Consider the following 56,863-nt stretch of genomic DNA (forward strand, 5'->3'; position numbering starts at 1 on the left):
TAAATGTGTCCAATGCTATGTGTCAGACATACTAATATTAAATCGTTTTCATTGTTTATCTGAAGTTCAAGTTAAACTCAGTGTCCTGTATTTTTATTTGCTAAACCTGGCTACCCGACCCAGGAGGCATTTCAATCTCATCACCTTGGGTTGATGAGGTGACAAGCTACCATACTTAAGAGGAAATAGAGAGGATGACACCATACGCCTATTTTCTAGAAGAAAGATCCAAATTATTTGGATTCGATAGTTCCTTCTTTCTGGGACAGCCTCTGCCTTCCAGCTCTGGTGAGCGTTGAGCACTTAAAACTGACCATTGGTTCACACCCACCAGCCAGTCACTAAAATTGGACTCACTGTCCTAGACTTGGTATTTTCCATAACTGAGGTAAGCTTGAATCCCACAATTCTACCGAACCTCATTCTTGACTTAATTCCCACCATGTTTGTCCTGTCAATAGGAATGAAATTTTGCCTTGGTTTCTGCCTGTACCTGAGGTACTGAACTCTAGAGCATTCAGTTACGGTTTTGACATCCAGCCTATACCTTATCTTTTCCCTCTTTTCCCTCAGCCCATACCTAGGATGTGTCTTCAAACCAAACATGGCAGCCGGGACCACAATGCTGACTCCAACCCTCATCCTCCGGTAGGACAGGAGTTACCAAACATTTTCTGTTAAAGGGAGAGATATAAAACGTTTTGGCTTTGTAAACCCTACAGTGTATCAATTCTACCACTGTAGCGTGAACAGACATGTCCTAATAAAACTTTATTTACAAAAACAGATGACAAGCCAGATCAAGCCCACAGACCCTAGTTTCTGGGGCAGCTGTTTCTGCCCCAAGGCTTCCACTTAGATATAGATGCTGCCCTATGCCACATCTTTTTCACCTGATATTATATCGATGGCTGCTCCAGGACCCCATTAAGGGTCAGTCCTATTTTACAATCTTGGTGCCCTAGTCTTGAGCCTGGCAGTTCCCAGATTTCTTCTCTTTTCCTCTACCAGGCTCTGAGGTCCTGGCATGTCTAGAGGATGAGCACACTCGAGTGAGTCAACTTCTGCTTTTGTTTCCACACTACAATAAGGATCCACCCTCTTTCTTTCCATAGACACTATCTTAGTTTAAGATTTAGTTGCCTGTGCTTTAGACTGGGTCTGGAGGAATGTTCCTCTGCTTATCACTGCTGCATAGTAAGTCAATGACACTACCCACAGAGCTAGGCGTGGTTTATCTTGTAATAGCTATGGATTTAGAGAAAACCCTTCTCTCTTAGCTGATTAAAAAACCCAGGCGGAACCAGGTAAAATCAGCCAGTGCACAGTTTCAGGGCTACACATGCAGTGCTTCAGCATGAAGAAAAATCAGCATTATAAATCGTATTGATGCTGTTATTAGTGGTAATAATATGACCTCGGAAAAACCTTATTATGGTGTGAGCAAGCAAGGCAGATTTCACAAGCAACTCAGGACATGCATGAATAAATCCGCCTACTCATAGGGTAGGACTTTGGGATCTAGTGAATGAATGTTAAAAAATAAAGTTTTAACTAAGGAAAGGACAACAGCTTTGAAAAAAACTGAACAAACATTTTCAATAGTGTTAATTGACATTGGCTGCTGCTCTGGGTCAGTTTGACCACCTTGTTCTACATTTCCTTTTATTTTATGGGGTAAGTATTTATCTCAAAGGTTGAGTGCAGTGAAAGGGTTTGTAAGCCAAATACTATTTTAAATAGAGAGTTCTAATTTTGGAGCCTTCATTCCCTCATTAAAAAATTGTTTCTACTTATCCTCTTTCATTATAACAAATTTCCAATAACCATTATATCCCCAAATTAAAACTCTCTATGCTTTCTTAGAAAAGAGTATTTTTGAATTATCTTTTGATAATTATCTGAACTCCTTCAAACCAGTCAAATGTTGCAATCAATGTTGATGACTTTGGAAGAGATTTTTTACATTACTGTTATTTTGTGGTTTGATTATAACTGATTGCATTAGATATATGCTCAACAAATACTACTTGAGGTAAAGAGTTCTGTAATAATTGTGATCAACGGTCAAACTTTTATTAGCATAGAATTTGTTTTAACAGGTGTATTTTTTATAATTGTCCTGTAATGAACTGTGCACATTTAAAGCATATAGTATGATAAACTTTGACATATGTATAGACCCATGAAACCATCACTCCCATCAAGATAAAGAACATATTCATCACCTGCCAATTTGCTTATGTTCCTTCGTAACCCCTCCTTCCCATCTCTCCCCATCTGTCCCTCACCCCAATCCCCAGACAAGCACTGGTCTGCTTTTGCATTTTCTAGGATTTTATATAAATAGAACCATACATTATAAATTCTTGCTTGTCTGGCTTATTTTATTCAGCAAAATCATTTTGATATCAATCCATTTGAAATGTGCATCAATATTTTACTCCTTTTTGTTGCTGTGTGATCACCTGATAACGGTTTGCCCATTTACCTGTTGATGGACATTTGGATTGTTTCCACTTTGGGGTTATTAAAAATAAAGCTGCTATGGACATTCATAAACAGGTCTTTGTATGCTTAGGCACTTTCATTTATCTTGGGTAAATACCCAGGAATAGAATGGCTGAATCACATGTTAGGCGTGTGTTTAACTTTTTTAGCAAACAGTTGAACCTGTTTTCCAAAATGTTTGTACCACTTTGCATCCCCACCAGTCCTGTGTGAGAGTTCTAGTTTTTCTACATCCTCGCCAACACTTGGTACGGCCAGACGGCTTTCACTTTAGCCTTTCGAATATGTGTGTAAGTGATATTTCCATATAATTTAATTTGCGTCTCTCTAGTGACTAATAATATTGAAAACTTTTTCATGTGCTTCTTTGGCATCTGATATTTTCTTTGCCAAGTTGTCTGTTCAAATATATTGCCCATTTTTAAATTGGTTTTTTTGGCCAATTTATAGTAAGTTTGGGAATTCTTTATATATTTTGGATCGAAATTATATCACAAATAGATAATTTACAAATATTTCCTCCCACTCCGTAGTTTATATTTTCATCCTTTTAACAAGGCCTTTTGAGAGTTCATTTTGTTTCGGTTTAATTGACTAGGATGTGGTTTATCTTGCTATATGCTCCTTAGACACTTGAAAAGAATATATTTTCTGCTATCGTTGGGTGGAGTGCTTTCTAAAGGGCACTCACATTCTATTGGTTGAAACTTCCGTTGAGTCCGACTTCGGCTCAGGTCATGATCTCGCGGTCCGTGAGTGCGAGCCCCGCGTCGGGCTCTGTGCTGACAGCTCAGAGCCTGGAGCCTATTTCAGATTCTGTGTCTCCCTCTCTCTAACCCTCCCCTGTTCATGCTCTGTCTCTCTCGGTCTCAAAAATAAATAAATGTTAAAAAGAAAAAATTAAAAAAAAAAAAGAAACTTCTGTTGAATCCTACATCTTTGCCAATTTGCTCTCCAGGTATTCTGTTGATTATTGAGCAAGGGATGTTGAAGTATCCCGGAATAACAATGGATTTGGTTTTTCGTCCTTCCAATCGCATCGGTTTTGCTTCACATATTTTGCTGCTCTGTTGGTTGGTGCACACACATTTAGGATTGCTATGTCTTCTTGGTAGATTGACTCTCTTATCAATAGAGTGTCCTTCTCTGGCTCTAGTAATATTCTTTGCTCTGAAGTCTACTTGAATTCATACTAATGTGGTCACTCTTTCATGTGATTAATGTTTTCATGGTCTACCCATTTATTCTTTTGTTCTCAACTTGCCTACATCATTATATTTGGAGATTTTTATAGTCTGCTTATAGTTGGGTCATGTTTTTAAATCCACTTTGCCACTTTTCGTCTTTTAATTGGCATATGTAGACCACTTACACTTACTATAATTATTTATATCTCAGGGCTTAAGTCTGCCGTTATGTGTCTTGTCTGTTCCTTTACTCTGTTTTTCACGTCCCTGTTTTTGCTTTCTTACCTTCCTGGGGGTCAGTTGAACATTTTTTCAAACTCCATTTGTATTTATCTGTAGTCTTTTTGAGTGCATTTCTTTGTATAGTAGTATTTTTGTGGGTTGCTCTAGGTATCACGTTGTATATGCATAGTTTATCTCAGTCTACTGACATCAACATTTACTAGTTTGTGTGACGTATAGCCACTTTATTACTCTTTATTTTTCTTTACCATTCTCCATTTATAATTGTCTTAAATATTTCCTCTACATAGGTTGAGAACCATATCAAACAACGTTAAAATTTGTGCTGCAACTATCGAACATAATTTAGAAATCTCTAATGGAGAAGGCAAGTCTATTGTGTTTACTCATATGTGTGCCTCCCATGTCCATTCATCTTCTTCTCTGGTGTTCCACGATTCCTTCTTTTGCCACTTCTATTCTGTTTACAGAAATTCCTTTAGCTATTCTTTTAGGGTAAGGCTGGTTGACAGGTTCTCTTGCTTTCCTTTATCTGAGAATATACTGATTTCCTCTTTGTTACTGAATGGTATCTTCGCTGACTATAATAAGATTTTGTGTTAACGATTCTTTTCTTTGAGCACTTGGAAAATGTGTTGTTTCATTTTGGCCTCCGCAGTTTCCTCTGAGAAATCTACTGTCACTTGAATTGTTTTCCCCTTACAGGTAAGGTACTGCTCCTCTCTCACTGCTTGCGAGATTCTTTATCTTTAGTTTTCAGAAGTTTGACTGTGGTGTATCTTAGGGTGGCTTTAGTTGAGTAATCTTTGCTTGAGAGTTTTCTCAGCTTCTTAAACATGTAGATTTGTAGTTTTGGCCAAATTTGGGAAGTTTCCAACCTCTGGTACTTCTTTTTAGCCCTGCCCTCTTTCTATTCTTCTGGGCCTCTGATGACATGAATGTTAAATCTTTTGTTACAGTCTCACTGACCCTGAGGCTCTGTTCATTTCTGGTTTTACTTTTCCCAGCATGTGTCTCTCTGTTGCTCAGGTTGGGTAATTTCTATTGTTTCATCCTCCGGTTCACTGATTCTTTTGTCCTCCCCATTCTCCTGTTGAGCCCATCCACTGAGCTTTTATTTCACTCCTCATATGTTTCAGTTCTAAAATTTCCATTCGGTTCTTTATATGTTGCATTTATTTGCTGAGACTCTGCTGAGCTACTCAATAGTCTCATTTGTTTCAGATATGTTCCTAATTGCTCCTTGAAGCATTTTTCTGAGGACTGCCATATAATATTTGCCAGATAATTCTTACATTTCTGCCATCTAGGTGAAGATATTTATTGATTTTCTTTTTTCTTTCAGAGATCTTCCTGGTTCCTGGTATGATGAGTGATTGGAATTGGAACCTAGGCGTTTGAATCTTATTGATTCAACAAGACTCTGAGTCTTATCGAAGGCTTCTGTTTTGGCTGGCTTCTGCTGACATCTCTCTGGCAGGAGAAGGGGGTAAGTCCACTGCCTAATTACTGCCATGTTTCCCACTTGACCTCTGTTATTGCTGGCCAGAGGTGGGTGCCCCTCCACTGGTATCTCCCTGGAGGAAGATGAGTGTCTCGTTACTGTTTCCCATGTAGCCTTCACTGGTACCATTGGAAGAGTGGCCACACTCTGCCACAGTGGTACTGATTCTTCACTAAGCTTCCTCTACCACCACTCCTGTTTGGGGGCCTGGTGGTGGCACCTCATTATTGCTGAGTGGGGATGGAAGTCTAGGTTTCCTTGGTCTTCACTAATACTGGAATGGGGCTTCTAATTACCACCTGGCAGGATGAAAGTCCTAGCTCCCTACGTAGCTTTTTTTAACACCACCCTGAGAGGGAATTGGGGAAGTAGGGGTGTAATGTTAGGGGGCTTGCTCCAGCCTGGTGAAGGTGGAGTCTAAGCTTTCCACCAGGTCTTTGCTGAGTGGGAGTGGGGTCATAGTTTTTTTGGTGGTGTTTGTCTAGAGTAGAGAAGTTATTATCTAAAAGTTTTCTATCTTGCTAGGCTACTCATTTCCTACAACTTTGGCCAGAGGGAGTAGACTTTTGGTGTGTGTGTGTGTGTGTGTGTGTGTGTGTGTGTGTGGTTGCGCCTGTTGGTGTTTCCAGGTTGCCAGTTTCTTCAGCTCCAAGGCTGGGATATATGAGATGAAAACTCATCAGTGTTTTGTTTGCCCATGGGTCCCAATGTTCCTAGACAATACACCTTCTTCTCTCCCGTTTTAGCGTCTCCTTACATTTCTTTAATATATAATGTCCAGGGTTTTTAGTTGTATTTTTCAGTTGTTCCTCCAAGGAAGAATACGGAAAACTTTATCTACTCTACCTTCCCATAAGTGGAGTCACTCATTTGGTTTTGTTTGTTTATTTTGGAGTTATTCTCCGTGTGTGTGTGTGTGTGTGAAAAACAATGTGTTCCAGCAGGCAATATTTTTGTTCCAGGTTTAAAAGAATTATATGGTACTCCTTTTAAAAAACAGATAGTCACTTTCCAGTTTACGTAATATTTCATATCGGGTTTTCCTAAAGGGTAACACTGCCTGTGTCCAGAAAAAAAGTTCTTTTGATGACAGTATAATCTAGGAGGCCACTTAGCTGCATAATAACTTCATTCTTTATATGATAGCTGTTATTCAAACCTGGGCTCATCCCCAGAAGTATTGGATTCAGCAGCAGTTCTAGATATGATTATAGCTGCTCAGGAAACACAAAGAGATGATTATACCAAGACCAAGTTACTTCACAGTGGAGAACCAGGCCCATTGGCCTTTCCAAGGGGACTGGCCACTGGCTATTGTATTACCTACACTGCTCAGTTGGTTTTTTCCTCATTTCTTTCAACCACAGAGCTTAACAGCCCAAACACGTCCTCACTATTTCCACCCAGTTTTCACCAATAGGATTATTGATTGGTTAAATTTTAGAGTCGGATTCAATTTTGAATTGCATGATTGTCCTCACTCCCACTCTTGTGCTGGATATAGACTAGACCATGTGACATAGCACCTAAAGGAAGAGAGACAGAGACAGAGACAGAGAGGAGAGGAGAGGAGAGGAGTGGTTTCTCCCTAACAAAGGATGCTGGCAGCTCAGAACAAAAGGCTATAACACTAGTTCACAAGGGAGAGTGTTAGTCCAAGTATGAGATGTGGAGCAGGCAGGCTGAGGACCAAATTAATTGATAGGGAGTTTTCCAGGATGGGACTAGGAGGCAGCAAAGGTGGTAAGGACACCATCAAGATGAGATGAGAGGAGAAGTGGAAAGACTGAAAACCAATTCAGGAACTAACCTTACAAACATGACCCAGTCACTGAGGCATCCCCCTTATGCTCAGCTTGATGTGTGTCCTTGGGGAAGCACCACCCATATGAGTCCACATTTGTCAGTGGTGATATAGAAGAAAGAGAAAGAACTGGAGTGGGTCAACAAGTCCTGTGCTGATGAGATTTGTATCAAGTTGGGTCAAATATAGAGCCCTCCCTAGAACTAAAACAGAGAGCTAAAATAAGGACAAGCAGAGGGCTATGGTATAGCTTTCATTCGCTAAGTCCAGGAAAGCAATATAAGAAGAGAAAGTGGCAAACTACATTGCTTCCTTTGGACCTCCATAATATCACCTCTCTTAAGGAGATGACATTATCCACTTTTTTCCCAAACAAGTTCCCAATAGTGAATTTTAGACCATTGTCTCGGGAACAATGTCACAAAGACCTCTGCAGACATTACACAAGATCATGGAAAAGGAGGCGGGCGAGTTGGGTAGACAGCTGTTGGGTAGACAACCAGTAGAGTCTGTCGTTAGGGCAATTGGGCTGTTTCTTTGATTTCTCTCCCTCACAGAGGCAAAGCCACATCACACGAAAGGCATTTTAGGAGATGTGATCTGCCTTCGTGAGATCATGGATAATGCAGATGTTATAGTTCTGGGGCAAGCGATTCCATTTTAAAATCCTGTTGTGACTCTCCAAAGAATATTTCCTAAGTTACATGTAAAAGCAAGTCATTAATGCAAGTCACATTTATTTCTATGTTTAGCCTGTAATTCATCAAACCTCACCCTCTGGGCTAGGAGCCCACAGATACCTCATAACACTTACTAAAATGTGTAATAATTTGGATGTGTTTATTTTCTTTGCCTCTCCCATCATTTTTACTGTAAGACTCATCTGCCTTGTTCTCCATTTTTTCTGAGGCACACAGCACCAAACCGGGGCTAGTAGTCATTCAATAAAAAGATGCTGAATGAATAAATGAGGAGTGAAACTTTTGGATGCCTGAACCGTGAGGTAGCTCTTTGGAGTAGAAAGGGTACCTAGTAATATCAATGTCTTTAGCAAAATTTGTTTAGCACAAAAGATTGTTTTTAATGCTTGCCTCTGTGGATTCTGCTAAGAATTCCCCCTGATACACAGTAGGAACCATTTCGTGGAGAAGGGCCAACAAAGGCACCCTTTCCAGTGACTTCCATAAATGTTTGCATGTGGAGTTTGGACACATCAAAAATATTTCCTTTCTTCCCAGTTACGAGAAGCAGAGAGTAAACTGTAATTCACTTTTGTATTCCAGGACCCTGACTGAATATAAGAGAAAATGGGTTTTGTCTTTCCAACTCTCCAGGGATCACAAACTCCTCAGTTTTTATTACTGTGTGCTGAGTTCCCAGAGCTGACTCGGAGGGAACCCCATCCTGAAACAGCTGGGCACCAGCTACATGAACACGGCCTCTGCTTTCAAGTGGTGGGCTCCTTGGACCACCTTCCCTCTTGGGTAGAAAAGCGAAAGAGGAGAGTCTCCGGTGAATGTGAGAGAAAAGGAGAGTGGGAGGCCTTGGGGCAGGCACCCGCCAACTGGGACTTCAAAAGCTGTGGAACAGCTATGTCTGTCCACTGCTCCTTTACCACAAAGAGGAAGACAAAAGGAAAAAAAGAATCAAGCTAAGAGAGGGAAGGAGTGGGCAGGTCAACCAAGTATATGTTAGAATCATTTTAAAGAATGACAGCTAAGGTGGGAAAATAATGGCGTCTCTGGAAAGTGAGGTGGGGCGCCGGAAAGTTTACGTCAATAAACACCATCTCTGCTGCTATTGTTTTTCCACCTTTTCTCCTCTCCGTGGGTGCTTTTCTTGGCTGGAACTCCCTCCGACAAGTCCTAGGGAGCCTGAGTGGTGACACTAAAGCTGAGGAAGCGGGGAAGCTGAGGAAGCACTCGGAGAGCTTCTTCCTCAACACTCTTCTTCATGTATCTCCCTTGTAATCTAGTTTTAGAAATAAAGAGCAACCCTGAAAAGAGGTTCTGACTGCAGCCTTGCAAGGCTACCATCAGCCATTTCTTCTCTTTGCTCAAACCATCAAATCCTGTAAGGTTCTTATGAACTTTCTAGCAGAGGCCCTGCTCATTTGATGACTCATTATAAGGGGAATGGAAAACATTATGAAAGGATTTGCAGCTAATGGGTAAAATGTGTACGATGGCTCCTATCCAAGCCCCTGCTGCCTTGGAGGGCCCCTTTCTCCAGCCCTCAGTCTCCAGCTCAGTGTGAAAGGATGTCCTGCTTGGCCAGGGACTAAGCATTCTTCTGGGTGAGAAGAATACCCTGGGCGGGACCCGGAGACAGGCGAAGAGAACCCCAGAGGAGAAGGCCAGGGGCGCTTGGCAAACCTGTACTAGGATGGAGAAGCTTGCCTCTAGGTTGCTAGTTCAAACCCCAACTGAACTGGGGTCAGGGAGACGAGAAATTTTAACTAGAAATTTTAATTGTAACTGGTTGGTCTCCTTTGGGTTCTAATTTCCAGGACACTGTATTGCTGCATTTATCCTCACACCTGTGGTGTGAATCAGCCATCTGGCACAAGGCAAAATGAGGCCAATTCTTCCAGCATGAGGATATATCGCCTTCCTGCAGCGGAAGCAGAATTTAGGGCAGGGCTGATCTCAGAGGGCCATTCCTTGGACAACTTCTCTTTTCTGCCTATATCCTCTCCCTAGGTGATCTCATTCAGCCTCGTGGCTTCATACACCAACACCCAAAGTTACATGTTCAGTCCCAACTTCTTCTTCGAGTTCCAGCCTCATTATCTCCCACTGCGTCCTTGCAATCTCCCCTTGGATGGCTAATAGACATCTCAAACTAACGTGCGCAAACAGTATTTCAGAACCTTCTACTCACACCCATCCCACCCACATGTTGGTTGACGAGAAATCTGTTCTTCCAGCTGCTCAGGACAAAACCCTTGGCCCCTCTCTGTCTCACAACCCAAATGGTAAACCCTGTTTGTCTCTACCATAAAATATATCCAGTTCTCACTGTCTGCACAGCTGGTCCAAGGAACCGTCGCTTCTCACCTGTGTCACAGAATCACTTGTTTTGCCCTTACTGCTCTTCTGTCTATTCTTTCCCAACACCCTGAGTGACTCTTAAAATTTAAGTCAAATCAGGTCATTATTTCTACCGAAAACACTCCACGGGCTCCCATCTCACTCAGAGGGGAAGCCCAAAGCCCTTAGACTGGCCTAGGAAGCCTCGTGATCTTAGACTCCCATCTTTGATCTGGTCTTTGCTCACTTCCCTCCTGTCCCCCTGGCCCCCTGGCCATTTGCTTGTTTTCGTGTGCATTTTCTATCTCTACCACAATAGGATGTTTTCTGTTGTTCACTGTTGTATCTGCAGTGCCTAGAATAATATCTGAGTTACAGCAGGTGAATGAATATTATCAGGTGAATGAATGATAGCTGGAAAATGTGCGTGGGAGAAGCATAGCGATCGGTCGTCGAGAGACCTAAGTTCTAGTCCTTTTACTTCCATGAACCAGCGAAGGGGGAAATATTATCAGGTGAATGAATGCATAAATTTCGGATCCACATTCACCTTCTGATCCCAGGATGAGCGTTGTTCTTGGACCCAGCATTTCAGCATTCATACCCATAAAGTGAGGGAGGGTGAGGTCTGGCGGTTTTATTTGAAGGTCGTGTTTTTTAAAGACCTTACAAGGAAGACATTACACTGAAAAAAGAATCTGTAAAAGTCCATTAAATTTTTTCCATTGTGACTGACTCATTTGGTGAGAACGACAAGTTCATGCAGTGGGGAATGTGGCTGGGGGAGTAATGTTGGCAACAAGGAGGGGAGAAACATTTTGTCATTTGTTAAAATGAGTGTTACCCCTCGAATTTCATTTCTTTAGATAAACCATCTGTTTTAAGTAGAGCATGCATACAGGAAGGTGCACGAACTTTAAGTGAGTTATCGATGGATTATTGCAAAGAAAACACATCCTGGCATCCACCTTCTAGGTCAAGAAATGGAACTTAGTAGCACCCGGAGTTCACCTCACACCCTTCCCACTACTACCTCCTTCTTCTTTAAGGGGATCACTATTCTAACTGGTAACATTGGAGATGAATTTTTCCAGGTTTTGAACTCGATATAAATGAAGTCAGACAAAATGTAGGCTTCTGTAAATAGCTTCTTTCATTCCACACTGTATGTGTGAGATTCCTCAATGTTGAGTATAGTGATGGTCAATTTATTTTCATTGTGTGGAGTATTCCATTCAATGACTATACCACAGTGTTTTATTTGTTCCATTCTTGATGAATATCTGGGTTGTTTCTATCTTGAGAGTATTATGAATAATGTTACAAAGAATATTTTTGTGCAGGTCTTTGATGAATATAAACCCTCATTTCTGCTGGATAAATATCCAGGAATAGATTTGATGGATTTTGTCACATTTACATTTAGTAGATACGTCAAACTTTTCCCTAAATGGCTGTATCATTGTAGATTCCCACTGGCAAGGTACTTTTCTGGCTGTTCCACATCCTCACCAACACTTGGTATTATTTGTCATTTTAATTATATTCATTTTCATTCAGGTGGGTGTTTAGTGATATGATTTTCACTTGTTTTTCCCTCATATGACTAATTGAGCACCATTTCATGTGTTTATTGGCCATTCTATTTTTGTGAGGTACCTATTCATGTCTTTTGCCTGTTTATTTTCAAATGAGGTAGCTTTCTTTTCTTCTGTAAGAATTCTTTGTATACTGTGAATGTGAGCCTTTTATCAGTTATCAGAATATCTTTCTCACTCTGTAACTTGGCTTTTTTTTTTTTACCTTCTTAATGGTATCTTTGGATGAACTAACATTTTTAACTTTCATAAAATGCACTACATAGATGCGCTTCTTTATGGTTAGTATGTTTGTGTCCTATTTATGGGTATTTGAGAGTTATTCTCCTATGCTGTCACTAGAAGTTTTCACCTACAATCTACAGACCACAGAGGATTGATTTTTTTTTCCTGGTATGAGGTAGGAGTTGAATTTTATTCTTATTTCTCCACCTGGATATCCATTTGACCCAGGACCATTTATTGATAAGACTGTCCTTTCTCCACTACTCTGAGGTGCTGCCTTTCTTATAAATCAAGTGCCTATGTGTGCATGGCTCTGTTTCTAGACTCTTTTCTGCCCATTTGTCTATTGTTGTGCCAACGCCACACTGTCTTCAGTACTGTGCCTTTAAAAACTTCTTCATATCCAGTTGAGTACGTCTTCCAGCTTTGTTCTTCTTTGAGGTTGTCTTGGCTATTCTTGGCTCTTTGTACCCCTACCTTACTTTTTACATGAAATACAAAGCGTGTTTTAAAGTAAAATGTCTTTCCATTTCGGTGGAGCCTCACGTCACCTAAGCCACCAGCTCTGAGCCACTGTCATAAAGGCTATACCACAACTGATTCTGCCAGCTGCTTCTAGCGCGGTCCTCACTGCCTCGCCAGACACTGTCTGGTCCATTCTCCCTTCTCCTCCTTCCTTTTTTTTTTTTTTTTTTTTTTCATACAAACAGCACTTTCTTGTGTGTAAGTAGAACACTGCACCACAATGTTCTGCAAGTTTCTGCTACTGTTCTATTACGTCTAGTAGTAAATGAAGCATGTTGTGTTCTTACTATTAGTCAGGCACATTGCTAAGTGCTTCGCATGCACCATCTTGTTTAATCCTTCTCCTCCCCGTCATCTTGAGGACCCTACTTCCCTTCTCTTCCAGCTTCAACATCTCCACAGGACATAGTTCCTCTGAGCTGGAAGGAATCCGAGAGATAACTGATTCGGCAAATGAGGGAAATTAATGCCCAGGGATGGAACTGATTTACCTAGAGCCCCCTTCGCTGGTTCATGGAGGTAAAAGGACTAGAACTTAGGTCTCTTGACGACCGATCGCTATGCTTCTCCCATGCACATTTTCTAGCCATCATGCCCAGCAAACAGATGCCCTGCTGTAACGCACTTTATTTCTTCCCCATTTCCATTTAAATTTCTTCAAAGGCTTGTCTATGTTGTTAGCTACTTCCACTTCCTCATCTCCCTTTTTCTCCTCAACCTACTCCAATCCTACTTCCTTACTGAAACTGCTCTCCTCCAGGCTCTCATTTCTCTGTTGCCTAACCCAGTGTCTCTCATATTTCTAGACCTCTCAGCTAGTTTTGACCCACCTGTTTATTCCCATTTTTCTTGCAACATGCTCTCCTTCCTTCGCCTCGATTGACTACACATCCTCAGATTTTCTTCTACCTCGCTGATTATTTTTTCTCAATTCTCCTCAGCTGGATCTGCCACCCCCCCCCCCTGCCCGAACATAAGGTTTCAGAGTGTCTCAGGGTTGTTCTTTGACCCATATTTCCATCCACACCCTCTCTCAATGTGACTGCATTAGTCCTCTGGCCCTAAGTAGTATGCAACTTCTGATGTTTCCCAAGTTAGTAGTTTCACCAAGTTAGTAGCTCCAATCCTGACTTCCTTCCTGCCCTCTAGACTTTTCACTTCTTAATTAACATCTCCGTTTGGAGGTTGTCTTAATTGAGTCCTCTGTAAAACAGAGCCCAAGGCAAGGATTAAGGATCCTGAAGTTTTAATCAGGATGTGCAAGTCCTTGGTATTGAGTGTAGGAGAAAAAAAGGCAAGGAGGCAGAGGTGTGATACGATGTGCCAAGCAGCATTATCATTCTGGCTTCCACCTTAGAAGGCGGCCAAGAGACCCAGAAGGTCACTCAGAAGTTGTGTTCACTCAACATACGGGACTTCTCTGGGAGGGCTGCTTGAGGCTATTATATCCTTGAGTTGTCCACAGGAGAAGGAAACATGAAGACTTTGTCGGGTTCCTTTTTAGCCCCATTTCCCTTTGTTCATGGTCCACCCTCAGGTTGCTAACTCCATACTTCTGGTATGTGTAATCTAAACCCTTGCTGCCATGTGGGAAGCCACCTTGCAGGGTGATATGCCAATAAGTCTGGACATGGGGAAAGGCACAGAGCTGATGGAGCACAGACTGGGACTGAGGAAAAGAGGGAGGCTGAACAATGTTTGTGACCCAATGCACATGTCTATCAGACACATCAAAATGAGCATGACCAGACAGAACTCTTGATTTCTTTCTTCCAACCAAACCGATTCCTTCCTTCCCCCACAGTCTTTCTCATCCCAGAAAGCGGCACCATTGTCTCCACCGCTAAACCTTAGTTGAGGGAGCCATCACAGAAATGGCCTGTGAAGTGGTCTCCTCACTTCTATTCTTGCTGCCTTTCGACATATTCTTTACACTGCAAGAGTGACCTTTCCAAAGGTTATACAGCAATGCTCTTCTCCCCAGCTCTGGGTCGCTGTTCCATCATTCAGGTCTCAGATCAAAACACTTACCAGGTAGGCTTTTCCTGACTTTCCTCTCAAAAGAGGCTCCATCTGCTAACACTGCCTGCATTACTGCATCCCTAATATTTACCACTCCCTGAAGTGGTCTCGTTATGTGTGTGTTATATATTGTTCATCTCCTCGCTATAATGTAAGCTCCATTCAGGTATAGACAGTCTATTATTTGTCTCACTGGGCCCACGGCACCTAGTACAGTCCTGGGTACATAGGAGTGGCACTATGAATGCTCACTGAATGAGTGAGTTGACATAAGGAACAGTCGGTGAACTGAGGCCATAACTGTGTGGCAAGGAAAACATTCATTTGCCTGACTTCTGATCTGGTTAGGTCTTTCTATAACTAGAAATTCTTTTGAGCGTGGAATATGGGAAACGTAAGAAGCATTATGTAGGTCTTACTAGAGTTCAAGGTGAGTCTGGGGATAGTTAACAGTCTTTCTCCTCTCTCCTTGGTTTAAATTAAACTTTTATTTGGAAATAATTGTAGACTCACATCCAGCCTTAAGAAAGGATGCAGAGAGTTCCCTTCCATTCGTATTCAGTTTCTTCCAGTGGTACCCCTTGCAAAAACTATGGCATAATATCACAACATTATGTGATTTTTAGCAATAAATTATCTTGTAATTAAGGTAAACGCCTTGTTTTTTTTTTTTTATTAAGCCATAATGCTATTGCACACTTAATAGACTGCAGTGTAATGTAAACATAACTTTTATATGCCCTGGGAAACCAAAATAGTCATTTGACTCACTTTATTGCAGTGGTCTGGAACTGAGCCTGTAATACCTCGGAGGCATGCCTCCAGTTCATTCCTTCTGTATTGCTAAGTAATACTCCATGGGATGGAGATGCCACAGTTTGTTTGACCATTCACCCATGAATGGACATCTGTGTTGTTTCCAACTTGAGGATATTACCAATAAAACTGCTATGAACATTTGAGTACAGGTGTTCGTGTGAAAGTCAATGTGTCATTTCATGGGGATAAGAGGGCACGAGTGCGATCGCTGGGTGGTACGGCAGTGGCGTATTTATTTTTTTTATACGAAATTTGCCGTCAGCTTGGTTTCCATTCAACACCCAGTGCTCATCCCAACAGGTGCCCTCCTCAATACCCATCACCCAGCCTCCCCTATATATTTATTTTTTGAGAAACAGCCAAACTGCTTTCCAGAGTGGCCGTACCATTTTAGTCCAGCAGCAGGGTCTGAGTGATCTAGTCCCTTCACATTCGCACTGCCCTTGGAAAAAACAGACGGGTATTCCTTAGATGCTACTACGGGTCCGGGGGTTTGGGAATTCAATAACTGATTTTTTTCCCGCCCTATTTTTCTAAAAAGGCTGATGTTCTCTGTTCCTAGTTTAGCTCAGTAGGAGATTAACGATAAAAACCAACTGTCACCTAGGTAGAACAACCCACCAAGCATTTTCCTTTAAGAGGGGACAAGAAAGGAAACTCACACATTCCCTGGCCTCCCCGGTCCACTTCAAATAACATCGGAAATGATGAGCATCGCTTGAAGCTTTGGAATAGTCTTATGGCCAGATTTCCATCAAAACCTTGATAAGCCATAGGAAAGCACTGCACTCAAGCCACATCAAGCGGGTAGAGTACACCTTGACATGTCTCCAGGTAAAGAGTTGCACAGATGGAAGCAAAAACAGCAGAAAAGCATGTTATCTTGCCAGAGCGCACCCTGGATTCAAGGCTGCGTCTAAGGTGGGAAAAACTGAGCTCTGGTAGCTGGGACTGGGGCCACGCTGGGATTTTTGCTTTGGGGGCTTGACAAGACAAAACTGAGAAGCAGAAAGGTCTGCTGTCACCTTCTGCCATGATTGTCCACAGTGTCATATTCCTGTTTCCTCCAGAGACCCGGCAACCTCAGCCCCCCCACCCCCCGCCTTGCCTCCCCAGCCTTGCCTTTCTCTCGCCTCCCTCAAAGTCATCTGTTGCAAACACATGAACTGTTTGTATTTTATTCAACACGTACTTATATAGTGGTTACGATTTTCTAGGCATCATTTTATATACATTAGCTCCATTAAAACATTTAGTGACTCCATATGGTAGGAATCATTAATGGCCCAATTTCACCTGTGAGGGAACTTAGACACAAAGAAGTCAGGTAACTTGCCCAAGGTCACACAGCTCAGAAGTGACAAAAAATGAGATTCAAACCCAGGCAGCCTGGCTCCAGCATCCATGTGCTTAATCACTATATTATGGTGACTTTCTATTATTGACAAATACGCTTTAAACGATTCTCTTTTGCAAGGCCATTGGTATTTCAGGAAGGGTTGGGGTGCCAGACCGGCTCAGTTGGTATAGCATGTGACTCTTGACCTCAGAGTTGTGAGTTCAAGCCCCATGTTGGGCACGGAGCCTACTTAAAATAAAAATTAAAAAAAATAATAATAATAAAATTAGGTGGGTGTTTCAGCTCAAGCCTTCCCAAAGGAATGAAACATTTAAATGTGGAACTTCAGACAGCAGGTAAGAGAGACATCTGGGGGCACCACTGCCTTTCAGGTGCTTTTGATCTATGTCATACCCTGTCACCCAGGCTAAGGCATGGACAGGAACCCCACAAGGACGAATTTATTGCACATAACAGCGTTATCTTGTGAGGTTATTTCAAAGGACTGCAACTAACATTTAAGAAATGGGATTATCGGGGTGCCTGGGTGGCACAGTCAGTTAAACCTCCAACTCTTGATCTTGGCTTAGGTCATGATCTCATGATTTGTGAGTTCAAGCCCCGCATCCAGCTCTGTGCTGATGGCGTGGAGCGTGCTTGGGATTCTCTCTCTCTCTCTCTCTCTCTCTCTCTCTCTCTGCCTGTCTCCCCCCTCATTCTCTCCTTCTCCCTCCTCCCCTAAATAAATAAATAAACTTAAAAATTTTTAAAAATAAATAAATTAATAATAATAGAAAGAAAGAAATGGAATTGCTATGTGCCAGAAACTGAGCTAGGAGCCATACACACCATCTATCAACGGCTCTGTGGGACACCGGACATTAATTCCTTTTTAGAGATGAGAAAACCGAAGCATCGAATGGTGGTGAGCGGCCAAGGAATTTGACTGAGGTCACGCAACCTGAAAAGGGCCATCCTAGTTAGGTGTGTCCGAACCCAGCCCTAGGTCTGTCTGGTCTCTTCTTGCTAAACAAAAAATGACTGAAAAGTTCAACCTTCTAGGTTTGTGTTCTTTATTTTTGGTCAGAGTATCAATTTTGGCAAATGACAAGGTAAGAATAGAACCTTCCATTTCCCTACCCATGAATCAGTTACTCCCTCAGATTTTCACATTGTAGAATATGGCACCATTAGCCTCGTACTCAGATAAGAAACCCAGAGCTGGGTCTTTGTTACCCCCTTATCCTGCATCCTTTATGGCAATTTAGCAGCAAGTGCTGTCAATTTCAGTTCCAAAAATGCATCCTGAGTCTACTTCTGTCCACTCCACGATCTCCACCAGCCCGTGGGCCCAGGCTACCACCATCCACTGCCTCAACAGCATCAATTGTGCTTTGTGAGCACACCCCACTTCGTGTGCAATCTACCTCCAAATGGAAAATGTGTATGGGCTTCTTAAGATAAGGATTGGATCTCGTCCCTGTCTTCCAGCTGGATTCGATGCCATATTCCCGCTCTCTGACTAACCCCCAGCCGCAGCAGAAGAGCCACGCGCCTCCACACTTGGGGCCCTTCGCTCGTGCCGGGGTGGTCTCCTTCCGCCGTTCCCGTGGCTGCGACCTCCTCAAAGAGTGCCGCTGGATCTACATTTTCGACATCCTCCCTCTGCTAAGATTAAGTGTATCAGTCTATCCACCCAAAGGCTCAGACCGGCACCTGGCATATGGTAAGCGCTCAGTTAATGTTAGTTCCTGTTAACTGCCTGATCATTGTTGTTCTAGTAGCTACTCTAAAATTGCATGCCTAGGTGATTTGTTAAATGAAGTAGGAAAGAGTAATAATATCAATATCTGGGCCCCCAGGAGCTTTTAAGAGAGCTATTTTCAGAGGAGTAAGAACGTGGGCTTGTAAATTTTTCCCCCTGCCTTAAAACAAGAGTTGTCAGCTGCTATTGTCACACACGCAGTTACTTTGTGTCTAATGATAGTATGTAAAACAATAGCAACATAAAATATATTTGGAGAAAATACAAGAGTACTTAATAGATTGTTAAAGGCAGTGTCTAAACCTGATTTTCCTTTTTTTGAATGTTTATTTATTTTTAGAGAGACAGAGAGCATGAGTGGAAACGGAGCAGAGAGAGAGGGAGAGAGAATCCCAAGCAGGCTCCCGACTGTCAGCACAGAGCCCAACGTGGGGCTTGATCTACGAGCAGTGAGATCGTGACCCGAGCCGAAATCGAGAGTCAGACGCTTAACTGACTGAGCCACCCAGGCGCCCCATCTGATTTTCTTAAATAAACCTCACCCAGCCTCTTACAGTCCTGCATCACCTGTTTTCTATTACTTAGCAAAAGGTACCTAAGCCAAAGTTTGTCCTCTTTTTTAACTTGCCAGTGTGCTTGCTAACAATGTGAGAAATCACTTCCCGAGACATGAGAAGAGGGACAAGAGTGAAGAAAAATTGGGTTAGAATAACCCACGAAACGGATCATTAGAGTTTGTTCAAGTAAGCATCACTTTTTAACGGAGAGAGAGGGGACAGTGCGGAAGCCCCACACCCGACAGGTGGCGAGACTGGACTCTTCTTTGACAGATGGTGCTCCGGTTTATGCACAAAGTTGTCCGTCACGGCAGTCCTTGCAAGATATCACGTCCAAGGCCGGGGCCTGCTTTCATAGGTTACGGAACAGCCATTGGATGAACTATCATAAAGCCATTAGAATGATACTGGCAAGGGAATTCCAAAACATCACACGTTCCAGGGAAGTGCATAAACGAGGACTCTGAATGGGATGCGTTCACACGGTCCTTGTGCTAAAAGCCCTTGTTAAGGTTTTACTTTATTTCGGGCATCGTTCCCAAGTGCGGACAGACAGGACTGGCTTGGAAGGGGTCAGAGAGGGCACCGCGCCACCGACCCCTGAGTCGTTCCTCCTCATCTAAAAGCCAGGACTGGAGCCACACCGAAATATGAACACTGCACATCATCACAGGCTTTTCTTCGTTGCCCCTCCGCAGTTTGCAGATGTTCTGACGCTTTAAAAAGAAAACGCTTTTGTTCTCTTTCAGAGTTTCCCTGGAAACTTCTAAAAGGCAGCTGCTGCGGTATTGCATCGTCCCCTCTTCCCTCCGCAAATGTGCAAATAAAGCAACATCTCTATGCCTTTAATTTATAACAGGCTAAACTTTCCCCTGTAAGCTGATACTCTGACCAGAAGTCTGTGGGTGGGATGGGTGATGTGTTTTTTGGTTTTGGTTTTTTGGGTTTTTTTTGTCACAGCTTCTTTGGGCCGATAAACTAGCACTTAAGTGTTTCCCTTTTCCAAACCTCCAAATGACAAGTGTCTTTGTGGTGAGGTGGCCGTCCAACTGTCACTGCCAGCATGAACGGTCCCGGGCACACTTATTTTTAGTTTGCTGTTTAAGCAACAGTTAGGCCGGGTAACCAGGGGCCTTGAGGCCTAGGCTTCTATGACCCAGAGCATGGAGCTATTAAAGAGACAGCAAGGCGAGGTAGGCGGACCTCGTTGGGAAGGCCCAAGCACCTGTTCTCCGGGTGGGCCCGCAAGACGAGGCAGGCATCTCGTCTTGGGTGACAAGATTGTAATCCACTTTTTACGCGGGCGCATTTTACCAAGGATGCTCTAAAACAGGAACGTGTTGACTCCACTTGGATGCACGTAAAACCGGGCAGCCTCAGGGAACTAATTATAGTGACGAGGCTGATGGTAAAAAGCAGAGACCGTGGAAGACATCTGTTCTACGGCCTGCTCAGCATTCTGTTCACCCTTCTGACAAAGCCTGAAGCAAGGTGCCTGACCTCCTGCGGGTCAAGTCGCGGTTTGTCCCCAAGCAAGGCCGATTAAGTCTCTCCAGGGAGGAGAAATCCTGGGTGAAGCGGCATAAGGGAACCCTAGCTAAGGGGGAGCCCATTCGTTTCTCCGACCTAGGTTTCCCAGCTTCCTGTCCTGTACAAAGCCAGATTCCATAGCTACCCTATGTGTGTGTGTGTGTGTGTGTTTTAATTTTTTTTAAAAAGTTTATTTATTTTGAGAGAGAGAGAGAGAGAGGGAGAAAGCATGGGGGAGGAGGAGACACAAAGGGAAGGAGAGAGAATCCCAAGCAGGCTCCATGCTGTCGGTGCAGAGCCCAACATGGGGCTCAAACTCACGAACATGAGGTCATGACCTGAGCTGAAATCGAGAGTCAGGCGCTTACCCGACTGAGCCGCTCAGGCACCCTTAATTTAGTTTTGGATTAAGTTAGCCCATGTTGGTGTTTCTTTGCTTGGAACTAAAGAACTCCCCCTCAGATAAGAACCCCAAATATTTCATTGAATATGCTCATCTCTGTCTGGCTCTGGATAGAAAGTCAATTTCTCCCCGCCCACCCTCTGCCTCAACATCCTAGCCCAAATATTTTCAGCTTAGGGAAAAATGAGTCCTCCCCCTTAAATAGGAACTGTGACATGCTGGATCGTATGAAAGCATTGGTGATTTTTTTTTCCCCTTCCTTTTTCCATGAATGCAAACTTCTTACCATGTCTCACCCAGGGGCAGCCAAACATCTCCTCTCAAAAGGACCCTTCAGAGAGGAGAGGGAGTGAGGGCCTGCCCCCCACCCGAGTCTCATGCATTGCTGCTGTTGGACCTGGCTTTGCTCATCCTATGGTCCTCGAGCTGTAAAGCAGGCTCTGGCATCGACCCCAGAGATCAGTCACCTCTAGCAGAAGCACCTCAGACCCTATGAGAGAGGTCGTCGGACATCAAAAAGCAGTGCTCTCAACCACACGGGGCTGTGTCACAGGCAGTGCAGGAAGAATAGCCCCACCCACCCCAGCAAAATCTTTCTGCTCCATCACAGCTCCGTGCAGAGGCAACATCAACACGAACGGTGCAGGACGGGCAAGGACCCTCCCTCGACTGCCGCCACAGCCACTGCCGCTGGACAAGCGTGGACAAGATCTCCCAGCTCCAGAGGACATATTTACATCTCAAGGCATCTCTTCCTGCATTGGATGCATCTCAAAATCCCATAAGGTATGAAAAGCCCGCAACCTTAGTCTCATTTTCTGGGTGTGAAAACCGAAGCAAGTGGCAGTACATCACGTTCGCTCTTGGAGGACTATTCCTGACAATGACAATGGTGGTCAGAGACGTCAAATTACCAGACCTCTTTCCCAGAATCTCTTTACAGCACAGCAGAAACAGTAATCGTTCATATTTATTGAGCGCTCCCTAGGGGCTTCACATTTATTGAAGTAGATGCGATTGTCCTTGTTGTCAAGGTAAAGCAACTGGGGCTCGGGAAGATTAAGTAAGCTGCCTACAACCACATGGTTAGTAAATGGTTGAGTCAGCACACGAACTCAAGCGGTCTGACTCCAAAGACACGCCCCGGACTAGAAAGCCACACGTCTGTTCGTCCATTTTTTAAGAAAAAAAAAAAAAAATCCATTAGAGTCAATTGGCCAGACTCTTAGACTTTGCTCTGTTCTAATCTGACCCCCACGTGTCACACTTGTGAGTCTGAGAGTAAACATCCCACGCTCACCGTGCGCGGAAGTGGCTCTTCACAAATATTTTTGGCTCAGAGTGAAAAGGTGCAAGAACTCAAAGGAGAGGGTGCCCCAGTTCATTCCCTAGGCCCAGATGGCTAACAGACCTGTGGTAACCACTCAGCTCGGAAACGCTCACAAAACACCCAGCCGTGGCTCACCTCGGCCTCAGTGTGCCAGGCCAACAAAAGTCGTAGCCTGGGAAACGTCCAGGATCTAACCAGTTCATGCTGAAACCAAAGTCGACTTCCTTCTGCAGCGTGTATCTCTGCCATGTTGGTAGGCACAGCCCTGCAGACACCCACATGTGGCAGGAAACCCAACAGCCTAGGCTAGCAACGTCACTGTCAAAGTAGTGTTCAGAGGCTGGCGAGGCAAGGCAGGTCAGACAGGATCTTATGAATAACATAGGATCAAAGGTTTGATAGGACTTGGTATCATTCACATGACACCCACGGACATAGGAAAGGTGTTATGCTCACATAGGCAACCTGGGGCAAGCTGATGAGGGCAAGGAAGTTGGTAATTAGCAGCCTCGCCATCTCTCAGTGCCCCTTCTTCTCTTGGAAAGGCTGCTTCAGACATGCACTGCCCTCAACTCTACCATTTGTCCCCAGAACTGGGGCCTCTCCAGGGTCTTCCACACAACTCTGTCCTGCAGGGACAGAGAATGTCCCTCGATGTGTGAGTGTGAGTGTGTGTGTGTGTGTGTGTGTGTGTGTGTAACTGGTAGTGACCACCGATCTAAAAATGCACTATTTAAAAAACGACTTCAGTGAATTTTGATTCCTACATTTGAAAAACAGCACATCTGTTATTCAAAATATTTAAATAGATGATATATTCAGGTCACAGACACGTGTGTATATTTACAGACTCCTTGCAATGACTCTGAGGCTCCCCACAGGCTACTCCTGCCCGGGGGCTGGGGACTGTAAACCTAAGCGATCTATTGCAACCTGTATTTGGTTCTCATTTCCTCCTCCTCCTCCTCCCCCCTCCCCCGCCTCTGATTCTCAGGGAAGAAGATGCCGAGACAGAACGAGGAGTACATAAGGTTTTGGGGGGAGTAACACCTGGGAGGAAATGTGAGGAAGCAAGGATGGTCATGAGGAAGGTACCCGATCAGGATACGGAGCAAGAGCACCTGTTGGATCCGAGTCCTCATCAGGAGGAAATGGCCAGGTCTTTGTTCCATGGCCTTGCTCACTTACTGGCTAGTGCCACTCAGAACCGTGTGTGACTTCGGCTCCACAGTTGCTCACAGAGGAGGCTGTGAGCTAGCTACCCTCTCCATCGCTGGGCAGGGAGTCCCATCTTACAGGGGTAGCTGGGTAGCGTATCTGTATCTGCCACACCCCACCTTCCCCCGGACTCTGTGAGGCGATTTTACCCTTCGTGGTTCTTCATGAGGACAACAGAACTCTATAAATGACAGTGTGTGAATTGCCCTTGGGAAATAGGCCATCGCTCAACCAGCAAAATTAGAAAGAAAGTTATAACCATACGTCAGTAGAGTTGAAGCAGCTAAAAGGTGAGGTGGCCCTAGCATATGGGACTGCGTTTCATTTAAGCAGAATCTCCTTCTGCAGAGGGAGCACCTTGCGAATCTGAAATAAGATCAGAGAAGTGCTTGCTACAGCAGTCTGGCCATCCTCTGCCGATGAACGTGAACCCTCGTGAATAGGTGAGTCCTGCCTGTTTACTGTGGGGAAGTCCCTTTGCTGAGAAAGATGAAGCAGTCCCAGGATGGTAGGAAGCAGCCGAGGGAAGGAGCCTTAGGAAGAAGGAGTCTATTCTCAGGTCAGTCCCTGCACTTAGCCTGGGCTAGGAGGGTGTATTGAGCATGTGGCATCAAGAAAAAGACTGAAAGCGATCCAGCTAGTGGAAACTATCTGTGACATCAAACCTGAGAATGGGGGCCATGTCCTGTTAGTTCAGTTTCAAACATGGGAACAGTTAACCTCCAAAGATTCATCTTCCAGAAGCTACCATGATGGTTTCCAAGGGAGAGCCTACGTAGACCAAGGAGAGCGGAGGGGAGATGGGACACAAGGAAAGCCGGGCCATCCCCTCGCCTTGCCTCCAGCTTCCTTCAGAAGAGTGGTTCCATCCTTATCTGTTGTATTTCTTAGGATTGTGTGTGAGGTTACATTTAAGAAAAGGTTCTTTCACGAAGATAAATGCGTCCGATAACTACAGTTTCCTCAGTCTCACCTGAAATCTACTGAAATAGAATCTCCCAGGAGTGTGTTCTTCCACAATGCTGCTCAATGCGCCCCCTGATAGGATGGGTAGCTGGACGATAGATGACATAGATAGATGGTAGGTAGGTAGATAGATAGATAGTATATTTACCAACATACTAATATGTAATGCATATTGTAACATACACACAAAAGTAGAAAATTTTAAATAAATGTAATAGAGGCTCTAGTATTTTCTCTTTGCACCCGAGGGATCATCTTGATTTCCCCTGATGTAGGCACACCTTGCACTGGGGCTTTCTCACAGTCTTATCTACGATAGCAAGAACGTGTGGGAAATGAGGGGATGACGCAACCCTGCTTACAGGTGTAAATCCATCCCACTGTGTTTAATGGCCCCCGAGCCACTGAGATAGCGAGCGGCACGCTCCGTCCTAGCCCATTCCTTCCTCTGTACCAGGGCTAGGGCTTAGGGGAAGAGTGCATAGTGACTGTCGTTGATTACTACAAGGTGGGGAAAGAATAAATGTCTTCTTCCAGACCAGATGGATCCTTTCTCCCTCTCCCCTTTGAGCACAGATGAAATCCAACTGAAGCAAAGTTGATATTTCAAAACTGAGCTCCAATGTTTAGAACAATGAGTGGAGCTGCTGATGCTTTAGTTGCTGGAATGTTCTCTAGCTCAACTCTGAAAGTCAATCGTCAGCATGTGGGCCTGATGTCTGGGCAACAATCAGAGAAGGACCAGTGTGAGGGGCATTGTCCCCGGGCAAGGTGGGTGGAGAGGAGACTGCAAGGCCTGAGCGGGCAAAGGCAAGGCTCGTCAACACCCCGGGGACTTAGGACGTATGAGGAAGGCACCACATGTGTTTGTGTCACTTCTGTGACTCAGCTGCTATTTCAGCCACTGATAAATAAAGGACTGTTTCCAGGTATGCTATGTTTGGTTAAACCCTAAACTTGGACATTAAGTATAGCCCTAAGGTTCCCAAGACTACATTGCTCTAAACCACAATTATTTCACACATGCTGGAGTGAAAAGAAAATTAAAATTAGAAGCATAAAGAAAATGAAATAAATGTCTGTGGGTTTCCCACACAACCTGCAAATCTCCCTTCTGTAACAGTACAACACAGCTGTTCTGCTTCTGTTCTGACAGCTCTTTCCACCTCGGGGACCCATTTTCGGTACTATTTCCCCAATGTGTTTCCCCCCCCCTCCCCGTTTTGTTCATGCACAGTCTCTCTCCCCACCCCCCACGCCTTTCCTTCCAAATTCCCAGGTGCCAGTCTGCTTTTCCAACTCCACCTCCAGATACATGTACGGGCTTTGCCCCAAAGCCTCCCTAGTGAGCAGTATCACTTTCTGGGGATAGTAAGCACTGAGTCATTGCCTCCTTCTTACCACAGTTTCCAAAACACAGCCTCATTTCCCCCTTGTCTCTACCCAGATCTCCGAAAGTCTGGGCCACCATGTACGTAAACAGACTCCTAATGGGGGATCCCCGGCCCATCTTCCTAACACCCTCTCACTCTCTATCCCTCCTCGATGTCTGTCCTCCCAAAAGTCGGAAGAAAGCAGAGCTTAAGGGACTAGGACCCTTCAGGATCCATCCTTCTCTATAACTCAGACACCTGGTCAACAGAGGAAAACACGCTTCTGCTATGAAAACAAGACTCGGAGACTTGTAGAGAATGGCCCCGTGAAGACAAGATGGTACCATGGTCCATTCCCTCTCAGCGGCACCACCTGGGCAGGAACGGTACAACCTAAAGATGAGCCCAGATTTTCTCTGAAGTGGGTAGCTAAGCGAATTGTATTCTTTTGTTGTTGTTGTTGTTGTTGTTCTCCCAGCCCCAGTGAGAAGCAGCAAGGGATTTAAATGCGAGTAGTTGCAGATGAAAGTTCTCAAATTTTTATGTTAAATACAAGCGTACTTATCCCTTGATCATATCCATGCAAGGCAGCACCTTTAAGACACTGATCTGAGGGGGATGCATGTTCAAAATGAGAACACTGCTAGGCAGCAAAATCAATCAGATTGCCCTCTTAGATACACCCAAGGTGAAGCAGCTTGAACTGGGTGTTCCTACCTCTTTCGATCCTCCCCCTGCTGGAAAAATCGGTCTCCTGGTGACTCAGAATTAGTTCAAGATACTTCCCCACACCCTTACTCTCTGTCAAGATCAAGCCTGTTCCCCGCTGATTTCCAACACTGACCCCACACGCCCTCAGGTGATCCCTCTACCAAGGCGCGCACAGCTTTCCATTCGGGAGGCAAAGGACAGCGTGTATAGCAGCCTGGGCCTTTAAAGCTCCTCAAAGCCCTGCCCCAGCCTTCCCGGAGGAATTTATTCAGGAATTCTTTAGTCCACCATACCTTCATTTTCCAGAAGAGGAAATGCCTTCTTGTCTTCCAGAACTGCTGCTGGTCTGGCTTAGATTTTAGAGACAGCGTGATCTAGAACACTTGCAAATGCGTGCTCACTGCAAGACTACTGAAATAGAACAAACCAAGCCAACAACAACAACAGAGGAGGATGGGTAAAGCATCCCCATGAATAAAATGGGGTGTTGCCCCTGAAATGATGCAGTGGGGGTGGGGCCCCTGCAAGGAGTCCGCTCACCTGGTCCCCAGGCCTCAAAAAAGAATTTGCATTCCACAGGGCTGCCCGATGGCACACTGCAGATCATCTAATGTTCCTTCTGCAACATGTTCAATCATATTTGGGAATTAGCATCCAACTCGGGAGCTACCTGTCTCAGGGTGGATCCATGAACATGACATAAACCCAGTGCTCGGCAGCCACAGTGACTCAAGTAACCAGAGGTCAATCGATCCCTCTTCTGTCTTCATCTACCTCCCGAACAGAGCTCTCAGCCAGGACTGTCTGCGGCTGCCTCTGATCCCTTTTCCGGTGCCCTTCTTCCAGAACATGTGAAGGAAGCAGAGGTTAAGGAACCAGGACTTCCAGGATCCAGCTCTCTTCTGTATGTCAGTGATCAGATAGAGTATTTTCGCTGCCAAGGAAAACTCTGAACGTCTTAGGTAAATGGGATTATAAAATTGAGAGTAGTCGGTGCAGTCATTTCCAACTTAAGTTCTCTCCCTGGGCCGGAAGCTCAAAGCGGAGTTAATTTTTCTCTGAAGAAAGATTTCGCTCATTCATTCATTCATTCATGCATGCATGCATTCAATTAATTTTATCTTTGTGGTCATCAGATCTGAGGATCAACAGCCATCAATAACCACAACTCCTCTCATCTCCTTGGAGACCACAGACCATACAGGTACCTCTCTGTTTTGTGTTCTAAAGGCCACGACTTAACTGTGCCAGGGAGAATTGAGGGTTAAGTCACCTCTTCTGTGTTGTGTGATCCTGAGTCCTTGAGCATAAGAAACAGAAATCAAGTCTGGATTAACTGAAACAGAAACGATAGTTGTTGGCAGGGTTTAGCGACGTTCACAGAATAGACAGGAAGGCGGGAGAGGGAGGCTTGGGAAAAAGCAGAAACTAAAGCAGGTCTGAGGATCCAGGGAACAGTAAGCACCATCGAGATCATGTCTTAGGAAGAACTCGTTCAAGACATGTTGTGGCTACTACCGGTGGTCTAGCTGACCTCCTTCTGCTGTTACCACCATTTCTGCTGATTAAAGTCTTTCTTTGTGTCCTTCCATCCTACGCCATGATCAAGAGACTCCGTGTCCTGCAAAGGAGCATCTGATTGGATAAGCGGAGGTTACAGCCCACGCTGCCAGAACTCAGAAGTTCCCTCTTCAGGCTTCTAGAGGAGGAGGTAGGGCACCAGGTTCTACCAATGCAAAACACGTCGGGGTGGGGAAGTTCCCCCAAAGGGGAGCAGGAAGGTGGAGAGTCAAGAAAAATAATAAGCATCCACCACGTATTTCAAGCTCCTCCAAAAAAGCCAAATCTATAGTTATTCCTTGCAGAGCTATCTCTCCGGTCAGATCTTTTAAGGGTCTTATCTTACACATAAAAACTCTTTGAGACGCCTGCATGGTTCAGTTGGTTAAGCGTCTGACTTTGTCTCAGGTGGTGATTTCATGGTTCTGAGTTCAAGCCCCTCATTGGGTCCCGTGCTGACAGCTCAGAGCCTGGAGCGTGCTTTAGATTCTGTGTCTCCCTCTCTCTCTCTGCCCCTGCCCCACACTCTCAAAAATAAACACTAAAAAAAGAAAAAAAGAAAAACTCTTAGCTGAAAGGACCCACTTTGGGCTGTAGAGCATAGCCCTTATTTTTCACATTATCTGGCCTCTTCTGCCAAATTCTGGCACAGTAAACACATTGTTTATGTTCGTATCTATTATTCCTTTGGACACTTCCAATACAAATTTGATGTGGCTCACAAAATTTAATAGGTTATAAAACAGGTCGATGAAAAATGAAAATGACCCAGTTGGGACCCTGTGTGGTGGCCACCGCTCTCAGTGTTTCCAGGGAAGCGGGAGGCTAACCAAGGAAGATGGGGTCATTCTGGACTCTCGCATTCTCTTAAGGCCTGATGGGTTGGTTGGGTCCACAGGTATGGAGCATGGCTCAGATGTGTTCATGACAAGCGAGAACTAGGCTAGTGAAGGGGGCTAGAGTCATGGCAGGGACTGGCCAGTGACTGAAGCAGGACCATGGACACTGGGCGGCAAGAGGAACCACAGCGGGCCTCCCGGTGGTTAATAAGTCATGGCCAAAACCAACAGGGTAGGGATGCAAGGGCTAAGGTGAGGTCAGAGGATAAGACTGGGGTTTCACCCAGAGATTGGCCTCTTCTGGCCAGGGGCTCGCCAAGTGCTGCCTCTTAGAAGGGAAGCCGGAAGTGGTTTTTCCAAGAGGTAGCCAAACCCAGAGCATTCTGAGTGGCAGTTCCGAATTCTTCATCTACTTATGACTCTTTAATCAGAAAAAAAAAAATTCAAATGTTATGCTTTGAAATGAACCTTTCAGACAGCAGGATGTGGTAGAAGGAGGCCTGACTTTTACTTGAATCCAGCTTTTCCATTAACCAGATGTGTGACATTAGGTAAGTCAAGTTTCTCAGGGTCTCAAAGCCCCTCTATTAAATGAGAAGATTGGGCTAAGTATTGCCTAAAGAGTCTTCTAACTCTGGATATGTCTGTCTAGTCCACTTCAGGTGCCTGCGTTACACACACACACACACACACACACACACACACACACACACACACCCAAGCACGCACGCACCAGGGAGGATTCTGCAAGTGTGTTCCAAGAAGGAAGTCTCAAAATACTGTCCCTGCTGCGCAGCTCCTCTACCCTGAAGCTGGCTCTGGAAGAGGCGAACTTCCTCACCAACCACAGCTGTTGAAATAGCTCCCAGGGAGTTGTACTTAATTCCTGTTTCCTCACATCCTGGATGTGAGGTCCAACAGAACTGATAATGGGGTACTTCCCCCCAGTGACTAATCACACTGAAAGGGGGAAAACCATGCTACCCAAGGACCTAGCCAGTAGTGGGTAACTGGGGCCAGAAATAATAAGCCTGACCTGGGACGCACCAGTTCATAGCTCGGGAATGCACAGTGGTAGCCCAGCTAGGATTTCCTTTTTTCCAAGACAAACCATGTCGGCTTTGATTAATCTCCTGGTGGCGGCTAAATCCCCCTCCTTTACTCACATCCTTATTCCCAAGAGCGCACTGTGCCCCATCATCGGGGTTTTGGGGGAAGTCTTGGAAATTATTCTAAGTGACGTGCATTTACCCGCCTCTCCACTGAGCGACTGGCTGTGTCTTTATGTGCCAGTCCCCGGGCCAGGCATCAGGATCACCGCAGTAAATGGGACCGACATGGCCTCGGCCTTTATGGGACTTGTAGTCCAGGGGAGATTGAAAGCAAACAAATAACGAGGGACATAAAACGAGAAGTGGAGGGCGGTGCAGCAGTGGACAATAATGGCAGGGGGCCACCAGGAAGATGTTTGCCTAGAGCAACTAGACATCTCTCCGTGAAGGTAGCGTTAGAGCAGAGACCCGAAGGACGACAAGGCTCCAGTTTCATGTAACACAGGATAGAGGAGGAGCAGCATGCAGAGGGTGTGTGTGTGTGTGTGTGTGTGTGTGTGTGTGTATGAGACGCATCGAGAAGTGGAGAAAACAGTAGCCAAACTGGCAGAGGGGGGAAGAGCGCGTTGGTAGAAAGCTCCACCGGTGGAAGGAGCGGCCAGAGGTCCATGCGGGTGCGGCACAGGGGAGGTGTTAGGAGATGAGACCGGTGAGCTGGGCAGAGGCTAGATCGCACAAAGCCTTTTCAAAAATCTGATATTTTTTTCTTCAACTTTTTGCAAATTCAATAGGCAAGGACTAAGGCATTTTAGACGGAATAATGATGATCTTGTTTCCATTTTCTGTTTGCTTTGCGGACCAACAAAACAAGAATATAGATAAAATTTGAAGCAAGAAGTCCAGGTAGGAGATCGCTGTCATTCAGTGAGGAGATGGTGAGGACTCGGACCAAGTTGACCTCGGTCCTCCAGGGGACACTGGGCAGTCATGTCTGGAGACATTTTTTGATAGTCACGACTGGGGCCTGCTTCTGGCATCTGGTGGGTAGAGGGCCAGGGATGCTGCTAAACATCCTAAAAATGCCCATGATAGCCCCCCAAATGAAGAATGATCCAGGCCCAAATGTCAAAAATACCAACATAGACAAACCTTGGATTAGGTGATGGCCGGAGAAGTGAAAAGAAGGAATTGGATTCAAGATGCATTTTTTAAGTCGAAATGACAAAGAATTCTAGAGATTAAAAGTGGAGTGTGGGAGGGGGCGCCTGGGTGGCTCAGTCGGTTGAGCAACCGGCTTCGGCTCAGGTCACGATCTCACGGTTTATGAGTTCTAGCACCGTGTTGGGCTTTATGCTGACAGCTCAGAGCCTGGAGCCTGCTTCAGATTCTGTCTCCCTCTCTCTGCCCCTCCCCCGCTCATGCTCTGTCTCTGTCTCAGAAATAAACATTAAAAAAATAATAATAAAATAATAAAAGTGGAGTATGGGAAAAAGAAATAATCCAAAGATGGCTTTCAGACCTCTGTCCTGAGCAACATTTCAGGAAAACATGCTGGATGAATAGGTATTAAAATTTATGTCCAGGGGCTAAAATCAATTGCATGGTTTAAAATTCCAGAAATACTATTTACCAATTGTGGGGTGCAAAATGCACAAGCATTCTGCCTGCGTCCCCCTATCTATAAAGTGAGGATTACACTGTACCTTCTTCAAAGGTATGGGATGAAGATCCATGATTCCATCATGTGAAGGGTTTCAAACAGGCCTGGCACGCGGTCAACAGTTGAGTTTTATTTACTTTTGTTGTTGTTACTATTGTTAATAATATTATTATCACGGTCTGGGTCTTATGAGAGCTCTTCAGATGGGACATAGGAATTCGTGAGCCATCAACATAGAGATGGCTACACCAACATAGACAGTATGTAAAGACTTGAGATGAGCATATACATAGGAAGGGTCCAGGACTGATCTTGGATACTCTATTGTTGGGACACTGGGGAGATGAGATGAAACCAGTGAGGAGACTAAGCAGGGTCAGATGGTGAGGTAAGAGGAAAGTCAACAGAAGAAAGCATTTCAAGGAGTGGAGGTTCAACTGGGTTAGGAAGAGGATAGAAAAAACATCTCTTGAATTTCAAGGTCATAGGTAACTATGGGGGAAGGTGAGCGAGAAGACATGACCACGATTGACCCATGAGCTGGACCCGAGCCATCCTCGCCCCCTACCCTGTCTTCGGAACGTGGGTTCTGCTTACCTCTCCTGCTCCCAGAGCTGCTCCAGGGACATGGCCGTAAGAGAGTGATGTGGTGTTAAGAATGACGTGTGTGTGCAGTATTCATGATTGAAACCCAGTTAAGGCCTCTTTATAAACTTTTCAGATTTGGCAGCGGGGATCCATTCATCTTGCTGCTGCCCAAGTAAGTCCCCTTCGCTTATTAAATTGCCACTTCCTCGCCTGGAGTGGCGGCCTCTTTCTTTGGTCTCTCCCTGCCCTCTGCGTAAGGGGGCGTGCTTCAGATTACGCCTGGGAAGCTCCCAGGAGGGTTACTAACTGGCAGTAACTTTGACAGAAATGACTTCTTCACTTAAGAAGTGGGAACGGAAGCCAGTCTGGACTGAGCTGAAGCTTAAGTGGGAGAAGATATGCAATAGAGTATGTGGGGTATGTGGGAAATTTAGGGGAATTTTGGCTAAGGAGAGCAGAATTGGTGGGGGGGGGGGCGTTAAGTTAATGAAGGACTCTCAAGCTGTTTTTTTTAAGATAAATACTATTACGTTATAGTTATGTATCGATGGGAATAACATGGCAGAAGGGGACACATTGGGGAGAGAGGAGGGAAGGTGATAAGTCAAGTATCAAAGTCCTTGCAAGGATGAGAGAAGGCAGGTCTTTGGTTAGATGGGAGACACTCTGTGTTTGGAAACAGGAGGTCGGCAGGAGACGGGCACCGTGAAGACAGGTTTGTAGTTTCTTGCTTAGGGAAATGAAGGTAGTGCCTGTCTGGTCACTTTTACTTTCTTAGTGAAGTATGGGGGAAGGCAGGGCCCCAGAGGAAAGTAGAGGAAGACAGCGTATTTTGAGTACAAAAGAGTCACCTCGGAAACCACGAAGGCTACTCATCTAGAGAACAGTGGTAGAATTGTTACACATGTTTTGAGATTTAGGATCACGAATTTTTAGTGACACCAGCGGACTTCATTCCTTGATTTTCTTCTGCAATGTCCAGTTGTTCAGATAGAAGCACAGAGAAGGGAGGAGGTAGAACATTGCATTACGTTGAGGAGTTGGAGTCTTGCCAGATGCATGGGACACAGGGTGAGGCAAGGGAGTTGGGGGCATTTGCAAGAGAGTGATTATAATGGTGGTCCATGGAATCTGAGCTGAGATGAGAGGGGATGAGAGAGAGAGGGAGAGGGAGAAAGAGAGAGACGGTTGCTTAACAAGAAAGCATACTTAGCAAAGGGGCAGGAGAGAATGGGGAGGACACCTCTTCCCCACCAGGAGTGAGGTACACGGGGTGTGAGCGAACAAACTGTCTCCAGTTGACAGACCTAGAAGCAAGCGGTAGACTTGTGAGCTGGCAGCTCTTAGTAGGGCAACGACGTGGAGTTCAGAGAAGAGGCCCAACCAGCTCCAACCCCTATTTGCTTTGTACACAGCAAAGTCTATTACACAATACAAAGTCCTTTGTTACTGTGTTTGATGGTCACAACACATTTATGGGTTTTCATCCTTGTTACAAATTAGGAAAGAGACACATTGAAGGGGCAAGTGACTTGTCCAAGGTCATCAGTCAAGAGGGGTAGAGTTGAGAAGGTCTGCAGAGCTTGCACTCTTGACCATTTGTCACTGCCATCATACTCTGCAAATACATAGCATGTACCCTTCCTTTGTTGTCCAGAGTGGACACCACTGGCCTGTCACAGAACTATCTCCCCACACATGGCCCCTAATCTGCTGCTCTGGGAGCTCTGACTAGCTGACGAGTGTTGACACGAGAGGAAATCTCTCTGCCCTTCCAGGCCTAGACCCTCCTCCCTTGGTCATTCCCATTCTCCCTCAACCCGTCTCTTCCCTGCTCTCGACGTGGATTCTACTTCGACTCTGACCTTCCATACTCAGCCTATGGTCTTGGTCTCTCACAAGTCTGACTCCAGCTCACAGTCTGACTTGTCCCCAGGCCCCTCTCTGCCCTTCCTCACCCTCACCCCATCCTGAGCTGTCTCCAGGAGTGATTTGGTCGGTGTCGACAAGGCATCTGTGGAGAGGGGCAATAGGCAGGACGGAACGGGAAAGGTCTTAGTGAAGACCCATGCTCGGAGCCCTGAGCTTCAAGCCCTCTGTGCACATTTCTGTAAGAACGGTATAGATACAGAGATTTAGAATGTCAGTCATGTTCTGGACCTCCTGCAGTTGGAAACATACCACCGAGTTATCCTGCCCATATGTTTTTAAACGACCCCCAAACACTCCCTCGAGTTTAGTCAACTGATTGGTAAACCCAAGAAAATCTTTTCATTTTGGAGGAAAAGCTTGGATATTTATTGGGCACCAAAAGTGCCAACTGGGGAGCTGAAAAGTAGTGAGTTCTAACCAGCGGTGCAATGTTGGAAAACCATTTCGCCTCTCCGAGCTGTGGCCGGTCCGTAAAGCGGGCCAATCGAGCGGAGGGCCTCTCGGGTCCCTTCCAGTCTCAGCACTTTGTGTCAACGCAGCCTGAGTTTCAGAGGCTTCTTGTTATCTCCCCCGTTGCTCCCAACAGTCACCAGGAGGTGCTTCTCATATACTGACGGGACTTCTGTCAGTTTCCACAGGTCAGATGACATCTGATGTCTCCTGCTGTGGCTCTGCCCTTTATTGTGTCCACGGAAATTACCTATGCCGTCCCCCGAGTTGCCGCCTCTGTGGGGTTTAAAGTATATCTACCTATCACCACCATCATGGCCCCGGGGTATTCATGTCCTCTTGGTGCCAAAGCCCTTTGAGGACTTGTACACTCTAGTGTCGAAACCTGAAGCAGGACTGCCAAACTCCACGGCGGACCCCTGAACTGTGGGTGCACTTGCTAAGAGGTATTGTCGTGACGGTGAAAACTTTAGGGGCCCCACTCAAATTCTTGACTGCAGGTCAATCTCTCCTCTATTTACACAAAGAACAACACGAATTGGCAGAACACCCAAGACTCGCAAAATACAGGATTGACCTAATCTGTCCCTGGAAACCATTGAGACAAACCCATTATCTGAGGAGCCAGGACAAGGTATAATTAGAAGCCCAGTGAGTCACAGCTCATGGGAGTTAGCTCGGAGGCTCATAAATGACACACTAGTTTGACGTCTGCTTGGGCTCATCCTGGGCATCAGAATTTAGCCTCGTCCAGGGACTGAGAGGATTTATTAAAGCAAGATTCATGGAGTGCAAGAATGTTCACGCTGGGCCCGGTCTCCCCAGGAAGAAGGAGCATCAGATACAGGAAATACAGAAAAAGCGATAACAATTTTTTTTTTTTTTTTTTTTTTGCTAGCAAAAAATTCCCTTCGCCGCATACGTTTTCTCTTTAATTTTTCTTAAGGACGTCCAGTTGCTAATTTAAGCCCGTTACGTACTTTCCCAGCAGTGAATTGAATTTATGAGTTTCCTGTACATCCTTCCAGGCCCAGAGGATTCAGAAAGAGAACGGGTTTTAAACTCCCAGTCCCATGACCTGCTTACTGACCGTGTGACTGCGAACAAGCTCGTCAAACCTTCTAAACCTCGGTCCCCTAATTTACAACATGGGGGTTGTAGGGCAATTGAAAAGACGATAATGGCTGCAAAGCACCTGGCTCAGGATCCCACCCGTGGGGGTTGCAGTCAGCGTGAGCTTCCTTCCTCGTGGAAACCATCCGAGGCTACCAGCCCCGGGCCTTCCGTCAGACACAGAACACGCCCATGCAAAGTGCTAATGCCAGTTCAGCTCAGCAGACACCTTGTCTCAGGAAAGCCATTAGAAACCCCCAAAGTACTATATTTTTCTCTTGGCAAGTAGCTCACTTCCCACAACTTCCCACCACTTTCTATTAAGTGAGCCCAACAAATGAGTCACTCTGCTTACAGATGAAAATTTGGGAACCACACCCCAAACAGAGGCAGCTTGACTTTTCCCAAGAAGCCGGCAGGACCACCAGAAAGAGGGCCTCGGGGACCCACGGTCAGAAAACCCCAAACTCCCAAGCTACCTCCGAAGTCATAGGCAAATCCAACACCTTAGTTTTGTTTCTGGTTTTTTTTTTTTTTGTCTGTTTGTTTGTTTCTTAAGCGAATTTTGGTGACAGCTGAGAGTCACTGAACAACGTTTAAGCTCTTGCTGAATCCGCTGTTTGAGGCTGGGCGGCATGGATACAGAGGGGTCCAGGAAGACGGGCCAATCATTTTCTTTCCTAGGTAAATAGGCAACACTAAATTAAATTGAAAATAACGTCCTAGGAGGGCCTGGGTGGCTCAGTTGGTGAAGCATCTGACTCTTGATTGCAGCTCAGGTCCTGATCTGACGGTTCATGAGTTTGAGCCCCACATCAGGCTCTGTGCTGACAGTGCGGAGCCTGCTCGGGATTCTCGCTCTTCCCCTCTCTCTGCCCCTCCCCCACTCGCGTTTTTTTTTTTTTTTCGCTCTCTCTCCCTGTCTCTCTCTCTCAAAAATCAACAAATAAACATTAAAATAAAATAACGCCTTACTTGTTGTATCATTTAGAAGGTGATTATTTACTTTTCAAAAACATCTACCGTAGCACTTAAAGGATGACCGATTTTCATAAAAATTTTCAAGAGTCGATCCATTATATAAAAATACAATTATTTATATAAAAATGCAAAAACAGACCAAGGAAGCCTGCCGTGTGCCAAGGTCATAGGTGAAGAAAAAAGTTGCACTTAAGATATAAACACTCCGAGTCCGCAGCAAACACAGGTGGGGTATTTGAATTTTTACCACTTGTGTTGTCTGAAAGTCTTATCTGAGGAATTAACATAAAACTGCTGTAGAACCACTGAAAGCCCTGGAAGCAGAAACTACAACAAAACATTTCTTTACAGGCTCTTCCCCAATCCAGAGGACATGGGCCTTCCGCTGAAGATAAGCTCACAACATCAAAGGAGGGAAAATGATAAACTATGTGAGTAAGTAAATGCCATTAGAGAGAATCATCAGGTACCATAAACAAAAGGGTTAGCACCCGAGGTGCTGAACTTGATAGAGCAATCTAGAAGAGACAACAAAATCATCATGTTTCAAGTAACTGAGGAGTTTTAAGAATGGAGGAAGGAGGGGCGCCTTGGTGGCTCAGTTGGTTAAATGTCTGACTCTTGATATCCGCTCAGGTCAGGATCTTGCAGTCATGGGACCACACTTGATGCTGAGCGCGGAGCCTGTTTAACATTCTCCCTCTCCCTCTCTTTGTGCCCCTCCCCTGCTTACTCTCTCTCCCTCTCTTTTCTCTCTCTCTCCCTCTCCAAAATAAATACATTTTTTAAAAAGGAGGAAATAAGATCTATAGTGAGAGCAGAGGAAAGTACAGCAAAAGAAAAGACAGATTTGCAAAAGAATTGAAAGAAAATGCAGCCAATAAAATAAAGAATTAACAGGATAGTAGAGCTGCTGAGAAAATTGGTGAACTGGAAGACAGAACTGAGGAAACTCTCTAGACTGTATCACAGAAAGCAGATGGCAAATACAAATGGCCGGATAGAAAATATGAAAGCTAGATTGAGAAAATCCAGCAGATGTAAAATCAGGCTGCCATGATGCACAATTCTAAAGTCTATCCCATTCATTGGGAACCCAATATAAATGGTGGGTTTTGGATTTTTACACTGTATCAGCCTTTATTTGATAAGAACTCCAAAAGGAGAGAATAGAGAAGATGAGGATAAAGTGGTCATTAAAAAAAAAAAAAAAGATAATAGATTAGAAACATCCAAAATGGCAGAAAGACGCACGTTTTCAGATCTCAGAAAATGTACCCAAGAGTCCTGGTCAGGATCAGTAGGAATAAATGCTCGCCTAAACAATTTGTGAGGAAACTGTCAAAGACGATGAAAAACAACCAGAAATAAAAGAGATTACCTGAAAAGTAATGAGCAATTGGGATTACGGCTGTGTGGCTCTGAGAAAACCCGTCAAACTTTCTAAACCTTAGTTCCCTTATGTGTAAAGTGTGGTTTCTACGACGATGAGAAGACAGCAGCAGTGTATGCAAAGCACCTGGCTTGGGATCCCTGGCTTTTTATCAGCGACATGGCATGCCAGGAAAAAGGAAATCAAATCTTTAAAATGCCGAAGTGGCAGTCCCATCATTTAAAAATTCTAAACCCGGGAACATTTTCGTCCCACCATAAAGTATGGCTCATTCACACAGTGGAAGCACACAATGGAGAGAGCATTTTAATACATTCTTAGGTGAAACAAACAAAACAAGACAACGAAGCAAACAAAAAAAACCCCTTAGTGTTAAAAAGGAGGACAAACATGCAAATATCTTCAGGTTACAGTAACAGCATATAAAACCGTGGAAGGCTACCCCCCAAATGGATACACTTGGCTACCTGTGGGGGAAGGGAGGAACTGAATAGATGGGGTTGCGAGAGCAGAAGTTCTCGCCACTTATATCCTTGATTACCCCTTTAAAATTTGCATTTAATGGGCAAATTCCTGAAGCACAAAATCTACCCGGGCTGAGTCATGAAGAAATAGAAAACGCGAACAGAACCATAACTAGAAAACAGGATGAAGTAGTGACCAAAGAAACCTTTCAACAAAGAAAAGCCCAGGGCCAGATGGCTTCACTGTTCGATTCTACCGAACGCCGGAAGAAGCGTCAACACTAATCTTCTTCAAGCTCTTCCAAATAAAATGGAAAAGCAGGAAACATTTCCCAATTAATTCTATGAGGCCAGCATACAAAACTGATACAAAAACTAGACAAAACACAAGAAAACTGGAGACCAGTATTGTATATCGGTGTGAACATTTTCAGCAGACTACTAGGAAACAGAATCTAACGGCATATTATAGTATTTTATGCTATGGCCGATTAGGATTTATTTCTGAAGTGCAAGGATGGTTCGATATATGAAAAACAATCAGCATACTCCACTACGTTAACAGAAGGCAGGGTGAAAAACCCACGTGATCTTCACAAATAATACAGAAAAAGCCTCTGACAAAATTTAACACCGTTTCATGGTAATGAAAAAGCTCTCAACAAAGTAGGAATAGAAGGGAATGACCTCAACATAATAAGGGGCATATATGAAGATCCCACAGCTAGTATCATATGCCGTGGCGAAAGACTGAAAGGTTCTTCTCCAAGGTCAGCAATGAGACAGGGATGCTCACTTTTGCCACTACGAGTCAACACGATATGAGAAGGCCTAGACAGAGCCATTAGACAAGAAAAAGAAATAAAAGGCATCCAAATTGGAAAGGAAGAAGTAAAACCATCTTTATTTGCAGATGATATGACCTTTCATGTAGAAACCCTAAACATTACACACGCATACCCACACAACTGTTGGAACCTACAAACAAATTCAGCAAAGTTGCAGGATACAAATCAACACACAAAAATCAGTTGCATTTCTATACACTGACAACGAACAATTTCAAAGGAAATTAGGAAAATAATTCCACTCACAATAGTATCAAAAAGAGTAAAATACTTAGTAATAAACTTAACCTGGGAGGCAAAAGACTTCTACACCAAAAACGATAAAATGTTGCTGAAAGAAATTAGACAAGGCACTAATAAGTGGAAAGACATCCATTGTTTATGGATTAGAAGACAGAATGTTGTTGGGGTGCCTAAGTGGCTCAGTCAGCTGAGCATCCAACTTCGGATCAGGTCATGATCTCACAGCTTGTGAGTTTGAGTCCCACGTTGGGCTCTGTACTGACAGCTCATAGCCTGGAGCCTGCTTCGGATTCTGTGTCTCCCACTCTCTCCACCCCTAACCTACTCGCATTCTGTCTCTGTCTCTCTCAAAAATAAATGAACATTAAAAAAAAAAAAAAAGACAGATTGTTGTTAATACCATTCATGGTGATCTATAGATTCAATGTTCCATTGAGTCCCTCTGGATATCCCAACGATGTGTTTTCCAGAAATAGAAAAATCCATAAAATTCATATAAAATCCGAAGGAACCCCAAAGAGTCAAAACCATCTTGAAAAAGAAGGGCCACGCTACAAGTCTCACACTTTCTAATTTCAAAACTGATTACAAAGCTATAATAAACAAAACAGTGTAGGGTGGGCATAAAGACAGACAATAGTGGACTAGAACGGGGAGTCCAGAAACACTCACATATAAGGTCAAAAGATTTTTGACAAGAGTGCTCAGACTATTCAACGGGGAAAGGACAGTCTTTTCAACAAAAGACTTTTTGGTGTATATCCTTTAAATATGTTGTAGATATGCGTGTGTATGTAAAATATACCAACGAGAATTGTTATCTGTGGGTATAGATGGGGCTGAACAGACAAGGGTGGTCCTTTCTACCCTCTGGACCATTATATACATGAAAGCTGCTTAATCCCCCAAACATTTTATTATGGACATTTTCTTGTCTTTCCTTTTTTAAAGTAGGCTTCGTGCCCAGTGCGGAGCCCAATGCAGGGCTTGAACTCATGACCCTGAGATAAAAACCTGGAATGAGATCAAGAGTCAGATGCTTAACCGACTGAGCCACCCAGGTGCCCCTTATTATGAACGTTTTCAAACAAACAAGAAGTTGAAATAATTTCATAGTGAGCAGTCTATATCCACCACCTACATTCAACCATTAACATTTTCATTATGCTTCTTTTATCACATATATATCTATTCTTCTTTCCATTCATCTATCTGCTTTTTTTGTAAACTTGTAGGGGTCAATACATATCACCCCCAATACTTCATCATGCACATTAACTTCTGTTTTGACATCATTTGTGTACAATGGAATGTGCAAATCTTGCACATCCACTGAGGTTTGACAAATGCATGCAGCTGTGTAATCCAACCCTCCCAAGCTCTAGTACATGACCATCACCTGAGAAAGTTCCCTCCTGCCCTTTCCCAGTCACTTCTGCCCTCGCTCTCCAGAGGCAACACACGTACGGATTTTTTTCCACCATAGGTTAGTTTCACCTGTTGCAGAGTTTCATGCAAGTGGAATCAGGTTTCTACTCCACATAATTAGCATGGCTTATTCAAGAGCTCAGCTAGAGGGGCTTAGGGACAATTTGATTCCTTCTGGTCTCCAGTGGTGTTGGAACACCCATTTGATGCGGCTGCCTTCCCTGTGAGCCACTTGATGTAGCAACGGGACTTGCCACAGTCTATGAGATGGATGAACATGCCAGGCCACCATTCACAGGAGTCAGAGGAGAATGGAAATCATAGGTTAGGTGTTTATGAATTATGTGCAAGAAATAGCGACTGCCCAATTCTACTAGCGAATTTCTAGGGAGTAGACAGAATAGCCTTTTGTCATTAATCATACAGTTTAACTCCACGACTATTTGTTTGACAATTTTGCAATAAACCCTTTAGGCAACAAAGACCCATATATTTTTAACTCAACTAAAAGGGTATGTTTAGTGGAAAATTAAATACTAAACTTCTGTGTCTTATGACACTTGATGATGGCGCACGAAACGTGCTTGGCATTTGCTATCCATGAAGAGTGTCACGGCAAAATGGCCAACCAGTTGGAAACCAGAGGATTCAAATCCGTTGCTGAAGAAGCATCAGCATCTATGTGACCCCAGGTGGAATTCAAAGAAGAATGTGGCCACAGCAAGTGGCTACTCCTTATATACCGCACGTGCAACAACATTTGCTGAGATGTGCCGGCTGCTCTGGCGTACGAGACGAGACAGTGAAACTTCATTTATGATTTTCACAGACCGAGTCAAAAATCAAAGCACAACCTCCAGGGTCACAGTGAACTTGGAGGGAAGTGTCAATAAGATGTGCTCTGCATGGAACAAAAGCTGCTGGAATCTGGAAGACTCCACCCCGAGCGAAGGATTGACTTTGAGGTTCACGCCAAAGGCTGAACGGCCACCGGGAACAGCTGGCCTCATAATTTTGAGGATTTAAAGCACTGTGATTCCAGTCCACAAGCACTAAGGTAATTTGTGAAAGCAGTACACCCAGGACTGGGGTCAAGCTCAAAACTTAACAAGATCCCTTTTCTACTAGAATGTATTGTTGGCTAATTGCTCTCAGCTGTTAAGCTCAAAGAGCTACGTGGGGAGAAGGCTTGGGAGCGGCACAGAGAGCAAGGTGATTTAATTATTTCTCACATTTGTCTCATGTCTCTTTCCTTTGGCAGTTAATTCGCAAACATTCCTTTCGCCACCTTCTCTCTTCTTTGAGGTTGTACCAGCAACTATCTGCCCCAACTTATGCAAAACTATCTGAATAATTCATAATGCAGATGAGCATATCGGCTTGTTTCCATTTCCCTTCGCCCAAGAATGATTAGCAATGAAATATTTCAAACATACAGAGAACTAGGTAAATAAAATCACCCGGCTTTAGCAGTACTCCACCATATATGCCCAGTGTAATATTGCTCTTTAGTCATCACTGCTGTATTTACAAGAATATTTTTCCTTTTGCTGTGACGGGTGGTATGAGCACATCCTTGTGTGTAAGTTCGACATATTTCTCTGAAGTGCTTACCTGGCTGTCAGCCCCGTGGTCTTTGTTGTTCCAGTATGGCCCACTCCGCAGGGCAGGGATGAGACCAGACGGTGTAGTGGTTGTAGCATGGCTTTGGGGCCATGCAGATCTGCTTTCCAATCCCAGAAATCCCAGCTCAGTGGTGGGCAATTGCCTGTACCTAGTTTCCCATTTATATTATGGGAACAATACTACCTACCTCGTAGAGACGTTGGGAGGTGATGTTAGTAAAGCATTGGAAGGGTACCTAGCACAGGGTAAGTGGCCGTTATCAGCTTGTATATCTTTTGTATGTGCCGAGCAACCCCATAAAGCTTGGGTCCATCTCTAACCGATGCTGTATTTACCGGGAACCAGCCAACCACTATCCAGATAATTAACAACTCTTAATTATGGACTAATCCTTGTCAGCTTTGCACATGAGGCCGGGTTTAGCCAGGAAAATGGTGGTCTTTTTATTTACTTTTTAGCAGCTGAAGGTGAGTTTGCCCCGTGTGTGTGATCTCCAAAACACAATGAAATGTAATAGAGTTTTGTAGCACTTACCTTTATGTAAAGCCAAATTAGCCTGTGAGATATGGGCGCGTTTGGTTATAACCATGAAGCAAGCCCCCTGGTGACCATGGGCATTATTTGATTGTTATTTCGGTGAGCATCTCCTTCTCATCATGTCCTTAGATGTGTGTATTATTTATCATTAAAGCAAATTGCCTTTAAAAGACCACATGGTTTAACATAGTGGTTCTCAACCATGGCTGGGCCGCAAAATCATCTGTGTTTAAAAAAAAAAAATCTATCCATCTGTCCATCCATCCATCCATCCATCCATTCCAAGGCCCCCATCCAAGACATGCTGGGAATCTCTGGGACTGAAATCTTCATCTCCTGGAAGACGTGGAAGGGATCAATGTTCCAGCCAGGGGAGGCTCTTAGAGACCCAGGGTTGAGAATCACACTGGGTTAACCTCTTGAAGCAGTACCTATCTGAAGGGCAGTTGAAGATTTTGGAATTAACCAGCAAGTCTTTTTTTTTTTTTTCTTTTTCTTAAATAATTTTGCAAAGCAGGATGCTGCTATCCCAAGCCTTCTGTTGCCAATTATGTCTTCCACAGGAATGAAGCATACACATGGTCCATCCAAGCGCAGTGTAAATCAAACCACATGTCCACAGCTGGACCAAAAGCATTAGGACTGTCTAAGTGGATTCCACTGGAATGAGCCTATGTGACACCACGTCAAAGTAATTGTGCACAACCCCCCCCCCACCAAAAAAAGCTACATGAAGGATGGCCAAAACACACACCAAAAAATGGATTTAACTCCATTTTCTAAAAAACTTAAAAGCATAATGCATATACTGTATCTTTTGCAAATAAAAGGACACCAAATGTCCGAAAGCAACACAAGGGTACATTATTTTCCAGACATGAAGCCCAGACGTCTACTCACCAGTACTTCCAATATTCACATTCCCTCCGCCTTTTCTTTATTCCAAATAGCAGTGTGCTCTCCCAGCTAATTGGGCGGAGAAGGATGTCTGAAGATGGAGGCCGTTAAGAAATCACGCTTCCCTTTATTTATGAGCTTCCGTGGCAAGAGCAAAATAAAAGACGATTGTGTTTCAAAGCAACAACACGAAAAGAAGCAACATCGCCCTCAAGTAAGCAAACCTCCGAGGGAAAGCAAAGGTTACGCTGCCCTACGTGCCTTTCCCCAAACCAAGGGACATCATTTGAAATGGTGCTGGCTACATGTAGACACTAACTCCGGAGACCAAGAAGCTACTCCCGGAAGGTACTAGCTTTTGTGTTTTCTTTGGGTTTTCTGCTGTTAACCTTCTCTTGCAATTGACTCCCAGAAATCAGACGGTGAAATCTCTGGGGCTTTCCTGGCCACCTGATTCAAGGTAATCAGGAACCTGAGTAGGGTCAGGATGTTGGCTGCCTTCTTTCAAAACACAGGGTCCTAGAAATTGGGCTACTGAGATGTTTAGCCAGCTCTACCCCTTAAGATAAAGTCAGCAGGTAAAATCCCCGAGATAGTTGGCTTGTGTAGTGCTTCAGGCAGGCGAGTCCAAAGCCAGATCCCTCTTCCTCAGAGCAACCAAGGTCATCGCTATGTTACTTGTTAGTAACATAGGGGTCATACTCCCGCCCCATCCTTATGGGTGACCTCTGCCTCACATTCAAGTGCCTGGTTCATGTCAGTCTGCTCAAATCATTCGTTTCAAGCATCAAATCATTAGTTTCTTCACCACCCAACACAATGACAAAAATGTTCATTTTTGAGAGAGAGAGCAAGAGAGAGAGAGTGAGCAAGAGGGGGAGGGGCAGAGAGAGAGGGAGACACAGAATCCAAAGCAGGCTCCAGGCTCTGAGCTGTCAGCACAGAGCCCAACGTGGGGCTCAAATTCATGAACCGCGAGATCATGACCTGAGCCAAAGTCAGATGCTTAACCAGCTGAGCCACCCAGGTGCCCCATCATTCTTCTCCTTGATCAGCCTCCACAGCCCTATCTTAGAAGAGTGGAAAATTAGACATAGATAGAATGGTGAAAGCAGCGGTTTCTAACCCTCCTTTTCTTCTTCTTTTTACAGGAGGAAATTCCCTCAGTGGATATTTTGCCTTAGAGCAAAAATGGTATCTCAGCGTTGGGCTTGCCCCTACATTCATTCATGTTGGTACTTTTTATTTAAGTTTTTATAGTAGCTAGGTTCCCCTTTGCCTAAAAACCCAAGGGAAAAAACCCAATTCTTTAATTTACTCACATCCTGCTAGGCTTTCTCAGGCTATTCATTTTCTTACCCCGCTTCATCTTCAGCTGCAAGGAAGCTGGAGTTTGGAGGAAAGGGGGAGGCAGGTCAACCGGAGGTTGTCCTAACCTCAGAGGGAGAGCCCCCCTGTCGTCAACACCAGGGCTACCCTAGGCTATTGCAACATGTCTGCAGGCTCAATTCTAGAAGAAAATACCATTTACTTCCCAACGTGCTGGGGCTCAGTGGGGCATAAAGAATAAATGAAGTAAATTAACTGACAAAATTTGGTAATTGCCAGTTCCTGAGAACTTAAAAGAGAAACTGTAAAAGGGATCCTGAACCTTCACGAGTGTTTATAGACTATCTTGATCCATAAAAATAAAGGAGTGGGGCTCCTGGGTGGCTCAGTCGGTTGAGCGTCCGACTTCCGCTCGGGTCATGATCTCATGGTTCATGAGTTTGAGCCCCGCGTCGGGCTCTGTGCTGACCGCTCGGAGCCTGGAGCCTGCTTCCGATTCTGTGTCTCCCTCTCTCTCTGCCCCTCCCCCGCTCATGCTCTGTCTCTCTGTCTCAAAAATAAATTAAAACATTTAAAAAAATAATAAAAAATAAAAATAAAGGAATGATGTGCTCTGCAGATTTGGAGAGGACCTCTTCTCTTGTTTTGAGGGTGCCCCTGGGTCCCTGGCTCTCAGAGACCACCCAGCCAGCAAAATTGACAGTTGCTTAAAAAAAAAAAAAGAAAAGAAAAGGCATAATGCTTGCTCTGCTTACCGCTCGGATCTGTGGACTGTTTTTACTCTAAGGGTGATTTTAAATTCTTCTCTTCCTGACATGGCTGTTCCATGCTGTGCCCCATCTCAAATCTTTATATCCAGGTTTGATCACACGGAAATGAACTCTGAGCATCGTCAAGGAACCACGAATAGGGGAAGAGGCGGTAAAGAGGGGTCAGAAGGCCTACTTTGGTCGACAAGGATAGTCATGATCTTGGGGTGGGCTGCGGGGGATTTAGTGTAGATATGTGAGACAGGACCAAAGATTGAAGGCGCCCGTTTTACCGCTTGGCTGGTGAAGCCAATTTCACTGCTCGACTGCCACATATGAATATGGACTGCAGGTCTTTTCTTAGCCCTTCCTGGCAAATACTCTTGCAGCTCCTCCTCTCCTGGTCCCTCCCTGGCCATCAATTACCTCCAAAGCAAAGTCCCATGGCCCTCAAAGTATGGGACCTCTGGCCACTTGGTATTTGTAATGTTGCCCCCTGAAACCCTTATGTCTCCTGAGCTCACACACTTGGATTTTGGCATCATATTCTTCAACTGTAAAGCCCTTCACTTCACGGCCATTCAGAAGACCTAACTAAACAGGCAAGACTAATGCATCGAGGCAATGGCCAATTGACTCCACGGAAATTTGTTCCTCTCATTGCCCAGTACCCATGGACAGCTAGGTTTCACTCTGTCCCTAATAGCCATTTGACTTTGGGGAAAGACCTGTCTTTTCTCTAGATTTTAGTTTTCTCCTCTTTACAAATGAGAAGCTGGCTGGGCAGTCAGTCATATTTCTTTCACCTGCACGTTCTTTTTTTTTTTTTTTTTTAACTTGAGAGAGCGCTCAAGCAGGGTGGGGGAACAGAGGGACAGAGAGAGAATCTTAAGCAGGCTCCGCGCTCAGCAGGGCTCCATCCCACAACCCTGGGATCGTGACCCGAGCCGAAAGCAAGTCAGACGCTCAACCGACTGAACCACCCAGGCGCCCCTCTGCTGTACGTTCTGCGCTTTGTAACTGAAATGTTGAAGATCAGAACCGCACGCTCCAGAAGGACTTAAAAATAACAGTACCTAACGTGCACTCTCCATGTATTAAGGCATTTAATCCTCTTTAGAATCCTATGAGTGAGTATTGTAATTGTGACTCCTATTTGCTGGGTGAGGAGAATGGCACACAGAGGTCGAGCAGCTTAAACTGTCATGCAGCGGGTGGTGCAAAGGGATTTGAACTCAGACATTCTGGCCGTAAGCTAGGTACTAGAGACCAGGAGAGATACAGGATAATAGGCAGATCTGAGGACCGAGCTCCCTTGACGTTATTGTGCTTAGGTGAGAATCACAGTTTATCTGCCAGTCAATAGCGGTTAGCAGGAACCAAGACGAGAACCAGCCGGTGCCCTCTCTACCACCTGCTTGGTTTCTCCCGCGTTACTTCGGACACCTATTACCATGGATAAGCACAAGCACTGTGTGGCAGTGGTGTGAATCAGGATAATTCTGGAAGGCAAAGCCTAGAATCACGAAGATAAAACGACCAGCTTGGGATCTCTTTGCCACCTACCGACCTGTCAGCGTACGGATGTTGTTTGGGGTAAGAAATGTTCATGTGATACTGAATGAGGGAACACAAGAAACCTGCCAAAGAGAGCCACTCCCAAGACCGATTTCAAGAAATAAGCTGTGTCTCCAGGGGTCTTGAAAACATAGCCACCCTGAGGTCCTGACCGCCCTATTCTGATGTCCTGGCTGTTCCCCTCAAGAGCAAGTGCTTTTAGTGCCTTTCATGGAAGCCAATCCTAGCCCAGGGAGATCTTTGCACAGGAAAGACAACATGCTCACTCATTTCTAAAACAGGCCCATTAAGAACCCCAAACTCAACAAGACTCTACGAGGAAAGTTCTTGCCACTTCACTACAGAGAGGCAGTGATGAAAATGTAGAAAGCTATCTTGAGTCTAAGCTCATGGCCATTAGGGCCCAAGGTCTTGAATGGGGCCTCTTTTCAATGCTAAAACATTATGGGGTGTTAGATGTTGTTTCGTTCTGTGCCCTTCAGGTCTTTTCCATCTTCAGTCCTCTTGGAGCAGGGTGGGGCTGAGCCGGGAACTAGTATAACAACTCAGGTTGCAGTTATCCTTGGGCGAACCAGCACAGCCGCAAGTCAACACCACCTTTTGGGGGAATCTAACACACCAGTGCTGTTTGATGACAGGTGTTATGGCCAACTTGGAAGGAATGCCACGCATCGACACTTTCTTTGACCTTATCAACTGAATAGCTATGCGGCATACATCCTATCATACTGAGTGCAATACCTTTCTTCCCCCGGAGCTAACAGCACACCATAATAAGAAGTTACAGATTCTTTGCCACCATGTCACTGACTTATCTACTGTACTTTGTAACCCAAAACTATGAATCATCCGTCCTAACTTTTCAGCTAACAAAACGTGTTCCTTTTGATACAATCTCTTCTTTATCTAGATTTATTTGTTCTGAAGCCTGATGCATTCTTAGGGCATTATTTCTTACCGAAGGCACCTCTCCCTCAGTGTTTGTTTAATGATAACTTTTCTTTTAAGCTCTTCCTGAGTAGTATGCTTGTCCTTTCTCAAGGCTTTATACTCCTAGTCAACTGAGTCAACTGTCAGATTTCCCGCCTTCATCAAATACGGGCAAGGGGGGCGGGCATCTTTCCTTTCCTCTCTGAACAGTGCTAACATTCTGAATTCCTTAGGAATAGAACTCAGAGACAATCTCCTAACTTTCCCCCACTTCTCTTCTTATTCATTAGTTTTAATTTCTAATGAATAGAATTCAGTGATTCTGAGTGATGCAACAGATCATTTATTCATTCCAGCACTAGTTGAAGAGTAACCATTCTTTGTTGGGGACCCAGAGATGAAGAAACATGGTCTGCTCTCAGGACGCTCACAATACGGTGAACAAGATAAGGTCATGATTAGAAAAGCAATACGTGCTCCGAGAAAAGGTCTGTAAGGCCTTTGTAGGTGTGCAGATCCCAGAAAATCCATCCAAAAGCCAAGAAATGATGCTTGACCTAAACTTTAAAGGACAAATAGCAGGCCTTTTGGAAGAGTCCAAAAAACAAGTGGATTGATGTGGTTGCAGCAGACAGAGGGACATAACCAAGGGAGTGGCTGGAGTCATGGTCGTTTCATGAAGGCCTTTGTCCCGTGGGCTAAGAAATTTGAACTTTCTCTTTAAAAAGAGAGGAAGCACCAAAGGGGAGAGACAGCAGAATTGGAATATAGACGGGTATCACGTATGAAAGAATGAGATCTCTGCTAAGTTCACAGAAGTTAGTGAGATTCTATGTCCCCATTTGCTTCATCTGACACTGCCTTTTGGCCCCAGGCATGGCTTACAGAGCATGTGGAGACTAGTCCGGGCTTAGCGCCAGCTCATGGTGCCAGCCTGCCTCTCCAGGAGACTTACGGCAATGACCTTCTTCAAACTCTGAGAGGGTTATGCTTGTTCAGTATTCTGCTCTGTACAGTGATCATCCCAGAAGCCTTCTGGAACACGCTCTCATTGCATAAGGTCACGAAATAAGGAATCTAGATGGTGGAGAGCCGTGTAAATGGCACTCGGAGATGGGAAGAGACAGCGTGTGCAGAGACAGTTAGCAAGCCCCACGTGTGACATCTCAAATAAAGGGAGGTAGAGGAAGAGGGGGAAAAAAAGAAAATTCGCTGATTCTCTTCCATGAGAGTGTTGCTGCACGGAATCTTACACATTTCCACCTAGAAGCCAGGGTACCAAGAGATAGAGTAAATGGTCTCAGCCCACATGGCAAAGCAGTAGAAAATAAAGAAAACAAAGCACTTGGGTTTGCTTGCTTCTTTTTTCCAATCTCTGGTCTCCATGCCCAAAGCAGCCTTCCTGTCACATCAGGTTAAACATTCTCCCTTGGAAATCATGCCTTCGCAGAGCTGAAGGAGGCTTGTAAGTGGAAATGTCATTACTTAAAAAAAAAAAAGGCTCATGTAATGTCCTAATCATCTCCTATTATTGTTCCGATCTGTAGCATGGCCCACGGTGCACTAATGCACTTAAGGCTCATCAGAGACCCGGGAAACTGCTCAGGAGAACAATTTGATGCCTAACGATCCCTGAAAAATTATTTTCATGTTTTTCCCTGGACACTGACTTTCTAAATTTTCCTTGAGAAATTATGGGCACAGCTAATTAATACATACCAGAATCTGATGAGTGAGCGGAACTTAGTTTATCTGGTTCCGTGAATACCAGCCTCCCCGCTCCACATCAACCCACGATTTTTTTTCCCTTCCCATAAATGTCTTACGATGGATTTTTCAGGACTTTCACCAAAGCCGAGGTTCCTCAATGTTCATTAGTACGTTCATTGGCCAGAATGTGTTACAGGGACAAAAAGCAATCTCAAAACTGCTGGCGTAGTGACTCTCAGCGTAGCAAAGAAGAAAAAGTTGTGTCGTTACTGTCCTCAAACGTACCCTATGTGCTCGTATGTGACCCCCTAGTTCCTCTCATTTGGGTCACATTTCCTATTTCACAAGTGGAAAAAGACCGATTCTGGATGCTGTACGATGAATGTAAGTTTCCTGTGTTTAATGCAATCGGTGTGTTTCTACAAGATATTTAAAAAAAAAAATTTACAAAATTTTTACACAAATAAGGATTTTTGTAAGCACCATTTAAAAACGATCTGAAGGGTATTTTCCAGGGACCTTTCTGTGGATCTTTCCAAAAAACAAAAGGCCCTTTGGAAAAGTATCCATCTATGCTTCGTGATTCCGGTTCTGATTTCCGGTTTTCGTGACCTAAGCTCAAACACTGACGGAGGCCCCCATTCTCTTTCCTTCGCCGAGCCGGCTCCGCACCAACCCAAGAGCCAATCGCGCTTTGCTCTTCAGCATTCCCAAACGGTGACATTTGGCGCCGTGGACCACCGAAACCGAAAACTTCCCCGTGAGTCAGTAGCCACCCCCAGCAAAGGATCTCACGGTTCCAACTAACGAGCCCACAGCCTTTCATATCCAGTTCTGCTTTTTCAGTGGTCTCTTAAGAGTCGAATTTCTGGTTAGGAACTGAAAGATCGGGTTGGTCCTGACTTCCGCAGAACAGCAGTGGTGCTAGCTGCCAGAGCCCAGGGGTTTCAGGATCTCAAGCGCATCAACGCTTGCCCACCTGAGGCCCCCCACACTCACCTCTGCCCCGTGGGGTTCCAAAGGGACACCGTGTATGAGGGGAGAAAGGAGGCCAGGCGAGAAAGACAGCTTGTTAGTGGGACCCCGCTTCGAACTCGGGAGTAGTGGGTCCTGGGGGACTGGCGTGGACGATGAGCACTCTCGCCAAAGGAACGGTTCCTGAGTCTCCTTGCCCATCGTAATCGCCTGGGGAGCTCTGGGTTTTGCAGCCCGGCCTCTCGCCTCAGACTGATCTCCAGGGGTAGGGCCCTGGATTCTGTATTTTAAAAGGCACATTGGCACGTGTCTCCCCCGTCCCCCAAGCCACGGGCATTAAGGAAGCACTGGTCGGAGTTGGAGGGTGAAGAGCCAGTGGTGCGCTGAGGCTGCCTCGCACCAGCTTGGGCAAGTGGTACCGGGCCTGTACCGCTGTACTGTTAAGGGAAGCAGATGGTTTCAGGAAATTTTGCAAGCCTTTGTTAAAAGTTGTTACATAAGCTTACTATTAAATAATTATCAAAACCCCAAATAATGCCCAGCACTCCTGACCTCCTTCTCATGTACTGTGATCCATGTGTGTGATGTTTTTCACATCTATTGTATCTGTACTAATGGCACGAAATTTATTTAACGGTGCGCGGGCCACGTGCCTCTTCCCAACTCTCTATTCAGTGGCATCACATTGGTAGCCTGAGGTCAGAGCATTGATATAATAGGCAAAAGCTAAAAATCAGGGCTTGGCTTATTGTTGATTATCTCCAGGCTTAAGGAAGTGCCGGAAAAGTGTAAATAATGCAGATGAAACTTAAAAATACGTCGCATCGATAGCTGGCACGTTGTGAATGGCACAAAATTTGAGGAAATGTGCTTCCAGTATGTGAAAATGATCTGATTTCAGTAAATAAGTGACTCTCTTCATTGACAAATAAGCGAAATTCCAACATACGTCTTTGTTTTAACTTCCATCTTACTCTCTCGTGTGAAGTAAAATATCAACCAACGTTCGTGCTGGGAATCCTACTTACTCATCAACTGCAACCATAGTTTGGCTACCGATAGAAGAGTTCCATAAAATCAATGAATGCATTCTGTGAGAATCAATGAGCTCTATAAAGTTGACAATTAAGAGCGCTGTATGTTCTAGTACTATTTGTGAATTGTATATTGTATTGCATTGTATTATTAATGTATTTATACACTATTGTATTTTATAGCATATCCTTTCCAACTTGTTATTTATGTATTTTATTATTTATCAGTAACATTTATAACAGACTTACATTTGATTAAAGGCACCTATACATCCCCCCCCACCGCCCCCCCCCCCCACCCCGAGAGCCAGCTGTTAAACATTTACCAGCCGGCCACTGCCTAAGCCAAGAACAAAAACAGGTTGAACAGCTTCCTTGGCTTCTATCCTATAGGTCCACACCCTTATCTCAGCCATTAAGTCTACCATTCTCCTGTCAAGAAAAATACAAAGAATTGTACAAGAACGTGAATCAAAGGGAAAAGAGATTTTCCTAAAGACCCGAAGCAGATAATTTAATCTGCCTAATCCAGCCCTTTCTAAGAAGGTTGCCTTCCAAGCAGGGACAGCTTTGGGCTGATCTGACCACACCTGCCATGTGGAAAGAAAGAAAGAACCCTAACAGATGGCAGTCTGGCCACCACTGCCCAATAAATATCCTCCCGCCTGAATCCACATCAGATGGTTCCTGGGAGCAGAGAAGAGGGGAATATGAAAGTGTTGAAGTAGGGAACAAAAGGAGTTTGAATCTTCCTGTCAATTCTGATACATGTTGGGGGTACCTAACAAAAAGACCAGTAAGGATTTCCACTTTTCACCCAGCAGAGTACCCACGCACACCATGGCTTCTTACGTGTTTATTTTTAAATTGTCGTTGCTTGTGATTTAAAGAATGTCTGTCTAAAGGTGACATAAAATGCAGTTACGAAACCAAGATGTACAGAAATGTTAGAAATTCTGTTACTTCCTAGTTTTGTTTGGTAACTTTAGGCCAACAGCCAACACCGATCACTAAGGAGTTTACTTTCGTGCTGGAAAAATAGATTGCAATGAAACTTTAAAGTCTTCTTAAAAAGAAAAGGAAAAAGAAAAAAAGCCTGTCCTGTCTCTAATCAAGTCAAATTACTGACTGTCCATGTTAACCCTGAGTCCTTGTCTAGGTGCCTATTTAATACCATGAATCTTTTTCCATTTGTGTCTTATTCCTCTCACCTCATCTTCTCTTTAATGATGTTTCTCTTAAAAAGCGAAGGAGGCAAAAGTCCACCAAATATCTGTTATTATCTGAGTATCGTGAGCTAGAAACCTTTTCTAAAGAGTCATCCTCCATTTACAGAGACTGTAGTCTTTCAATTATGGAAAAAAACCACACACACAATTGATGCAGATAAGGAGACTTCATCATTCAAAAGGCAAGTTGCTTTGGAATGTCTTATATAAGGTATTGCAAACATAAACACACAAGACTTCCTTGACCTTCAAGCAAGAGAGGATTCTGCTACCAGCCGAAAATGTTCATATATCTACCCACCATATACGGGAAATTGGCCATAGAACTCATCTTACGGAAAGCGTAATGTTATGGGTCAGTCTTGATAAACGGTAACATTCTTACTTGATCAGTATGTTCTTGAAACCTAGGCACAGAACTGCTCCAACGAGATTCCCCAGGCCCTTAAAAAAGGAAGTGTTTGGTGAAGGTCAGACTGACACATCAGGGGATTGGGAAGGGGGGAAGACGGGAGAGACCCAGTCTGGAATCCTACCAGGTATGAGTCTTATGTTCTATATTTTGAATTAATAGCTGTGACGGTGATAGAGGATGAGGGCTGAAGTGATAATGCTTCACACAAAAACATATCCAAGAAACTTGCAAAACAATCCGGGAAAAATCAAGATGTCTCTACTTACCTGTTATCAGTAACTTATCTGGTATCTGCACAGAAAAAAACATATACTTTCAAGCACAAGGACACTTACTATGCTTCTTAAAAAAATTATTAGACACTTCTTTTTCCATAACTTGTTATCTCAGACAAAAATTAAAGAACTCTGGTCATCACCCAAAAATTGGCCCTGTAAAGAAGGTCAAGGTGTCTTCCTGTCTGACCCTCAATTTTTAAACCACATCAACTACCACCCCCTTCAGGAATCAGAAGATTAAAGGAACACGTCACTCATTAATATAAAAGACTAGAGGACAATAAATGTCCTATTACTGTGGCTTTGGCAAGACTCATTTCTATGATATTCCTGTAGGAGGTGCTACTGAGTTCAACAAGCTGTTAACACTATATTAACAGAGAGGCATTTCCTCAACTAATGTCTTTTTCACGTGCTGAGCTCCAGAATTTCCTAACAGATTGGCATTTTTGAAAAGAGCAATCTTTTGTGAGGTTCTGGGGCCAGCCTGCCTATCTTGATTCTTGTCCTACTTGCTAGCTGTGGGATCTCAGACAAGCGAAGTTCCGACCATACCAATACCTATCCTGGGGGCTTGTGAGGATTTAGTGAGTTAATAATACATACAGAGCATTCAGAAGAATGTTTGGAACACATTACATTATTCAATTAGTATTGTATTTTCATGGTCAGCGTATGTGTAGTTTGAAGAAAAGAAAAGCTCTGCATCTACTTATGCAGAACTAAGAACTAGAAAAATTATATTGAATATGTGCCTGGAAAAATAAAAGTCCTGTAGAGGACGCCCAGGTAAAAGAATATTTTGCGCTTAATGTATGTTTATGCATTTTATCAGTTTTTCCATTTTTAAAACAATTTTAAGAAGTGATTTCTTCCAATATTCCCCAACATTGGGAAGACTCCCTTAGGAAATGAGGAAACACATATAAAAGCCCCATCCCCCAAGGACTATGGAGTTTCCATTTTGCCCAATTCACAGGCTCGTGTACTCTCAGCTCAAAGGAATCATGGCTTCTGAAAAAAGGGACCAAACTGAAATTTTTTGAAGGAGGATTAGGGTCTACTGTCAGGAACAGATAGATCTATAAAACTTACCATATAGTTTCATTCTTCTCAAGTTGTATCAAAGCATTAAAAGTAGAATATCTGGAAACTTACATTCTGATTAATTTCATTAACAAGTTGAGATAAAATACATTGTTATTAATGTATCAATAATGAACAGATGACTTGGTGTCAAAATGAAACACCCACAGATTGCATAATGCATTAAGTAAAGAAATCAAGTTAACTGGAAGGGCTGCATGGTGCTAAGCGGGTGAATGAAGTTGGTCTCCGAACCTACTAAGCTGATATTTAGCATTAAAGATACTGAGTGCTCAAAATAGAACTTGATTTTCACTTGCTCCTATAGTTTTGCTTGGTTAGCTGGAGAGCCCAAAGATGATCACGACTCTGAAAATAAATTTAACAGATGGTCCCTTGAGATGTGAAACAATGGGCGTGAAGATACCCAAAGAAGTATCTGTCCTGGCAGATGACTTACCCCATTAACAGAATGCATCTGTGCATACAAGGCACCTTCAAAAAAGCAGAGGCTGGGGAAGAGGTTAGGGAATAGAGGTATTATTAAAATGTGTTTCAATTAAACAGGGCACGAGCGCTTATTCCTAAACGAACATGACTTTCTTTAGGCATGACGACTTTGGCAAGAACATTTTCTTGCAGGTAACAGGGTGTAAAGCTCTCTCTGCCCATGCAACTGCCCACTGAGTACCTTCCCTTCCAACTCAGTTTCTAAGCACTGTTGGCGTTTAAGTTACTAGTGGTATGCACAGGTACTGAGTCAAGGTTAAAAAAGATGGACTGCTGATACTTGTACATTAGGTGTGTATAAGGTGTTAAATATTTGGCTACTGAAATTAGAGAAGCCAGAACCAAAAGGGAGGTGGGTAAAACCAGTAAAAAACCTGCTTCAAATGTTATCTCCTCTAGGAAGCCTACCTCTCGACCCAGGCCCAGACACATACTTTGATTACAGAAGTTGCTGAATTGCGTATCACTGCTCTGGAGTTTGCGCTGAGTGAGGGCAAGGGCCATTAGCTATGAATCCGCAGTGCTGATGCACCGGAGATGCTCAGCACTGTTGAATGAATACTCTATTTCCCATTTTACTTTCGTTTCACACTTTAATGGACATCCCACCTAGGAAATAGGGGAAATTATTTGAGATGAAGTGACCATATTTTTGGTATTTTCGATAGGTTTTTCCCCACAAAGCAGGTCTAATGTAGACTGCTATGCTTTTCTAAGATTTCTTATTATTTGGTGTTATTCCAAATAATGACATCATACTTTACTCC

The 56,863-nt window shown here is 44.3% G+C and overlaps 2 long non-coding RNA genes across 3 annotated transcripts; both read left to right on the forward strand.

The window, feature by feature from the left end:
- The first annotated feature begins 5,184 nt into the window (after window positions 1-5,184).
- LOC128311796 (uncharacterized) lies at window positions 5,185-20,593 on the forward strand. Its single transcript, XR_008290400.1, has 3 exons — window positions 5,185-5,430; window positions 18,301-18,535; window positions 18,919-20,593. It is a non-coding gene; the product is annotated as an uncharacterized LOC128311796 (long non-coding RNA).
- Window positions 20,594-21,741: 1,148 nt separating this feature from the next.
- Window positions 21,742-46,127, forward strand: LOC113603407 (uncharacterized). 2 transcript variants are annotated; one of them, XR_003424986.2, is made up of 5 exons: window positions 21,742-21,850; window positions 23,389-27,624; window positions 27,799-28,373; window positions 37,189-37,268; window positions 45,425-46,127. It is a non-coding gene; the product is annotated as an uncharacterized LOC113603407 (long non-coding RNA). The 2 variants fall into 2 exon arrangements; XR_008290401.1 differs by having other exon boundaries at window positions 23,389-28,373.
- The last annotated feature ends 10,736 nt before the right edge of the window (window positions 46,128-56,863 follow it).

The sequence above is a fragment of the Acinonyx jubatus genome, chromosome D1, assembly GCF_027475565.1.
Source record: "Acinonyx jubatus isolate Ajub_Pintada_27869175 chromosome D1, VMU_Ajub_asm_v1.0, whole genome shotgun sequence".
Classification (NCBI taxonomy): domain Eukaryota; kingdom Metazoa; phylum Chordata; class Mammalia; order Carnivora; family Felidae; genus Acinonyx; species Acinonyx jubatus.